Below are 72,089 nucleotides of genomic sequence, written 5' to 3' on the forward strand. Positions count from 1 at the left end.
CAGTATCTCTTCTTGGTGCTCGGTTTATAGTGATATATAAGACAGAATAGTATCATCCCCTTTTAGCATTGAACAAATAAATAAATGTTTGTTATCTTTCAGTAAACAGTAAGTGCCGTAAAGAAAAACCAAGCAGTGCATAGAAATCAGGGTGTTAGTCAATATTTTTGATGAAATGGAAAAACTAATCTTCAACTTTCTGTGGAAAGGAAAGAGGCCTCGAATAGCTAAAGCAATATTGAAGAAGAAGAACAAAGTCGGAGGCCTCACGCTTCCTGATCTCAAAATTTACTGTACGCTCACAGTAATCAAAACAGCCTGGTACTGGTTCAATGACAGGCACATAGACCAATGGAATAGAACTGAGAACCCAGAAGTAAGTCCATCCATTTATGGGCAGCTGATCTTTGACAAAGGGTTGAAGTCCATTCAATGGGGAAGAAACAGTCTCTATAACAAATAGTGCTGGCAAAACTATATATCCATTTGCAAAAAAAATGAAAACAGCATCCATATGTCACACCATACACAAAAACTAACTCAAAATGGATCAAAAACCTAAATATTAAAGCTAAAACTGTAAAGTTCCTGGAAGAGAACATAGGGTCAAAACCAGGGGACTTAATTTTCGGCATAAAAAGCCTAAACAAAACTAAAAATACACAAACAACAGAAGATAAATTAGATAACTGGGACCTCCTAAAAATTAGATACTTATGTTCACTGAAAGACTTTACCAAGAAAGTAAAAAGAGAATCTACAGACTGGGAAAAAATATTTGGCAATGACATATCTAATAAGGATCTAATCTCAAAAATGTATAGAAATCTTCAACAACTCAGCAACAAAAAGACAAACAATCCAATCAAAAAATGGACAAAGGATATGAAAAGAGACTTTACCGAAGAGGACATTCGGGCAGCTAACAAACACATGAAGAGATATTCTTGATCATTTGCCATCATTATTGTTTTTAGGTGCCGTCAAGTCAACCCCAACTCATAGCAACCTTATATACAACAGAATGAAACACTGCCCAGTCCTATGCCATCCTCACAATCGTTGCTATGCTGGCGCCTATTGTTGCAACCACCGTGTCAATCCACTGAGGGTCTTTCTCTTTTTCGCTGACCCCCCACTTTGCCAAGCATGATGTCCTTCCCCAAGAACTGGTCCTTCCTGATAACATGCCCAAAGTACATGAGACAAACTCTCGCCATCCTCACATCTAAGGACCATTCTAGCTCTACTGCTTCCAAAACAGATGTGTGTGTTCTTAACAACCTTTGATATGCAGATGACACACCCTTGTTTGCTGAAATCAAAGAGGACTTGAAGAAATTACTGATGAAGATCAAAGACTACAGCCTTCAGTATGGATTATGACTCAATTTAAAGACAACAAAAATCCTCACAACTGGACCAGTAAGCAACATCATGAAAATATTGAAGTTGTCAAGGATTTCATTTTATTGGATCCACAATCAACACCCATGGAAGCAGCAGCCAAGAAATCAAAAGACATATTGCATTGGGCAAATCTGCTGCAAAAGAACTCGTTAAAGTGTTGAAAAGCAAAGACGTCACCTTGAAAACTAAGGTACGCCTGACTCATGCCATGATATTTTCAATCATTTCATATGCATTTGAAAGCTGAACAATGAATAAGGAAGATCGAAGAAGAATTGATGCCTTTGAATTACGGTGTTGATGAAGAATATGAATATACCATGGAATGCCAGAAGAATGAACAAATCTTTCTTGGAAGAAGTACAACCAGAATGCTCCTTAGAAGCAAGGATGGCAAGACTTCGACTCAGGTACTTTGGACATCTTATCTGGAGGGATCAGTCTCTGGAGAAGGACATCACGCTTGGTAAGTTAGAGGGTCAGAGAAAAAGAAGGAGACCCTCGACGAGATGGATTAATACAGTGGGTGCAACAGTGGGCTCAAGTATAGCAATGATTGTGAGGAGGGTGCATGACCGGGTAGTGTTTAGTTCTGTTGTACATAAGGTTGCTATGAGTTGGAACTACATATATATAGATATATATATATGTAGTATGTGTGTGTGTGTCGGTGGTTGTGTATTTCCAAGTGCTTTGGAGAAACAGCTTACCAAATTTCACAAAAATTCTGTTGGGATTTTTGTTGGCATTACATTGAATCTTTAAAAAATTTTTGAGATATTCAATTGTCCAATCCATAAACATGGTAAATCCCCATTTATATAGGTTTCCTTATTAAATCTCTAAAATTTTATACTTTTACATGTATTGGATGTCTTTGTTAGATTTATTCCTAGGCAATTGCGGTTCTATGCTATTTAAGTTAAATTTTTATTTTGTCTGATATATAAAAATACATTATATTTATATGTATTGATTATATATACTGACCTTATTAAATTATCTTATAGATTGTAATAATTTATTATATTATGTTCATTGTTTTAGATTCTCCTTTTATACAATCGTGGTATCTGCGGATAATGACAATTTTTTTCTAATCGTCATACATGCTTTTTTCTTTCTTTCTTTCTTTACTGCACTGGCTAAAATGTCCAGCACAATTTTTTATAAAAGTGGAGGTAATGGGAATCTTTTTTTTTTTAATTTTTATTGTGCTTTAAGTGAAAGTTTACAAATCAAGTCAGACTCTCATACAAAAATTTATAAGCACCTTGGTATATACTCCTAATTGCTCTCCCCCTAAGGAGACAGCACACTCCTTCTCTCCACTCTCTCTTGTCCGTTCGGCCAGCTTCTGGCCCCCTCTACCCTCTCATCTCCCCTTCAGAAAGGAGACGCCAACATAGTCTCATGTGTCTACTTGATCCAAGAAGCTCATTCTTCACCAGTATCATTGTCTATCAGTAATGGGAATCTTTATTTCATTCCTATTTTCAAGCAGAAAACTTTTAGTATTTTAAATACATTAAGTTTGAAGTTTGCATTTTGAATAGTTAGCCTTTATTGATTAGGAAAGTACCCTTCTATTTCTAGTATGCTAATTTTTAAAAATTTTTAATCACTGATGAACGTTAAATTTTATCAAACATACTTTGTGTTCTTTTGAGATGACCATATAATATTATTCATTTAACCAATATGGGAGAAAATTTGTTTAGGATTTTTGCATCAATGTTCATAACAAAAATTGATCTCTAATGTCAGTTCCTCATAACATACTTATTACACTTTGGTATCAAGGTAACAGTAGTCTCACAAAATGAGTTAGGAAAGGTACCGTATTTTCTATCCTCTGATGGAGTTTTTATATGGTTGGAATTGTTTCTTCCTTAAATGTCTTATACAACTCATCATGAAGCCATCTTGTCCCGGCGTTTTCTTTGTGGAAAGATTTCTGATGATTGATACAATTTCTGTAATATTTTTAAAATTACTGTGGCACAAGCATAGAATAATATTCCAAGGGAACAGAATAGAAAGCCCAAAAATGACACAAGTTATTTAAGAAATATAATATTTCCTCTTGAGTCAGTTTTGATAATTTATGTTATTTTGAGAATTTGTACATTTCATCTAACTTTTCAAATTTACTGGCATAAAGTTGTCCAAATATCTTCTCATCTTTTTAAATACCTCCATTTAGAGTGTAAGTATCATTTGAAATGCTATTTATAAATATTTTGGGTGTATACCCAACTGTGGGATTGCCTGGTCATATGGTAATTCTGTTCAGCTTCAGCTTTTTGAGCAACTGCCAAACTGTTTTCCACAGTGACTGCACTATTTTACATTCCCACCAGTAATGCATGAGGTTGAGGTTTCCAATTTCTTCACATCCTCACCAATACTTGTTATTTTCCTGATTTTTTTTTTATAACAGCCATCCGACTGGATGTGAAGTGATATTTCCTTGTGACTTTAATTTGCAGTTCTCTAATGACTAATGGGGAAACCCTGGTGGCGTAGTGGTTAAGTGCTACGTCTGCTAACCAAAGGGTTGGCAGTTCAAATCCACCAGGCGCTCCTTGGAAACTCTATGGGGCAGTTCTACTCTATGCTATAGGGTCGCTATGAGTCGGAATCGACTCTGTGGCACTGGGCTTTGAATGACTAATAGAGCCCCGTTGGCACAGTGGTTAAGAGCTCAGCTGCTAAGCAAAATGTCACCTGTTTGAGGCCACCAGCCACTCCTTGGAAACTCTGTGGGGAAGTTCTACTCTGTCCCATAGGGTTGCTATGAGTCAGAATCGACTAGAAGGCAATGAGTTTGGTTTTTGAGTTTAATGACTGATGTTGAGCATTTTGTTACGTGTGTATTGGCTATTTGCATATCTTCTTTGAGAAATATCTATCCATATTTTAATTGGATTGTTTATCTTTGTGGTGTTGAGTTGCAGGTGTTTAATATGCACTATATATATTTTTATATATATATATATATATATATATAGTGCATATTAAACTGTTGTCAGGTATACGATTTGCAAGTATTTTCTCCCATTCTGTAGATTTTCTTTTCATATTCTTGATAATGTCCTTTGGTACACAAAAGTGTTTTTAATTCTGATGAAGTCCAATTTATCTATTTTTTTTCTTTTGTTGCTTGTGCTTTGGGTATCATACCTAAGTATCCACTGACAAATTCAAGGTCATAAAGATTCAATCCCATGTTTTCTTCTAAGAATTTTATGGCTTTTGCTCTTATATTTAGATTGTTGACCCTAAATACAGGGTAGGTGTCCAGCATCATTTTTCTGCATGTGGAAATCCAGTTGTTAAGGAGACTGTTCTTCCCCCATTCTATGAATTTGGTACTCATCAAAAATCAACTGGCATACATGTATGAGTTTATTTTTGGACTCTCAAATCTATTTGCTTGGTCATATGTCTATTCAATCATTTACTTGTTATAGGTCTGTTGTGATTTTCTGTTTCATCTTGAGTCAGTTTAGATAATTTTTGTGTTTCTACGAATTTGTCCATTTCATCTAGGTTATTTAATTTGTTAGCATATACAATTATTCATTGTATTCTCTTCTAATCGTTTTTATTTCTGTAAGGTTAGTTATAATGCCCCCATTTTCTTTTCAAATTTAGTTGTGTCTTCTCTCTCTTTTTTTCTTTGTCAGTCTAGCTAAAGGTTTGTCAATTTCATTGATCTTTTCAAAGAACCAGCTTTTGGTTTCATTGATTCTATTGTTTTTTATTATCTGTTTTATTTACTTCTGCTCTAATCTTTATTATTTCCTCCCTTCTTCTAGATTTGGGTTTAGTTCGTACTTCCTTTTCTAATTCCTCAAGGTGTAAAGTTAGGTTATTTATTTGATATCTTTATTCCTTTTTTAATGTAGGTACTTACAGCTATAAATTTCCCTCTAAACACTGCCTTCACTGCATCCCACAAGTTTTGGTATGCTTTCGTGTTTATTTGTCCCAAAGTATTTTCTAATTTTCCTTGTGATTTATTCTTTGATCGATTGCTTATTTAACAGTATGTTGTTTAATTTCCACTTGTTTGTGTATATTATGAATTGAATCGTGTCCCCAAAAATATGTGTCAACTTGGCTAGGACATGATTCCCAGTATTGTGTTATTGTCCACCATTTTGCCATCTGATGTGATTTTCCCATTGTTGTAAATCCTACCTCTATAATGATAATGAGGCAGGATTAGAGGCAGTTATGTTAATGAAGCAGGACTCAATATACAAGATTAGGTTGTATCTTGCTTGAGTCAGTTGTTTTTGAGATATATAAAAGACATGTGAGCAGAGAGACATGGGGACCTCTTATCAAGAATGCAGAACCAGGAGGGAATTGTGTTCTTTGGACCCGATGTGCCTGTGCTGAGAAGCTCCTAGGACAGGGAAAGATTGATGACAAGGACATTCCTCCAGAGCAGACAGAGAGAGAAAGCCTTCTTCCTGGAGCTGGTGCCCTGAATTCAGACTTCTAGCCTACTAGACTGGGAGAGAATAAACTTCTGTTTGTTAAAGCCATCCACTTGTGGTATTTCTGTTATAGCAGCACTAGATAACTAAGACAGTGTATTTTCCAGTTTTCTTACTGTTACTAATTTATACCTACATTCCATTGTAATCCGAAAGGATATTTTGTATAATTTCAAGTTTTAGATATTTTTGAGACTTGTGTTGTGGCCCATAGGGTTTCCAAGGCGGTAAATCTTCATGGAAGTAGATTGCCACAAGGCAGCTGCTGGGTTTGAACTGCGGACCTTTCAGTTAGCATCTGAGTGCTTTAACCACTGTGCCACCAGGGCTCCTTAACAGAAATTTAGTACCCATTAAACAGTAACTGCCCATTCCTCCCTCCACCAGGTCATGTTAACCACTAATCTACTTTTGTCTCTATGCACTTTTTATTCTAGATATTTCATATAAATGAGATCATGCAATATTTGTCTTTTTGTGTTGGGCTTACATCACCTTATAATGTTTTCAAGTTTCATCATTTCTTTTTATGGTGGAATAATATTTTATTTGTATGTACATACCACATTGTGTTTATCCATTTTCTGTTGATGGGCACTTGCGTAGTTTCCACCTTTTGGCTGTTGTGAATAATGCTGCAATGAACTCATTTCATTATGTGTTTATTTTTAAGGTTTTTTGTAGTTACCATGGAAATTGCATTTAACATCCTTAATTTAGTTTGAATTGATATTAACTTAACTTCAATATTGTTAAAAAAAAAAAACTCTACTCCTACACAGCTCTGTTCTACCCCCTTTTATATTGTCATTGTCACAAATTTCTTCTTTATATATTGTGTGTGCAATAACATAAACTCATAATTATTGTTACTCATTTATCTTTTCAATCCTATATAAAGATGTGAAATGTGCATTTACAAATCAAAAATGCAGTAAAACTGATTTTTATATTTTCTCATGTAGTTACCTTTATCAGAGTTTTTAATTTTGTCCTGTGGCTTCAGGTTACTCTCCAGTGTCCTTACCATTTCATCCCAAAGAACTCCATTTAGAATTTCTTGTAAGGCAGGTCTCATGATAGTGAAATCCCTCAGCTTTTGTTTATCTTGAAATATCTTCGTTTCTCCCTGACTTTAAGGACAGTTTTGCTGGATATAGAGTTCTCGGTTGACTTTTTTTTTTTTTTTTTTTGCTTCAGCTGTATTCTGTCCTCCATGGTTTCTGCTGAGATATCTGCAGTTAATCTTATTAAGGATCCAGTGTATGTGATAATTCACTTTTCTGTTTTTTTTACTTAAACATTTTTATGATGATTTAGACGAAAGTTGCTCTTTGTCAGTTAATATTGGTTCCAACCCTTCAAGATATTTGTGTCTACTTTATAACATTCACATTAACCCTTCTGCAAGACGAATGGGATGGGGGTGGTAACAAAGTTTAGTTATGGCCTCAAGATATACTCTTAGTTAAAAATAAATGCTCATTAGTTTAGTTATATTAAAAAAAAATTTGAGAATCTTTCTTCTTGGATTTTGTCAGTTTAATTACAGTGTGTCTTATGCAGATCTTTGAATTTATTATACTTGGTGTTGAACTTCTTGAATTTGTAGATTCATCAAATTTGGAAAACTTTTGGCCATTATTTCTTCAAATATTATGTAATCCCCTTTTTCTCTCTTTTTCTTCTTCAGGACTCCCATAATGCAGATGTTGGCCCACTTGATGGTATCCCACAAGTCCCTTAGGTTCTTTTCACGTTTCTCCATTCTTTTTTCTTTTTTGTTCTCAGACTCGATAATTTCAATTGTCCTGTCTTCAGGTTTGCTAATTATTTCTTTTACCTGTTCGAAACTGCTGTTGAACCATTCTAGTGAAGTTTTCATTTCAGTTATTGTGCTCTTCAATTGTGATAAGTATCCTCTTTTTATACATTGGAGTTAAACATAATTTCTGTTTGATTCCTTTTTATAATTACTATCTCTTTACTGATGTTCTCATATTGTTCATGGAAACCCTGGTGGCGTAGTGGTTAAGTGCTATGGCTGCTAACCAAAAAGTTGGCAGTTTTAATCCACCAGGCACTCCTTGGAAACTCTGTGGGGCAGTTCTACTCTGTCCTATAGGGTCGCTATAAGTTGGAATCGACTCGACGGCAGTGGGTTTCGTTTTGGCTTTTCATATTGATCATTAATCATTTTCCTGATTTTTTTTTGTTCTTTAGCTCTTTGAGGTTATTTATGACAGTTGTTTTAAAGCCTTTGTCTAGTAAGACCAGGGTCTGTAAATTTATTTTGTTCCTCTAAATGGGCCGTACATTCCTGATTCTTTGTATTCCTTGTGATTATGTTTTTTTAAGCTGGATGTTGGCCTATTATAAAGTGGTAACTCTTGAAATCTGTTTCTTCCCTTTCCCTAGGGTTTACCTTTTTTTTTTTTATTGTTGTATGCTGTAGTAGTCCATTTGTTTAGCAACTTTCCCTAATGTTTTTGCAAAGACTATTCCTGGTAATGTGTGGTCACTGCAGTCTCTGTTCCTTAGCTTGTGTCAAGCTAGTGTTTTGGCAGAGATCGCCTTGAACATCAAGAGTTAATTAAAAAAAATCTTCACCTCTGCCAATCTTTGCATATTGGCTCTGTGCTGTGATACTCTTTCAACACTTAATCCAGGCTTAAACTGTGTCTAGGGATCCACCTGAGATGAAAGTATAGGATCTTTTTAGGTATTTTCTGAACTTGTGACTTACCTTTGTCATACGTGTAGCTTTCTAAATTGCCCCATATACGTAGGTGCATTTGAATGTCCTAATTTCCCTAAAAAAAAAAAAAAAAAAAAACTCCCCAGTTTTTGGCCCAGGCTTTAAACAGTAAATTTTATTTTTAGACTGTAATCTTTTCCCCAGATGTCTGTAGATTGTTGGTTTGGGTTATAGTGTTTCCAAGCAAAGTCCACCACTTCTCTAGCTTGAATTCTGAATTAGGCAAAGCAGAGGTGAGTGCCTTGCATCAGTCCTTCAGGTAGCCCCAGAAGAGTTAAAACAAACACACAGAGAAAGTTGTGAATAAGATCTGCTCTGTTCTGTCTGTAATCAAGTACCAGGGTCCCACTCTGGGAACACAGACTGCTATTGCATTAAGATTACCACCAAGCCATGGTGGGGTTGGGACACTGGCAAGTAGAAAATGCCACAGAATTTTTCTGCCGTTTTGAAGTCATCTTTTTCTTGATTTGGCATTTTCTTGATTGTTATAAATCTTTGATTTCCAGAGTTCTGCCAAAGTTGGTTCTGTGAGCTTGTGCCTGTTTTTTGATGTTTCTGTGGAAGGACGAGAGCTTGGAGCTGCCTACTGTACCATTTTGCTTTACCCTCTTCCAAGAGACATACTTTTTGAGAAGAAAGAGAAGAAAAAGGAGGAGAGAGCAACGATGAGAGAAAAAGTAAAAAAAAAAAAACCTCCAGAACAATTGGTATAAGTATCCTTTCATTCTACTTTGTAGAAAAAACAGTAACTTAACATTCCTTATGAGATAACTGATGGGAAAAGAGACATAGGCTTGTCTAATATCAGAAAGGGGAAAGGATTTATGAATCCTTATCTATCTGTAGCTGACTAAATCAGCAAATATTGACACTTCAGCAAAAAACACGCTAAATAATGGATAAGTGAAGTGCTTCTGAGGGTATAACACATCCTTATGTTATTTGTTTTACTGAAGCTCACTGCAGATATGCATTTTCGGAACTTTCTCTTAAGCATTTTTTTGGTATAGTAAAATCTTGCTATAAAGCACCTTATTAAAATATCAACTTACTAATTCTGAAGGTCCAAGCCTATGTTTCACATTTCTAACAATGTACAGTAAACTCAGACTATAATAGACAAAGCCCATAAATAAGAATATTTGTTTTATCTGAATTAAGTCAAGGTTTTATAGAACCGTACTTGTTTAGTGAGTACAGTTATGTCTTAGTAGGTAATTTTCCTTTGCTCCCACCAACTACATAAAGGAGGTATCATTTTGGGGTGAACACCACAGCATAGGAATTTATAATGAGTGATTTTAAAAATCATATATCAAGCAATGTCATTGTTTGGTTCATGCTTAAAAACGAACACTTATTGCTTACAAGTATGACTTAAATAAGAATGAATCATGAACAGACTACACATACAAAAAAAAGACTTTTATTAACATAAAAATTTAGAATTATGAATGCCAGTTTATTAAAAATACACAAAAGCTTGCAATAGTAGGAAGTTGTGTAGCTCCTGTAATCAAAGGGTAGATGCATCCTTCAAAAAGAAAGAAAGAAAGGAAAAGAAAAGTTATGAAGTGAGAGGTGTCACTGAATGTTGTTTTTAGGTGCCCTCGATTTCTCTTTTTTCGATTTGGTTCCAACTCATAGCAACACTAAGTACAACACAGCAAAACACTGCTCAGTCCTGCACCAAACTCACAACCATTGCTATGCTTGAGCCCATTGTTGCAGCCACTGTGTCAGTCCATCTTGTTGAAGGTCTTCCTCTCTTTCTCTGATGGTCTACTTTACCAATCATGATGTCCTTGTCTAGGATCTGGTCCCTCCTGATAACATGTCCTCACTTCCAAGGAGCATTCTGACTGTACTTCTTCCAAGACAGATTTATTCATTGTTCTGGCAGTCCATGGTATATTCAATATTCTTCACCAACACCATAATTCAAAGGCATCAATTCTTTGAATTTCCTTACCCTTTGTCCAGCTTTCACATGCATATGTGGGGGCTGAGAATACCATGGCTTGGGTCAGGTGCACCTTAGTCCTCAAAGTGACATCTTTGCTTTTTAACACTTTAAAGAGGTCTTTTGCAGCAGATTTGCACGACACAATACCTCGTTTTTCATTGAATACTTAAAAATAACAATCTAATCTAGATAATTACATTTGTCAACATTACTAATAAAATCATAAATAAATGAGAACAAATAATTGGAAAAAGTCCTGCGTGGTAACTTTATAAAATGAAAAGTCAATCAAGTTTACATCAATGGTGTGTGCCAGTATTTTTTTAATTGACTTTAATATGACAGGTATTTATAGTCTATCTTTCTCTCCCTCCCTCCTATCAATGAATTTGAAAGCCAAGTTTTCATTGTTAATGAGCATATCTTCCAAATTTGATATTGGCCATGCTTTGAGAATAAACTGTAATCTAAAAATGTGAAATCAATTCATGAAAGTATAATTTGTCTTTGCACACAGTCTAGATGAAACATACAATTTTAATTTTCTAAGTACAAAGTATGCTTGGGGCCTAAAGTTTATTTGAAATAAAAGTGGAAATTATCCTTACACCATCCACTCAAAAGATATCACATGAAAATGAAAATATGCATTAATGTAACTGGAATGTGATGTTTTTTTTCTGTTTCCCACCACGATTTGTATATGCAGGCTGGATAAAAAGGAGAAGAAAACAAGAGCTATTTTAAGGACAACTGAAGCGTAAAGTATGCTACATGTCACCAAAACATCTGACTATCTGAATGTCTTATGATTTATTGACATTTTCCATTTGGGAACACTACATAGGTACACTCCATAGTAACACTGCCTGGTGTGACCTGTTGGGGCTTCATGCTTAGATGTGGCTTAAAGAAGGGCTTTAGTTTTAAACTCTTTGGAGATAACTAAGTGCATTTAAACAGAAAAATTTGAAGGAGAAAAAAAATAGTTGCACAAACGTTTTACAGGGAGAGATGGAGAGAGAAAAAGAGAGTGATAGAGATTCACTTATGAAGCAGCATCTGGATAAAAGTCATTATGGGAAATTCCATAGGTTTTTAAAAATTCATTTAAAAACTCCCCTCTCTGGATGCTATGGACTCCTCTCTGTTTTCTATGTGCTATTATCAAAGTTGAGGCCAATACACACAAGTCAGTTTGAATCAATGGTAGAATACAGTCGATCAATTATTCATGTACTGTTTTAAAACTAACCATTGGTTTTAGCAGTTTAGCTCAGCCTTGACTTTCAAAGAGTTGTTTATAAGTAGTCACAGCCAAAGTAGAACTTAAAAATGTTTTTGCGCTCTGATGTCAGAATTTATTTTGATTGCATTATGTTCAAATTTAATAGTCCACAGCTGTGTGAATATAAGGGCTGTCTTCCCCTTTCCCCCCAAAAAAAAACAAACTCTACATGGTAGAAGATAATTTCCTTTAGTCTCAATTGGAATTACCAAATAAGAATATAAAATAGTAGCATTCAGCCAACTTCCCTCCTTCCTCTCAGTTCTATAGGAACAATAAATTCAGCAAAGGAACGGAATGAAAAAAAAATGCCATTCTCAAGTCAAATTACTGAGGTTACCGTGGCAACCTTTTTTTAAAGCACTGAAATACAATTATCTGAAAGAGAGTATTTGAAGTTCTAAAGCCTATTGATTGCTTTGGAGCTGTTATGCTTTAGCTACCCCTTCTGGTCTATTTGTTATGGTTGTGAAGCCACATTTAATAAAAGAGTGGCAAACCTATATGTGTGTATGTGTGTGTATATATATATATATAGTCATATGCGTCATAACATCTGTTCTGGCATTGTCTGACCGCATATAGGTCTGTGGTCCCATAAAGCTATAATAGAGTTCAGAAATCTTGATTAGAGAACAGGACGTAGCGGATGTAACCAGACATAGCAAACGCAACAGCTTCTTCCATGTAACACGTGTATCTCATGTCTCTTGTATAAAAACCGATGGCACTACTAGATGTATTTAACACAAATTTTTAATATAATAGGCTTTATGGCAGTCTGTTCTTAAGTATGAGTTGTCCATAAGTCAGATGTTCATAACCTGGGGTCCACCTGTAATATGGCATTCACACAATGTCCAGATCACGTAACGTCCTATTTCACAGAACGTATCGTGGACATTAAGCAATGTATGACTCTCTCTCTCTCTATATATATATATATGGAAACCCTGGTGGCTAGTGTTAAGTGTTACAGCTGCTAACCAAAGAGTCGGCAGTTCAAATCCACCAGGTGCTCTTTGGAAACTCTATGGGGTGGTTCTACTCTATCCTATAGGGTTGCTATGAATCAGAATTGACTTGACGACAATGGGTTTGGGTTTTTTTTTGTATATATATATATGTATACATATGTATGTATTTGTATATATATACTCATTGCCATTGCTATGAGTTGGAATCCACTCGATGGCAATGGGTTTGATTTTGGTATATATATATATATATATATATATGACATCCAGCAGTTTTAGTAGCGTATGTGTTGTGTGGAAATAAGATTGGAAAATTAAACTTAAGTTTAAAATTGAATTTAATGAACTAGCTTAAAATATGATATAAACTTATCTTGACTAACATTTTGTTGCTCATTCTCTCCAGCTTCTCTTGGCTATTGGAAAAATATTCTTCCAATACTACACATTTTTTTAAAAATCTGCTTTCCTTTCCATGTCAGGTTGAGGAAATCATCTCTGTAAGTATTAACTGTCTAACATTATAAAGTAATCAGTAGGCTGGCCGAGAGTGATCCTTGGGCTAGATTTTTTTTTCACCCCTCTTCTGTACAACTAACTGTATCACCTTAGGTAAACTACGAAACCTCCCTGTTCTTCATTTTCCCAACTTGCAAATGGAGCTGTTCAGTGAGCAAATGTGAAAATTGAATATGCTTCAGGAATTCTGGTTAATCACAGTAAAATGGGAGAATTTTCGTTACATATTCTCTCTCGAATCTCTCCAAAAGAAAAATGTAAATAACAAAATGGAGAACATACAACAGATAATTTCCTCAGCCCAACATGACAAAGACTAAGAAATCTGAACTAAAACAATGCTGAGGGTTGCCATTTCCACCTCAAACCTTGTAAAAGTTAAGTATCAACATACTGAAAAGCATAACCAACATTCTTTTAATTAGAACACCTTGAGATCCAGGATCACAGGAGAAGTTGAAGATGTCCCTGCAGAGACCCCAGTATGATAATATAGAACCACAGGATAGTAGAACTGAAGGAAAACATGTATGTATGCTGGCAGGCCATAAGCCATTTCTTTTGTTTATAATCTTGCCTTTTGCGAGGGAAGGTGGGGTGAGGGTGGAAGTGGGTGTTAAGTGTGCAAGGGAGGGAGGGGGTTTGTGGATGCCAAATGTCGATACAGGAAACCATTTGTTAAAAAGAGCTTGTCACCCAACATCTAAGCAAAATATGTTCCCAGGACAAAGAAAATAGCACATTTTAAGGAAGGATGCAAAAGAAAAGCCCAAATAGAAAAGGTAGGATGCACAGCTGACTATCACTTCCCTTCCATTTTTCTTTAGCATGTAACCAACCCCAGTCAAAGATGAATAATAAATGGAAAAGGAACCAACAGTATACCTAGGTACTATAACTGGAAAAGAAGATATAGAACACAAATCATAAAGAAGGAACTGCCCAAAGGAATATGGGAATGGTTGGTACAAATTATTTAGCATATCTCAAATATATTAAAGATAAGATTAATTGTTTTGAGAAAAGAAGAACTTAAAAAAAGAATATAAGCATAAGTATTCAAAAAGAGATCATTGGAGAGAGGACTTCCATCTATGGCCAAATAAGGAAATCTGCAAATTTCTCTCTACAAAATAACTACAACACTGAACAAAATTAATAGAAAAAGCCCAACAATTTTCAGCAGTCGGGAAATTAATGAAAGGCATATAACAATCTGAGCCATTCTAGCCAATGTGAAAAGGAAAGAAGAAAGGAAGGAAGGGAGGTAAGGAGAGAGGGTGAAAGAAGGAAGGAAGGAAGGAAGATATTAAAGGCATTCAGATTTAAAAGAAAGAAATAAAACTCCCTTTATTAATGGATGGTAAGATCTTCTATGTAGATATTCCCAAAGAATTAGAAAACAAAACAAACGTATCTAATAAATGAGTTTAGCAAGGTTGTAGGATACAAGATCAGACTACAAAAATTAACTGTATTTCTATATATTGGCAATGATCAATCAGAAAATTAAGTGAAGAAACAATTCCATTCATAATAGAATCAAAGAGCATAAATGACTTAGAAGTAAATTTAACAAAAGAAGTGTAAGACTTGTACTCTGAAAACTACAAAACACTGCTGGAATACATTAAAGAATATCTAAATAATAACAGATGATCATAAATTGGAAGACTCAATATTTTTAAGATGGTCATTCCGCCAAAATTATCTGTAAATTCCTGGCAATTCTTATAAAAATCCCAGCAGAATTTTTGTAGAAATTGACAAGATGCTTATATGGAAAAGCAAAGGTTATAAAATAGCCAAAACAATTGAAAAAGAACAAAATACTCACCAATTTCAAAATTTAATGTAAAGCCATCGTAATCAAGACAATGTGGGATCAGTATAAGGATAGGCATTAGATCAATAAAACACAACTGTATCCTTTCAATGGTTAAGTTAAAGGTCACTAATGCTGTTAAAAGAGAAGTGGTTGTTAAATGCTAAAAAGTGAAGAAAAGTGGGCTAGTAAAAGCTACATGAGATGAGGAAGAAGTAGGAAAGGAATAGTTAAAAACAAACTCAGGGACATGCAAGATAGGCTGGAAAAGCCATCTAAAAGAAAATGGAAAAAAGTTTTCATAAAATTCTTATAAAGAAGTTGGTTTATGTGGAAAACAACCTAAATAGATACTACATATTTAGAATTAAATGGAACAGAAAAATTATTCAAGTATATAATAAACATTTCCTGAAAAAAGTTTAACTCTATAGATTGTAAGAATATTCAAATGATATTAGTTGAACAAATGATACAAAATTATCAATACCAATACATATCCTGATGAAGTTACTGAACATGAATATAGTCATATGAGGATTCAGACAGAAAGAACAAGTCATCTATGAGGATGGAGGTGGGGAGGAGGGAATTCGTAGCAACACTCAAAGCCAATCAGACTGTGAAAGGAAGGAAACCAAGACCAAAGGGTTTTATACATGTAGCAAGGTTATTCTTCAAGTGAAAATATCCATGAATTTAAGGACTGCAGCAGTTATGTACTATTGTTATGGAGTCAGGGTCTTAGGCTAGGTTCTCTGGAGAAGCAAAATCAGTGAAACATGTATATATACAGAGAGAGAGAGAGAGAGATTTATCTCAAAGAAATGGCTCACGCAGTTGTAGAGGCTGACAAGTCCCAAGTCTGTGGGCCGAGAGTCAGGCAGGAGGCTTCTCCTGTCTCATGTAGCTGCAGGGGCTGATGAACCCAAGATCAGTAGGTCAGATGGTAGGTCGCTGGCTCACGGGCTGTGGAGGCTGATGAATCCAAGATCAGCAGGCAATACAGCAGGCAGCTGGCTCAAGTTCCAGAAACTCGAGGTCAGATTATGATAATCCAGATGCAGGATCCAGAGCAAGCGAGTGAGCTTTGCCAGAAAGTCCGTATATATATTGGATGCAAACCACACCCCCAAAGAAACTCCCCTTACAACTTACTGTTTGATCACATTAGATCGCATCATGGAGGATGACTACATCATTACATAACTGCTAAATTACATTATTACATAACTGCCAAACCACTGAGAATCATGGCCCAGCCAAGTTAACACACAACCTCAACCATCACAATCAGGAAGTCTTGAGAGTCTTGACCTAAAGCAATGAAACCATTTAAACAGCTCAGGGATGAAAAACTGTGGTAAAATAGCTAATGTAGAGTACTGATTCTCTTTAAATAATAATAACAATAATTGAAAAATTAAGAGTGATTCTGAGAAAGATAGGGTTACAAAATTGACTGTAACTATTCTAAAAATAAAATGAATAATACTTGGGGAGGAAGCATAAATATGCTAAATGTGCTGATTTCCACATCTTTTATATCAAGGAGTGAATGTTGTTAGTTGTTGTGGAGTCGTCCACGATGCATGGAGACCCCATGTTTGACAGAATGAAATATTCCCTGGTCCTGTGCCATCCTCATGATTGTTAGTATGTTTGAGTCCATGGTTGGGTGGCTATTGTGTCAATCCATCTCACTGAGGGTTTCCCTTGACCTCACAGACCCTCTAACCTAGCAAACATGATGTCTTTCTCCAGCTCTTGGTCCTTCCTGAAGACATGTCCAAAGTAAGAGAGTTGAAGTCTCAGACAGTATTCTGTGATCCATAGGGTTTTCACTGGCTAATTTTCAGAAGAAGATCATCAGGCCTTTCTTCCTAGTCTGTCTTAGTCTGGAAGCTCCCCTTGAAGCCTGTCCACCATGGATGACACTGCTGGTATTTGAAATACCATTGGTGTAGCTTCCAGTATCAAAGCAACACACAAGCTACCACATTAAGACAAAGTGACAGATGGGTGATGGAAGGAGTGAACAGTGACTACCTAAAATGAAGACATAATTTGTTATTTGTTTTAGTGATGATTCCAGCTCTTAAAGAGATTTGTAATCTTCCTCTCTCCATCTCCTCCTTTAGAAAAATATTTTAGGACTTTGGTGGGGGGAAAAAGAGTCACATAAACTCAAGTGTAACAATTTTTTTCATTTTACTTTGTTCCTCCTTCTTCCATTACATTCAAGTAAATGAAATACAAGAAATATATTCCTGACTAACTGGGGTTTAAAGCACAAGGACCAAACCAAACCGAGTGCCAACTCATAGAGATCCTATAGGGCAGAGTAGAACTGCCCCATGGAGTTTCCAAGGCTGTAAATACTTACAAAAGCAGACAGACACATCGTTCTCCCTCAGAGTGGCTGGTGGGTTCGAACCGCTGACCTTTCAGTTATCAGCCGAGCACTTTAACCACTGTGCCACCAGTGCCCCCTAACCATAAAGGACAGACGTTGTTTTCTTAACAAGGAGCCTAGACATAGGCAGTTAGTTACAGGAGTTGTTCAGCAGCTCCACCAACACCAAGGACAATGATTTTTTCATCCTTTCAGTTTACCACCCTCATCATGTTCACTTCTTATCCTCAGGTTTGCCATGTTGCACTCACATATAGTTACTGCAACCCAAGGCATCAGGTTCTCATAATATCATCTCTAGCAAAAAATTAAGGGATAAGGGTAAATGGCCTTCTCCTCCGAGGGTTTCCCTTGCATTTGTTGGCCCTCAACTTTGCCAAACATGATGTCCTTCTTCAGCCATCGGTCCCTCCTGATGACACGTCCAAAATCAGTGAGTCAAAGTTTCACTCAGGGCTTCTGACGGGTTCATTTTGGTTCGAATCCCTGCTGAGAATTTACGTTTCAACAAGTTCCCTTGAGAATTTGCATTTCCACCCCAGATATACTGAATCAGAATCTACCTTTTAACAAGATCCCCAGACGATTCTTATGTATAACTTCCTGGGCACTTGTTAGAAATGCAAATTCTCACAGGGAACTTACTAGAAATGCAAATTCTCAGCAGGGGTTCAACCTGGAATGAACCCCTTCGAAGCCCTGGTTTCTGTTGTTATTCAGGAAGCCAAAAATTTCTTTTCAGAATGCTCAATAGCAATATTCTCTTAGAAAGTATTAGTAAAAATTTCATTACATGGCCACTCATAGCTGCAAGGAAGAGGGGGAGAATTAGCATCTACCATTCTTTGGAGGAACCTTGGTGGCACAGCTGTTAAAGTGCTCAGCTGCTAACTGAAAGGGGATACCACATGGTTTAAAGTCAAGAAAGGTGTGCATCAGGGTTGTATCCTTTCATCATACCTATTCAATCTGTATGCTGAACAGATAATCCGAGAAGCTGGACTACATGAAGAAGAATGGGGCATCAGGAATGTAGGAAGCCTCATTAACAACCTGTGTTATGCAGATGACACAACCTTGCTTGCTGAAAGTGATGAGGACTTGACGTACTTACTAATGAAGATCAAAAGACTACAGCCTTCAGTGTGGATTACACCTCAGCATAAAGAAAACAGTAATCCTCACAACTGAGCCAATAAGCAACATCATAATAAACAGAGAAAAGACTGAAGTTGTCAAGGATTTCATTTTACTTGGATCCATAATCAACACCCATGGAAGCAGCAGTCAAGAAATCAAAAGACACATTGCATTGGACAAATCTGCTGCAAAAGACCTCTTTAAAGTGTTGAAAAGCAAAGATGTCACCTTGAAGAGTAAGGTGTGCCTGACCCAAGCCATTGTGTTTTCAATCATCTCATATGCAAGACAGATTCAAAGATGTGGTGAAACCCATATGAAATTGTGCACTACGGATTAGTAAGTAAATGCAAGTAAACCCGTGCGTACCTGGCTTCTTGGGTAATCCGTCCGTGATGGCCTACTGTTGTGAATGGTGAGACACTGAAAACATAGTCACCATGTAACATCTGATTTTATGCAACCCCTTTTCCCCTTTTCATTTTTTTCCCAAAGACACGGAGGAAGAGAGAGGATCAGTAACCGCCAGGCATAATTACTATTTGTGTCATCACAGGGGAGTTAAAACAGGAGTACTACAAATAAACATTAGGGAACCTTGATTACATTAAAATACAACTAAAACAAATGCTCTAGTACTATGGTTCTCAAAATGTGGTCTCCCAAACCAGCAGCATCAACATGACCTGGAAATGTATTGAGAATGCAAATTTTTAGCCCCATCCCAGGCCTGCTGAAGCAGAAGTCGTGTGGGTGGGGACCAGCAAGCTGTGTGTGAACAGGGCCTCCAGGTGATTCTGATGCTTCCTCCCATTTGGGAACCCTTGCTCTCATCCAACTTCGTTTCCCCCAAGCCTTTTCTTTTCTCTTGCTCCTCAATTTGTGCCTTACTCTAATCAGTGGATCCAGAAGGGGTATTACTTGTCCTTATTGATAGTACTTTGCATTACCGAAAAAAAAAAACAAAAACAAGTAGGTTAGAATCGCCAACCCTTTAGCTAGTAGTAGACTGCTTAACCGATTTTGCCACCCAGATTACTGGGTTAATTATTTATTTTGTGTTAAGCCTCTATTTTTACCTCTACGATTATGATGTATACCAGTTTACAATTTTACACACCCAGAGACCAAGAGAATTCCTTAGGATAAAATATGCTGATTTCCATTGGAGTCCAGACCCTGAAATGTCCAAGCTCTCTCATGGCTTCTACAGGAATATGATCCTGGAGATGACACTTCTTTGTTTCCACAACTCATTTATTCACTGCTCTCCTTTCTCCTAAAAAAATGGGGCAAAAGGAGGGGGCAGGAAAGAGGATATTAGAAACCAAAGAAAAACTGATGTTTCTCACAGATGAGAAAAACCATGCTTTGTGTACTTAGATTTTTCTTCTGCATTTTATGTATTTTTCAGTAATGTGAAAAGTTATTTGAACTACTGGAAAATGATTTGAATTTGAAAAAGGCATTTGAAATTCAACTTGAGCTTTAGGGTCACTGGATTAAGCTATATTCTTCACATTGTTTCTAATGAAGCAAGAATGACAGCTGTCTTTGCAGCCATATATGTTTGTCAGGTCATTAGTCACACTCATATTTTTTGCTTTCTCTTACTCTCCCGTACATACTTTTTCCTTCAAACTATGAAGAAAGAAAAAAAGAAGAAAGGTGTATATTGGCATCTATTTGGAAAATCAGTTTATAAAATTCTATTCTCTGTACTTATATAACACATAAGTCACTCCCCATTTCCCTGGAGACACATACTGCGCTCAGTTAAATTAACTCCACATTTTCTCTGGAAGACTCTTGTCTTCACTAAACAAACCATGTAAGTATATATATATACTCAAAATGAATTTTTATAAATCTGTAAGTTTTAATTTTTAGAGATCTGTAAGTTCTGAAAGAAAAAAATAAAACATCTTGTTAAAAAACAAAATTCCTAAGTTATTTTTACGTTGTAAATGCATCTATCTGTTAGGTATCTATTACTATGTAATAAATCATTATAAAACTCAGAGACTAAAAAAAAACAAAATTCATAATCTCACCATCTCCCTGGGTTAGGAATGTGGGAGTCACTGAGCTGGGTGTTGCTGGGTGTCTCTGGCTCAAGTTTCTCATGAGGTTGCAGTAAGGCTTTCAGCCTTTAGAAAGGAGCTGAGGTCTCTCATCTGGAGAGTTAAATGTAGATTGGAGGGAGTGGGTCCACTTCCAAGCTCACTCCTGAGGATGTTGATAGTCCTTAGTCCCTTGGCAGGCGGGCCTCTCCACAGGGCTTCCTCACAACATGGTAGCTGCCTTCCTCCAGGATGAGCAATGCAAGAGAGAGTGAGAGAGTGCCCCCAAGGCAGAAGCCACTGTCTTTTTATAACCTAATCCCAAAAGCTTTATCACTGCTATGTTCTATTTGTTAGGAGTGAATCAATAAATTTAGTCTATTCTCAAGGGGATGGGATTATACAAAAATATAAATAGCAGGATACAGCCATCATTGGGATCCATTTTAGAGGATGTCTAGCACACCAGCATATAAATGCAAAATAAAACATAATGGCTTGTTTTTCTGTCTAGACTCACAGTCGTGTCTCATGAACTACGAATCGTATATTTTTCCTTACAAACTGTTATGCATTATTGGAAAACTGTTATGTACATAATTTATATCATTAAGCTGCATTAAGCTACAACTTTAATGATGCTATAAAATTCCATGTACTTTTAAAATGTTCTACATTCTACTTTGGTGAGTAGTGTTTGGGGTCTTAAAAGCTTGTGAGCAGCCATCTAAGATACTCCACTGATCTCACCCCCTCGGGAGTAACGGAAAATGAAGAAAACTAAAGATACAAGGGAAAGATTAGTCCAAAGGACTAATGGGCCAAAACCACCACAGCCTCCACCAGACTGAGCCCAGTACAACTAGATGATGCCCAGCTACCACCACTGACTGCTCTGACAGGGATCACAATAGAGGGTCCCAGACGGAGCTGGAGAAAAATGTAGAACAAAATTCTAACTCACAAAAAAAAACTAGACTTACTGGCCTGACAGAGACTGGAGACACCCTGAGAGTATGGTCCCTGGACACCCTTTTAGTTCAGTAATGAAGTCACTCTTGAGGTTCGTACTTCAGCCAGAGATTAGACAGGCCCATAAAACAAAATGAGACTAAAGGGGCATACCAGCCCAGGGGCAAGGACTAGAAGGCAGGAGGGGACAGAAAAGTTGGTAACAGGGAACCCAAGGTCGAGAAGGGAGAGTGTCAACGTGTCGTGGGGTTGGTAACCAATGTCACGAAACAGTATGTGTATTAACTGTTTAATGAGAAGCTACTTTGTTCTGTAAACCTTCATCTAAAGTACAATAAAAAAATTTATTAAGGTGCATACTTTGGATTGGTGGTTAAAAAAAAATTCCAGTGATCTCTGTATATTTCAGAATCAAATCAATGTAAAGTACTTTTTTTAAATTGAGTACATATCTTACAATGGCATGATTGGAAAAAAATGGCATGATTGAGAGGGCCTTAAATTAGAAACTTCAAAAATTCTTTTAGAATAAAAAAAACTAGTCTTAAGATCTGAAAAAGAGATACAGAAGATATACTTTTAGAGAATATGGTGGTAGTCATTTATCAAAATAAATCAAAGGAAGAGAAATGTTCTCATAGAATTATAGAAATAAATGCTTTTCCAAGTAAAGCTTTATACCGAAGTATAAAATGCAATTATATACACAACTCTTACAATAAAATAACATCTACAATAATGTTATTGCAGTTTAATGATAAAATTCTAATTTAATATGTTAAAAAAAATTTTTTATTATTAAATAATAAAATTCTAAAAAAAAATTCCATTTACTTTTTTTTTTTTAAACCCCACACATCTGTCAGTTTGTCCTACTGTGGTAGCTTGGGTGTTGCTGTGATGCTGGAAGCTATGCCACTGGTATTTCAAATACAAGCAGGGTCACCTGTGGTGGACAGGTTTCAGCAGAGCTTCTACACTAAGACAGATTAGAAAGAAGGACCTGGCGGTCTACATCTGAAAAAATTGGTAAAGGGAAAATCTTACAAATAGCAGTGGAACATTGCCTGGTATAGTGCCCTCAGGTTGGAAAGCAATCAAAATACAACTGGGGAAGAGCTGCCTTCTCAAACTAGAGTCGACCTTAATGACATAGATGGAGTCAAGCGTTTGGGACTACATTTGCTGATGTGGCATGACTCAAAGTGACAAGAAACAGCTGCAAACATTCATTAATAATCAGATCATGGAATGTACAAATCTAGGAAAGTTGGAAGCTGTCAAAAATGAAACGGAAAGCATAAAATCAATATTCTAGGCATTACTGAGCTGAAATGGACTGGTATTGGCCATTGTGAATCAGACAATCATATCGTCTACTCTGCCAGGAATGATAAATTGAAGAGGAATGGCATCACATACATTGTCAAAAAGGACACTGCGAGATCTATCCTGAAGTACAACACTATCAATGATAGGATAATATCCATACATCTACAAGGAAGATCAGTTAATACCACTGTTATTCAAATTTACACACCGATCACTAATGCCAAAGATGAAGAAACTGAAGATTTTTACCAACTTTTACAGTCTGAAATTGATCAAATGTACAATCAAGATGCATTGATAATTGCTGGTGATTGGAATGCAAAAGTTAGAAATGAAGAAGGATCTGTAGTTGGAAAATATGGACTTGGTGACAGAAATGCTAGAGATAGCATGATAAAATTTTGCAAGACCAGTGACTTGCAAATAACTTTTTCAACAACATAAACAGTGACTAGACAACTTCAGTTCTTTCATCTTGAGAAATGTTGAATGTGTTCTTTCCTTTTTGTTTTCTAACTCCAGGTCTTTGCAAATTTCATTATAATACTTTGTCTTCTCAAGCTACCCTTTGGTATTTTCTGTTCAGCTTTTACTTCATCACTTCTTCCTTTTTTTTTTTTTAGCTACTCTACTTTCGAGAGCAAGTTTCAGAGTCTCTTCTGACATCCATTTTGGTCTTTTCTTTCTTTCCTGTCTTTTTAATGACCTCCTGTTTTCTTCATGTATGATATCCTTGGTGTCATCCCACAATTGATCTGGTTTTCAGTCATTACTGTTCAGTGTGTCAAATCTATTCTTGAGATAGTCTCCAAATTCAGGTCAGATATAGTCCAGGTCATATTTTGACTCTTGTGGAGTTGCTCTAATTTTCTTCCGCTTCACCTTGAACTTGCATATGAGTGATTGATGGTCTGTTCCTAAGTCAGCCCTAGCGTTTTTCTGACTGATTACATTGAGCTTCTCCATCGTCTCTTTCCACAGATGTAGTCAGCTAGATTCCTGTGTATTCCATCTGGTGAGGTCCACAAATATAGTCACCATTCATGTTGTTGAAAAAAGGTATTTTCAGTCAAGAAGTCATTGATACTGCTAAATTCTATCATGTGTTCTCTGTCATCATTTCTATCGCCAAGTCATATTTTCCAACTACCAATCCTTCTTCGTTTCCAACTTTCATGTTCCAATCACATGTAATTATAAATGCATTTTGATTGCATGCTTGATTAATTTCAGACTGTAGAAGTTGGTAAAAATCTTCAATTTCCTCATCTTTGGCATTAGTGGTTGGTGGGTAAGTTTGAATAGTAGTTGTATTAACTGGTCTTCGTTGTAGGTGAATGGATATTATTCTGTCACTGAGGTCGTTGTACTTCAGGGTAGATCTTGAAATGTTCTTTTTGACTCCATTCCCCTTCAATTTATCATTCCTGGCAAATAGACCATATAATTATCTGATTCAAAATACCCAATAACAGTCTATTTCAGCTCACTAATGCCTAGGATGTGGATCTTTGTGTTTCATTTAATTTTTGACGACATCCAATTTTCCTAGATTCATACTTCATACATTCCATATTCTGATGATTAATCGATGTTTGCAGCTGTTTCTTCTCATGTTTAGTTGTGCCACATCAGCAAATGAAGGTCCTGAAAGCTTGACTCCATCCACATCATTAAGGTTGACTACTTTGAGTGGCTTCCAACCTGGGGGGCTCATCTTCTGGTACCATATCAGACAATGTTCTGATGCTATTCATAAGGTTTTCACTGGCTAATGCTTTTCAGAAGTAGACTTCCAGGTCCTCCTTCCTAGTCTGGCTTAGTCTGGAAGCTCAGCTGAAACCTGTCCTCCATGGGTGACCCTGCTGGTATTTGAATAGCGGTGGCATAACTTCCAGCATCACAGTGACATGAAAGACCCCACATTATGACAAACTGACAGACCCTTGGGGGATTATGCTATTAGATAAATACAAATTTTTTAAAGTTAAAGCTTCTTGGTGAAATTGAACCTTTTCGCATTAATAGCTGCCCCTCCTTATTTCTAGTTAGTAATGATTTTTGAAGTACACTTCGAGACTGATATAACTACAGTGAGTTCTTTTTGATTAGTGTTTTTATGGTGTATTTCCCCAGCCTTTCACTTTCAACCTTCCTGTATCCTTATATGTTAGATGTGGCTCTCGTCAACAGAACATACTTTGTATGTGTGTGTTTCATAATCTGACTCTCTGTCAACTTTATTTGAAGCATTTAGTTCTTTTACAGTTAATGCAATTCTTAAATATTTAAGTTTAAATGTGTCCTTATATTTTTTGCTGTGTTTTTGTCTCACCCACTCCATGTTGCTTTCCTCTCTTTCCTTGACACTTTTTTGGATTTTTTTTTCTTTCCATTTTTCCTAAAATTAGCTTGGGAGAAAGGTATGCATTCTTCCATTGTTGTTTTCAGGGTTACCCAAGAGATTCCACCATGCCTGCTTGACTTATCAGAGTCTTGCATAAATTAGTACTTATACCCTCTTTCCTGATAATGCACGGGCCTTATAATACTTTAACTCTGTTTAATCCTTCCACCTTCATAGAATTTGTTGTAATATATTTTAATTATATATACATAATTATACATGTATACATAAATATATACATATTATTTGTAGACATACATATACATACGTGTATATATGTACATATATGTTCATATGTATGACACATACATACACATACACGTACATCCACAAAAAATTGCCTTATTATTGTATACAGCCAATAATCGTTTAAATTTACCCAACCAAAACCAAAACCAAAGCCAAACCCAGTGCCGTCGAGTGGATTCCAACTCATAGCGACCCTATAGGACAGAGTAGAACTGCCCCATAGAGTTTCCGAGGAGCGCCTGGCGGATCCGAACTGCCAACCCTTCGGTTGGGAGCCTTAGCACTTAACCACTATGCCACCAGGGTTTCCTAATTTACCCACATATTACTATTTCTTTCGCTCTTTGTTACTTCCTGCATCTTCAAGTTTCAAATTGAGATCAATTTTCTCTCTGCTGGATAAACATCTTTTAATATTTCCTTTAAATGATGTCTAATGTGAGGAAGGAAACCCTGGTGGCGTAGTGGTTAAGTGCTACAGCTGCTAACCAAGAGGTTAGCAGTTTGAATCTACCAGGCGCTCCTTGCAAGTTCTGCGGGGCAATTCTACTCTGCCCATAGGGTCCCTATAAGTCTGAATCACCTCAACGGCAGTGGCCGTGGGATGTCCAAAGGTGATGAATTTGCTCATTTTTTTGTGTCTAAAAATGTCTTTATTTCACCTTCGTCTTTTCAGTGTGTTTTTTCTGGGTGTAGAATTGTAAATCAGCAGCTATCTTTCTTCCATACTTTGAGGACATGGCAGCATTTTATTTTGACCTCCGGCTTCCATAGCCCCACCCCGCCTCCAACTTGCTACAATGCGCTCTCCCTCCACCAACTAACTTCCCTGAGCGCCCCCCTCACTCCGCCTTGTTGCTAGGCCATTGTGCTGATGACAGGCCAATGGGTGCGCCTGTTGTTTCTGGAGGCTACCAGCCTTGCCAGGCAGAGCCTTACTACGCAAGTCCCGGTGCCATGACAACACTGACGTATCCTTGGTCGGCCGGCCTCCACTGCCTGGGGGCTTCTGAAAAAGCTGGGAAGGCCACGTGGCCTTGGCGAAAAGCATGCCGGGAGACACGCGGCTGAGGCGCGTTTCCGGATCACCCTGAGGGATATCCGGAGGCCTCCGGGGCCTGAGGTGGTGCTTTTCCGGGGTAGTGGGAGCGCACGCAGAGTGGCAGGAGGTGTGCAAAAAGGGCTTATTTTGTGTAGGAGCCAGGAATGATGGAGCCCTGGGTCGGGTTACGTCATCGCCGGGCGGGGGCTGAGGGGACTGGCGGCCAGAGTCTGGGTAGAGCACGAGGCGGCATGGGGGACCCGGAGGCTCGGGCGCCAGCTGAGAGGGATCCCTGATGATGAGGGTCGGAGTAGGGTACTATCAGAAGGGAGGGAGGGGTCCTGGCTGCAGGGGTGCAGATGGGGGGTAGGACTCCCAGCATTGCGTATGGCGGGCACGGAAGGGGTTGGTGTAGGTTGCCAGGTGGGGTAAGGCGTGGAGGGGACTCGCGGTCTGGTGCTGACGGTGAGAGGGGGGACGGTCTCCTGGCTACAGGGAGGGGTAGGGCAGGGGTCTGGGGGCTGAGGAGGAGAACGCGAGGATGCAGGGGGTGCGGTGTAGCGACTTCCGGTTGTGGGCATCTGGGTGGGGCTTGGGAACGGGCCTTCTAGCCCACCAATGGTGCTTGGCTTCCAAATGTGTGTACTCTCACTTCTGGCTCGGGGGTGTCGGGAGGTGAAGATCTAGGCCTGAGGGGGCTGGTCTCAGGTCAGCAAATGGAGGGGTCCCAGGCTCTGCTAGGAGGCAAATGAGGACCTGAAGGAATACTAAGAGACCCCCAGCCCCAGAACAGAGAGCACCCCAGTCTCGCCAGGGCCCTGCTGTCAGCCCTGGGAAACCCCAGGCAAGGCTGTGAGGCAGAGGTGCCGTCCCCCACTACTTTTTTCTCAGGGGTCTCAGGAAGAGGTCAGGAGTAAAAATGAATACGTTGGGGGTGCTGAAGGTTCCAACTACCCTGCACAAGGCACCCCCCCAGCGGCCCAGCCCCTGCTGACAACCTTGGGAGACCCACTGCGGGGGGGGTGTGATGTTTCCTGACTTATGTCTCGGGAGCCAGAGCGGTGAGGCTGGTCTGAGGGGTTTCGGCCTAGGATCCAGGCCCAGTCAGGCCTCCAAGTGAGGATGAGGGGATCCGGAATCTCAGAATATAGAGGCCCCCAGAGGAATGTGGCCCTTCTGTCAGTCCTAGAAGACCCCGGAGTATTTCAAGGACTAGGGCTTCCACTCAATTTTGCCTGTATCTAAGGGGCGGGGCGTCCTCTGAAAGCAGCCTCGAGCACCAGAGGGGAGGAGTCCAGCCCTGCTAGGAGTCAAGGGAAGGACTAAGGGGACCCTGGGCCTCAGAACAGAGGGGTCCCAGAGAAGTATACCCCTGCTGTCAGCCCTGTGAAACCCCAGCTACCCCTCAATTCGGCCCCGGGATCTGAGGGAAGCGGGGCGTCGTCGGACAGGGCGATTTCAAATCATCAGAAGAGAGGGGTCCAGGCCCTGCCAGGAGTCAAATGTAGAACTGTGGGGACCCCGGGTCTTAGAACAGAGGAGCCCCAGAGAACCTGCCCCTGCCATCAGACCTGGGAAACTCCAGCTACATCTCAGTTCTGACCCTGGATCTGAGGGAGGCGGGAAGTGGTCTTAGGGGTTATCTCAGATCATAGGAGGAGAAGGGTCTTCAGATCATCAGAGGGGAGGGGTCCCGGCTCTGCCAGGAGTCAAGGGGAGGTCCCTGAGACAGGAATAAGGGGACCCGCTGCCTTAGAACTCACAGGAACCCCACAGAATCTAGCTCTTCCCTGTTGTCAGCCCTGGGAAACCCTGGGCAAGAGTAGCTGGACATGATGGGCCCTTACTTTCACCTCAGGGGTCTCAGGGAGGTGGGACCTTGATCAGAGGCAGGATGCTTCAGGTCATCTGAGGGAGGAGACCCAGGGCTTGCCTGGTGTCAAGGTGAGAACCCTCAGGGAGGACTGGGGGGAACTCTCCACACCCACAGAAACCGGCCCAGCCCCCATTGTCAGACCTGGAGACCCGGGACATGGCTATAAGGCTGAACCAACTCCCACTTTTCTGCTCTGGAGTCTGAGGAAGATAAAGGTTTAAGGTGAGGATTCTGGGGGAAGACTAAGGTGACTCTGGACACCATAACACTTACACCTAGGATATGGATCTTTATGTGTTTCTTTTAATTTTTGATGACTTCCAATTTTCCTAAATACATACTTTGTACATTCCATGTTCTGAAATGGATATTTGCATCTGTTTCTTCACATTTTGAGTCATGTTACCTCAGCAAATGAAGGTTCCAAAAGCTTTACTGTATCCATGTCATTAAGGTCGACTCTATCCACTTCATTAAGGCCGATTCTACTTTTAGGAAGCAACTCTTCCACAGTCATATTTTGAGCACCTTCCAGTCTTATGGGCTCATCTTCAGGTACAGAACCAGACAATGTTCTACTGCTATTCATAAGGTTTTCACTTTGCAGATTTTTTCAGAAGTAGACTGCCAGGTCCTTTTTCCTAATCTTAGTTTGGAAGCTCTGCTGAAACGTGTCCATCGTGGGCAACCCTGCTTGTATTTGAAATACTGGTGGCATAGCTTCCAGCATCACACCAAGTATGCCACCACAGTACAACAAACTGACAGAGGTGTGGGGATGATAATATTAGAACTAGAGAAAGACAGAGATAGCATGTATATAGCTACCAACATAGATATGTAGATATTAAGACAGATAATGTATTGCTGTATCAGTTAAGATAGTGGCAGAAAACATGATATATTTGAAAATAGTTAAAGAATAAATTTTAAAAGGGTCTGTTTACAGAGATGTGGACAGAGTTACAGGATCTAACAAGGTACTAGCAACAGCAGAAGGCCATTAGGGTCTAGCCAGAAGAAGCAAAAGAGGAAAAGGCATTAAGGTCAAGCACTCAACTACTAACTGAAAGGTTGCCAGTTCAAACCCACCCAGAGGCGCCTCAGAAGAAAGGCCTGGCAATCAACTTCTGAAAGATCAAAGCCTTGAAAACCCTATGGAGTGCGGTTCTACTCTGAAACACACAGGGTTGCTATGAGTCAGAATAGATGCAACAGCAACTAATTGCTTAACTTGAGAACTGGAGCCTGGGAAGAGGGACTGCCCTTCAGTGTGCACGTGAAGCACCTGAAGATCTTATTTAACTGCATATTCTCATACAGTAAGTCTGGGGTGTGCCACAGATCTAGCATTTCTAACAAGCTCCCAGGTGAGCCTGATGCAGCTGGTCCATCTCCCACACACTTGGTATCACAGTGGTTAAGAGCTTGCCTGCTAACCAAAAGGTTGGCAGTTCACATCTACCAGCCACTTCTTGGAAACCTTATGGGGCAGCTCTCTGTCCTATAGGGTCGCTGTGGGAATCGACTCGATGGCAATGGATTTGGTTTGCTTTTTGCTTTTAGGGACACAATCAGAGTCCCTGGGCGGTGCAAATGGTTGATGTGCTTGCCTGCTAACAGAAAGGTTGGAGGTTGGAGTCCACCCAGAAGTGCCTAGGAAGAAAGACTTGGCAATCTACTTCTAAAAAACCAGCCACTGAAAACCCTGTGGAGCACAGTTCTACTCTGACATACATGGGGTAACTGGTTATAGTTACATTTTAAAATAAATCCATAAAATATAATTTAGAAATAGGTAAAGAAAAATAGGGGGCACTGGTGGCTCAGTGGTAGAATTCTTGCCTTCTGTGAGGAGACCTGAGTTTGATTCCAGACCAGTGTACCTCATGCATAGCCACTACCCACCTGTTAGTGGAGGCTTGATGACTCTTAACAGGTTTCAGTGGAGCTTCCAGACTAGGCAGAAAGACCTGGTGATCTGCTTCCTAAAATCAGCCAATGAAAACCCTGTGGATCACAACAGTCCCATCCGTAATTGATCATGGGTATGGTGCGTAACTGGCTGGCGTTTTGTTCAGTCGTGCGTGAGGTTGCCATGAATAAAGGGTCAATTCGATGGCACATAACAACAACAACAAAGAAAAAGTCGAAACAAAAACAAAAATAGTGTTGTATGAAATGAATCTCATCCAAAATTTAACATTTACAGAAGTTAGAATTATTAGTTACCTTTTGTGGATGGTGTAGTGGTTAAGTGCTACGGCTGCTAACCAAAAGGTCAGCATTTCAAATCCACCAGGCGCTCCTTGGCAACTCTGTGGGGCAGTTCTACTCTGTCCTGTAGGGTCGCTATGAGTCGGAATCGACTCAACGGCAACGGGTTTGGTTTGGTTTGGTTTTTGTGGGGCATTGATAGGGAAAGGACATGGAGGCAGCCTTCTGGGGTGCTGAAAATGTTCTCTGATTTTATCTAGGTGATGAATTTATGGATATATATAGATGTGTATATTCATCAGTTTTACACTTCAGATTTGTGTATTTTACAGTATGGAAGGTACGTCTCAATTAAGAAAGTAATTACAAAATTCCTTCTGCATACTTGCCACAGATGGGCCAGAAATTTACCTCTGAGCTTTCCAGTAGTCAACATACATAAAAGGGACATCAGTTTAATTTCACAAATCATAGTAAAAAGAAACCTCTTGTATCATAATTAACTGTAGCCTCGTTCTTCCAAACATTGGAACATCTATAAACAATTAATAGAATTATCCATTTTTTGGTATCTGTGTTATTGGGGAGGGGGGAGGGAGGGAAGGAGATATTTGGTGTAGATTGGGTTATTTATATAAATAACAATGTATAAAGTCTATTAGCCAGACTTGCTTAACATAATTTCTTATGCCCTTCATAAGCACACTTTAAAACCATAACCTAATTCTGTTGCAGGAAATAAAGTCCTGCCAGAAAAGTTGTCCCGGGAACAAACAGGAAATGATTCATCCAGCCATTGTGGAATGTACTGAACATGCCACAAAAATTCCTTTCCCCTTTCTAAGAAGGATACTTTGAATCATGGGGCTCATGAACAGCTGTGTCAGGCTTCTTGTAATTTCTGATGGTAGTACATACCGTGTTACACATTCGTGAAACTTCCCTTATCATCTGTAACCTAACAAGGAAGATAGAGTGCTGTTTAGTAATCAGAAATGTTCTGGCCTCTGTTGAATCACCTGTCCACACAGGCAAAACAAATTGCTCAAAAATTGAAAAGTATAATTGAAATAGGCCAGCCTGGATGATTTATAGAGCTATAAAAAAGAATAACTTCGTGAAATAAATGTGAAGACTTGTGTATGTTTGTCGGCATTAAAAACACAACCCTTGCAGCAATACTAATCTGGTACCAAGAGAAAATGATGCTCAAGCTGATTCTTATTCATATGTTTTCTCCTCAGAATTGTGATGATTAAAAAATATATGTAGATATGTATATGCATGCATATCTATATAACAAAACCCGTAAACCCATTGCGGTCAAGTTGGTTCTGACTCATAGCGATCCTATGTACAACAGAATGAAACACTACCCAGTCCTGCAGCATCCTCACAATCATTGCTGTGTTTGAGCCCATCTTTACAGCCACTATATAAGTATATATGTACAGCCACAATGTAAAAACCAAACACATTGCCATGGAGTCGATTCTGACTCATAATGATCCTATAGGAGAGAGTAGAACTGCCCCATAGGGTTTCCAAGTCTATAAATCTTTTATGGAAGCAGACTGACACATCTTTCTCCCATGGAGCAGGTGGTGGGTTCGAATAGCCAGCCTTTCTCTTAGCAGCCTGAGCTTATAACCACTGCACCACCAGAGACCCAGAAAACCAAACCCATTGCCATTGAGTAGTTTCCGACTCATAGTGACCGTTGAGGAGCCCTGGTGGCATAATGGTTAAGCACTCAACTGCTAACTGAAAGGTCAGTGGTTTGAACCCACCAGCAGTTCCACAGAAGAAAAAACCTGGCAATCTGCTCCCGTAAAGACCACAACCTAGGAAACCCTATGGAGCAGCTCTACTCTGTCCTATAAGGTCGCTGAGTCAGAATTGACTGGACGGCATACGACAATGTATATATTTTAAACTAAGGCATTGAACTAGTTTAGAGTCCCTTGGTGGCACAGATGGTTAAGGGCTTGAATACTAGCTGAAAGGTTGGTAGTTCAAACCCAGCCAGAGGCACCTCGAAAGACAAGCCTGGTGATCTGCTTCTGAAAGGTCACAGCCTTGAAAACGCTATGGAGCAGTTCTATTCTGCACACGTGAGGTCGCCATGAGTTGAAATTAACCCAAGGGAAGCTAACGACAACAACAAAGACATATGTCAGAGCATCAAGGGGCTGGTTTCCCATTAGCAAATATGGTAGGGTGGGATAGGAAGAAGCAGGTGAAAGCCAGAAGGAAATTATATTTCTTCCAGAACTTTGCCATTCCCTAAGATAATTTTGCTATTCTATGACCTCTGGAATTGATGCTTCATTAATTTGTAATACATTTGTAAAGCAGGAGACTTTTTTCCTGTGCTTCTAAAATATTAAGTAACAATGAATAATAATTATTGTTTTAAGACAATAAATACAATCTCAAAGAATAAAAGTTATTATTTAATAATGACTAAAGCCAAGTCAAATTATGTTGCAGCTTCAAAGTTAGTAAAAAAAAAAAACCACTGTTTTTAGTATAATACTTATTATTAGTTTGAAAATTTTCCTTTTCTCCTTTCAAAAGGATATTTTTTTACAAAGCTACTCAAAATAATTGCAAATGTTGGGATGTTCTACCTTTGGGCAGAATTTATGGCCGGCAGGGAGGCAAACTAATAATAAAAGGCATTGTAAGGCGTTACTTCAAGCTAAATTGCAATGTCCTTCCTGTGGAATTACAAACTCCACCACAAGCATTGAATCATCCTTTTCTTCCGTTGGCGTTTAGTGTCATACCCTAACCAGGCAGAATTAGCCTGGGGTTTGCCATGTAACATAACCTCAAACAATCCTTGCAAAAATTACAACTAAAGTATCTTTAAATTCATGGGCCCACTTTTTACATAAATTAGAAAAGTAGTTGAGATAATTTCTTCCTAAACTTTTCCTCTTTAATGAAATACACTTCTTTCGTACCATCAGTTATAGCCAAAGGATATCTTTTTTAGAACTGAATGCATTTTAAGAAGCTCTTTCATTTGATCTCATATTATATGTATCTCTTTCTTGCTCTGAGAGAAGTTAAATGCTACTTTCTTTGAAGACAGTCCAAAATATCTGTAAGTTAGATTATCTAAGGTTGACACCTTTTTTTTTCCTTGAAAAGAGCATAAGTGGTCATAAATGTATATCCAAACTAAACAAACCAAACCTGTTGCCACTGAGTCGATTCTGACTCATACCGACCCTATAGGACAGAGTAGAACTGTCCCATAGGGTTTCCAAGGAGCAGCTGGTGAATTTGAAGTGCTGACCTTTTCGTTAGCAGTCCAGCTCTTAACCACTGTGCCACCAGGGCTCCATAAATGTGTATATGTATTTATGTGTGGGTGGGTGTGTGAGTATATATATATATTCTCCCTTCACTCTTCACGAGTAATATAGAGTTCTGCACATGCATCAGACAGGGGATTTACTCTTCTAAAGTCAGGTACAAGAATGTTTTAAACACCAACCAGATAGTTCGTTGCTCACTCTGCCTTTCTAAATAAGTGCATCTGACCAGAAACACAATAAGAACAAAAATCTTATTTCTAATAAATAATCTGGTTGCTCTGATATTCCCAATTCCTTCTTAAGGGAAGCATTTAGGTAATCCTGAGCAATTTATAGGATATCAACCCTATATCAGTGGCTGACTTTTCAAAAGTAGATTGCCAGACCTTTCTTCCAAGGTGCCTCTGTGTGGATTCAAACTGTTAGCAGCCGAGCATATTAACCATGTGCAACAACACCCAGGGACTTATAGGACACAATAACTGGGAAAAATCTAGATATATCATCTACTTTTTCTTGTTGTTTTCTGTCGATTCTGACTTACAGGGCAGAGTAGAGCTGCCCCATATGGTTTCCTAGGCTGCAGTCTTTCTTCTCTCAGAGCTGCTGGTGGTTTTGAGCCGCCGACCTTTTGGTTAGCAGCTGAGCGTTTAAATCATTGCACCACCAGGATTCCTCATCATTTACTTAGAAGAAGCAAATTATAGATCCCTGCTCAGGTACAACAGACCTCTGCTGTGGCGTTAATGGTATTTGAGTCAGAAATCTGGAAATATTTTAGGGAAGCAATCTTGATTGGAAAAAAAAAAAACGTTTGTTTTGTATCATCCTTTTCTTTAAGTTTCCACCAGGTGTTTGCGACTTACGTCATTACTGGCCTCCCATCTGATTTTCCTTCCTCCAGTTTCCACTATTCTCTTTACATAACTGTATGTCCTTAATTATCTCTAAAATGTCACTTATATATTTTTACTAGTGGGGGCAGTGGTGGTTCAGTGGTAGAATTCTCACCTTCCCTATGGGACACCAGGCTCAATTTGTAGACAGTGCATCTCATGCATGACCACCAGCCATCTGGCAGTGGCAGCTTTTGTGTTGATATGATGCTCAACAAGTTTTAGTGGAGCTTCCAGATGAAAACAGACTAGGAAGAAAGGCCTAGCGATCTACTTCCAAAAATCCTGTGGATCACAGTGGTCCAATTCACAACTGATCATGATACGGCATAGGGCCAGGCAGCATTTTGTTTTGTTCCATTCTATATGGGGTCACTGTGATTTGGGGCTGACTTGACAGCAGCTAACGACAAATATTTTTACTAAGTTGCTTTAAAAGCCTTGCTTTCTCTCCCATCAACCATTGCCAGAAGGTTAAATTCGAACTTATAAAACTGAATTTCAAGTTCCCCAGCAAACTGATTTCCAGTCTTTTCTTCCTGTACGTACATACAGTGGCAGATAGTGGTGCAGTGCTTAAGAGGCTGGCTACTAACCAAAAGGCCGGCAGTTTAAATCCACCAGCAGCTCCTTAGAAACCCTATGAAGCAGTTCCACTCTGTCCTATAGGGTCACTGTGAGTCAGAATTGACTGGACGGCAGTGGGTTTTTGTTTTTTTATCCTTATGCTCTTCTAATGCCTTTCCTACTCTCCTGTAAGAGTAATTTCATTTAAAACACTTGAATTCTGAATCTTAGGTGAAGCCCTTTTCGGCCTCTCCACCCCACATTGTTCTCAAAACACTTCTATCTAAGAACGAAAAAACCAAACCCATTGCCATCGAGTCGATTCTAACTCCTATCAACCCTGTAGGACAGAGTAGAACTACCCCATAGGGGTTCTAAGGAACAGATGGTGGATTCGAACTGCGGGCCTTTTGGTTAGCAGCCGTAGCTCTTAGCCACTGCGATGTCAGGGCTCCCTAATTACATTTGTTAAGTATTTATTTGGCATCTAATCCTACACTGTTTTTAATAGTTTAACATTTAAAAAGTTGAGTATCATTTATCAGATTCCTTACTTATATGTTGCCTTGATCTGTTATTTTAATGCTTATATTGTAATTTCATTTCTTCATATTTTTCTTCCATATAGAAAATGAATCTTTAGATTCCTTGAGAGTAGAGGACGAATTTTTGTGGTGTTTAATCACCGTTTAACTCAAATGTGATGACCAAGACACAGTTTATGTCCTATGGATCTTATATTTCAGTGAGAGAGTGGATAAAAATATACACAATTATTTTTAATTATAATTGTATGTTGCTATGGAGCATAAAAGTGCAATGTGAACTTTATTTTTTTTAAAAAATCTATTTTGTTGAAAATATACACAGCAGGACATACACCAATTCAGTAATTTCTATATGTACGATTCATTGATACTGATTACATTCTTCAAGTTGGTGAGCGTTCTTTCAGTCAACATATTGTTTATTGAATTTCTACACTATACCTGGTACTGTTCTAAGTGCTAGAGACACAGCCATAAAAAAATAATAAAAAATAACACAAACTATTTACCTTCATGGAGCTGACATTCTAGGATACCTTATAATAATTATTTCATAAATAAATAATATCCTTTCAGAAAGTGATAGATGGTGTGGAGAAAATAAGGATAAACAGAGAGAATGACTGGGGGAGGGAAAAGAGAAGGAATTGAATCTTTTCAGTAAGGAATTCAGGAAAGACCTTTCTGAGAAGGTGACTTTTGAGCAGAGATGCACATGATGAGAAGGAGGGATAACACACTCGGATTTGGGAAGAGCATTCCAGATGGAGGAAATAGCAATATTCTACACAGTAATGAGAACATTTTCTTATACATATTAGGCAGGCAATAAGCATTGATTGCTATGCAGATGTGCATTTCTTTAAGAGGATGAATCTAAAAAATATTCTCAGGCAATGAGTGAAAAAATTCATGAGCTCCTCAGAAATAGAGTTCTGCAAATGACTGAAGGATCCTTGAAGAAATCCCTGAAAAGGTTAATGCCCAAGTGAATCTAAATGTTAGATCAACTTCCATTGCATGGTTGTGTATCCTAAGTTTCATTTCATTTATCTATCCATCTCTAGAAACAGCACAGGAAGGAGCCTTGGCCAAAAAAAAAAAAAACACTATTCTGATTCTGCATCTTACTAGTGGTATGACTTTAAACCAGGCGTTTCCCCTCTTGGATTCTAGGTTTCATTATGTAAGAAAACAAATAGTAATGTCTACTCTTATCTAATTTATTGAGTAGCTATGAAGATTAAATGAGATAATAAATGTACAAGATCTGTATTCAACAAAGGCAATACCCAAATAGAAGTTAGTGTTATTTAAAACAAAGTGGCATTTGTCTTAGTTTCTTAGTGCTGCTGTGACAGAAGTACCACAAGTGGATGTTTCACAGAACAAAAATTTATTTTCTCACAGTTTAGGAGGCTAGAAGTTCTAATTCAGGGCACTGGCTCTAGGGCAAGGCTCTTTCTCTATTAGCTCTGGAGGAAGATTCTTGTTTTTTCCAGCTTCTGTAGCTCCAGTGTGCCTGCATTGCTTGGCGAGCTCCATGTGGCATCTATCTTTCCCCAATGTCTGCTCACTTTTCTCTGTGTCTGTGCTATTCTTTTTATATCCCAAAAGTAGTTAGGTTTAAGACACATCCTACACTGATATAGCGTCACTAACATAACAAAGAAAACCCTATTCCCAAATGGGAATACATTCACAGGGATAAGGATCAGGACTCCAACACATACAGTGAAACCTGTGAGAGCCGAAACTCAACAGGACTGCCTTGTTTTTCCAGGTCTCACAAGCTTTCTCTCTGATAGGGTGCAGTCTTAGCACTTTTCTCTCTCTCCTTTTAGTGGAAAATATTTGAGTTTTCCTTTGAGAAACCTTTGACAGATTTTTGCCTTACACGGGTTCTGGCTTTCACAGGATTTACTGTCTTTTGGGGGAACACGGTTCAATCCATGACAGCATCTCATAAAATTTACAAATGATTACAAGAACAGCAAGAGGATCTACTAAGTGCCAGGACTGTTCTTTGCAGGGAAGTGAACTACAAGAACAAAAATCTCTGCCCTTAAGAGGCTTACCTTTTAGTGGGGAAGTCAATAAAAAGTAAGCAAAATAATAGTAATAAGTCAGAGAGCTATAAGTGCCACAGAGAAAATTAAAGCAGAGTAGGAGGATAAAAGGTGTTGGGGTAGGAGTTACTTTTCAATTTTAAACAGATTGGCCTGGGCAGGACTCAAAGAATGGAGATGAGGGAGGGATCAATGTAGATATCTGGAGGAAGATTATGCCAGACAGAAGAGGCATGCAGGGCAAAGAATTTGAGGTAAGAGTGTATCTGGTGTGCTTCAAGAACTGTAATGAGGCCATTGGGGCTGGGTTGGAGTAAATTCTAGAGAAATAGTAGGATATGAGGTCAGAGAGCTAACAGCCAGCCAGAATACAGAGGACCTTGTAAGCCCTTGTCAAAGATTTGACTTCTACCGTGAGTGAGATGGAAATCCATCGGAGGGATTGAGCAGATGAGCGAAATCATCTGACTCAATTTTAAAGGAATCACTCAATTTATATACTATTATTTTATGTTATCTATTATTGTTGACACTCCAAATCCTTTGTGAAATAAAGCAGCAGAATGCATAAATACACATCGTAATAATTACTGATAATTGTCAACATGTGTTGAATATTTACTATAGTCTTGTGGACAGTGTATGTAGCCAAGTTTTTCAAAGACTCTTCTCACAAACCCATGGAGTAAGTTCTAGTTACTATCCCCATTTTATTGACAGAGAAACTGAAACCAACAACTTGCCAAAGATCACATAACTGGTAAACGGCAAAGTTCATTTTTGAACTCAGGTCTGTCTGACTCCACAGCTAATTCTTTGATCACAAAAATGTAATGTTGTTGGATAATATGAGAAAACAGACACAATTTATAAATGGGCCTATCTGTAATTTAATAATGTTTACCAAAAATAACTATATAGATCCAGTTTTCCAAGATACACATTTTCATTAATATTTACACTGCTCATCAACAATTTAATGTTTTCTATAAAAATGGAACAACAGTTTCTTTTATATGAAAATGTAAGAAGTACAGTGATAGTCTCATCCTTTATGCTTAAATGTTAGTCATTCTTCAAATCCAAACGTGAGACTCAACTTCCCAATGAAGGCTTTCTATAAATGCCAGCCTCTAATGAACTCCCTTTTCTATAAATTATGAAATTTAAAATTGGCGGCATACTGATATGAGTCCCTGGGTGGTGCAAACGATGTGTGCTTGCCTACTTAGTGAAAGGTTGATGGTTCGAATCTATCCAGAGGTATTTCAGTCTATTTTTGAAACATCACAGCCACTGAAAACCCTATGGAGCACAGTTCAACTCTGAAACACATGGAGTTGCTATGAGTTAGAATTTACTCTGCAGGAACTGGTTTGGTTTGGCTTTTGTTCTCTAATAGAATTATTTATATTAAATTTATCTCTCTGTTAAAATCAAAACACAAAGAAATTAAAACGGTTTATTTTGAGCAGCTATGCTCTATGCATAGCTGTATGCTGTATGCCTCCCACACATCTTGTCATCCTATGGTGGATTACATGTTGAAGTGATGCTGGTAGCTATGCCAACGGTATTTCAAATACCAGAGCAGGGTCACCCATGGTGTACAAGTTTTAGCTAAGTTCCAAACTGAGACAGACTAGAAAGAAACACCTGGTGGTCTACTTCTGAAAGAATTAGCCGGTGAAAACCTTATGAATAGCAGCACAACATTGTCTGACATAGTGCCGAAAGATGAGCCCCTCAGGTTGAAAGGCACTCAAAATACAACTGGAGAAGAGCTGCGTTCTCAAAGTAGAGTCGACCTTATCATGGATGGAGTTAAGATTTCAGGACCTTCATTTGCTGATGTAGCATGACTCAAAAACGAGAAGAAACAGCCACAAGCATCCATTAATTATCAGAACGTGAAATGTATGAAGTATGAATCTAGGGAAGTTGGAAATCGTCAAAAACGAAATGGAACGCATAAACATCGATATCCTAGGCAGTAGTGACCTGAAATGCACTAGTGTTGGCCATTTTGAATCTGACAATCATATGGTCTGCTATGCCGGGAATGACAAATTGAAGGGGAATGGCCTCCCATTCATCGTCAAAAAGAACATTTCAAGGTCTACCCTGAAGTGCAATGCTGTCGGTGATAGGATAATATCCATACACAAGGAAGACCAGTTAATATGACTATTATTCAAATTTACACACCAACCGCTAAGGCCAAAGATGAAGAATTTGAAGATGTTTACCAGCTTCTGCAGCCTGAAATTGATCAGACATGCAGTCAAGATGCATTGATAATTACTGGTGATTGGAATGCGAATGTTGGAAACAAAGAACAAGGATTGGTAGCTGGAAAACATGGCCCTGATGATAGAAATGGCACCAGAGATCGCAACATAGAATTTTGCAAGACGAGTGACTTCTTCATTGCAAGTACCTTGTTTCAGCCAACATAAACAGCGCCTATACGCGGCGGACCTCCCGAGATGGAATACACAGGAATCAAATCAACTACATCTGTGTGAAGAGATGTTGGAGAAAATATCAGTCAGAACGAGATCAGGAGCCAACTGTGGAACAGACCAATCAATTGCTCACTTGCAAGTTCAAGTTGAGGTTGAAGAAAATTAGAGGAACTCCATGAGAGCCAAAGTACGACCTTGAGTATATTTCTGCAAGGAGAAAAATGCTCCCATGGACTGAAAGTTTTATAGAAGTTAAAATATACGTTATCCTTTTTTTTTTTTTTTTGGCTTAGCTAATACAAGTTCCCATGGTGATGAAGTGTTTAATGTTTGTTGGGTTAGCATTTAAAAAGTAACTCCTGAAAATTTGGCCTTTTACATATTTGTAGCTGTGAGACCTCTGGAAATTAAGGAAGCACATAGTCTTTTTCATTAAATCACGAGGTAATAAATTTGTTACTGACTGCCCTTTCTGAGATGGAAAAGGCAAGTTGCCAGTGCTGCACAGTAGTTAGCAGTTCCAGGTTAAAAAAACAAGGGTTTTGCAGTTTTGGGTTTGTGGGTTTTAAAAATTCTGTTAATTTTGGGCTTGTAAGAGAAACCCCTTGAAATCAAAGTAAGATGTCTGTTTTTAGTTTTTTTTTTTACACCCCAAATAAGAAGTGTTAAAAGTGAAACAGTTTCTGAAAAATAAGAGTTTTGTTCAGATTCAAAGATTTGCAAATCAGAAAGCTCCAAAATGATGTTCTGAAGCAGGAGCATAAGCGCACATCTTTTATCAGAATTTTGTACAGGGTGGAGAAAGAGTACAAGGGTCAAGGGTACGTTTGATTGGTAGACAATTCAACATGCTCTATAAGATTCACTAATCAAGGATTTCTATAGGCTGTTGTACTTAACCTTAGCCACAGTTTCCTGCATTCCAGAGCTGCTTTCTTCTGTTTCCTGCAGTGTTCTTGGTGGGCCACCTCAGGATGTTGCAGACCAAGTTATCTTGGTCAAAAGTGTGGTCATAGGACACATACTTTGAAAAGCAAACGCATAGGCCTAGGACAAAATGGAGTCTGATTCAGACCTTTGTCAGCCCTATTAGTTATGTCAAGGGCCTCAGTTTTAGAGTGCTCTTTCACAGAAGTAAGCTTCTTAAGGGCTAAAATTATATCTTCTATTCATTTTGCCCTATACATAACTTTTTTTATAACACTTAGTGAAACTTTGAGTTCAATAAATGTCTGTTGATAAGAGTGCCTGATAGTGTAAGAAATTGTTCAGTGAGTTGGGAAAACTGCTGGTTCTTGAGGACAAAATTCACTGAAGAGCACCTGAGCATTGTAGGATAATTTCACATAACACTTTGACAAGCATCCCAAGAATAATTTTGGCGATATTTTAATTTCTTGTTAAAAATATTATTTTGTATTACAAAGCTTTCCCAATGTCAAAGAATATTAGGGCCTTTCAGTGTAAATTGGAAATTCATGAACTTCTGATGCTCATGATCTAGATTTTGCCATTCTACTTGCAAAGGGAAATAATTTTCACCGTAGCAGGGAAGGCTATCTTTGCTGGAACAAAATGAAAGAAATATTGATTTAAAGACCCTTAAAGAAAGTTTTCAAAGCAGCATGTGAACAGTATTGGAAAATTGTCAGATCTATTTCTCAAGCTTATACTGAAGAACAAGCACCCTTTTGTAGAGCACAGTGAGAAGTTAAATAAAAGATGTGTGGCTTATGTATCATTTTTATTTTGAAATAGATTAAGTGAATAAAAGTAGCATAAAATATCAAATCTGATTTTAAATTACATTCTTTCAACTGTGAAAACAAAAGAATGAATTGAGACAAAATTAAACTCCCAGGTTTGATCACCATTCTTTTGATGCCTTTATTATGTCTAAAGTATAGGTGTCAAGAAACATATGATATTTTATAGTTAAGTCTATATGCAGGATTTACTTAATGAAGCAATAAGAAATGACAGGCCTCACTGGACTTGATATTCAAATTATCTTTTTAAAATTCCCAGTGTCTTCCTCCAGTTATTATGTGCAGAAAATTATGTTGAAGTGCTTGGCAAGTGACTGGCATATCGAACTTATCCCAAATAAGGTAAAATAAATGCTCAGCCTATATATTAATACTAAAGTCTTAGACAAATAATTGTTATGTGGGTGAAACCTCCATTTAGGAGCCCTCTTGGTGCAGTGGTTTAAGCTCAGCTGCTAAACAAAACGTCAGCCTTTTGAACCCACCAGCCCCACCCCCCAGGGGAGAAAGATGTGGCAGTCTGCTTCCATAAGGACGATGGCCTTGGAAGCCCTATGGGGCTGTTCTACTCTGTCCTATAGGGTCGCTATGAGTCAGAATGGACTCGATGGCAATGTTTTTTGTTATTTTTTTGTGTAACTTCCATTTATCGAATTACAAATTTGAATGTGAAATACTTGAAACATATTAGAGAGGAGTTATATTTCAAAAAAGAAAAATTACCAGTGGGAAAGTCATAACTGATTTCTCATTTCAAATAAAGTAAGCCAAGCAATGACTTTTCAGAATTACAAAACAGATATAAATGTGCAAAATGCACATGTTCTAACTTTGAACTTAAAACATCTAATTTTTCCTAATTGGCTTTCAATGGCTAAGGCAACATCTGAGTACTTATCAAGTGCTTGACTGAATACCTTTAAAGTTGTTTTTTGCTATGTAAAACACATTTGTTACTCTTCCTTTCCTGGGGGGAAGTTTCAGCAGACAATAGTGCCTTCGGTTACACAAAAATCTACATAGTCATTCACTAAATGGAAGCCAGTCGATTACTTATGAATTTATCTTGCCAAGATGTAGAGTTAATCCTTTGCTTTTGAGATAAATGAGGAAACTAAGTATTAGGTAGCTGATTAGTGTGTCAGGACTTCTGTAAATACTATGCTGCAATCATCCATCCTTAAGCTTTTCAGAAGAGCGAAACACAATAAAAATCTGACTGCACCATAAAAAAAAAAGTCAGAGAACCTATTAAATTTAGTGCACAACAGAAAAATGGAAACAACCACCACAGCCCTAACATCTGTATCAATGACAGTGAACACTTATTGAGCACTTAATATGTGCCAGGCACTGTCATTTGAATTTCCCATGCATTGACTCATATGCTCTTCACAACACTCTATAAAATAACCACAATTTTTATTCCCATGGAGATAAAGAATGTGCTCAAAATCACACAGTTAGCAGCAGAATGTGTACTAATACCCAAATTGTGAATGCTAAGTTCCTAATGACTATAATTCATAATCAGGATAAAGTAGAGTGCCTGAAACACAGTAGGAACTTTAAAAAAATGTTAAGTGATATTGATTAAATGCTACTGTTCTGTACATTAAAAAAGGGCATCCTTGTCTTATTGAGCATCTTCCTATTTAGCAAATAGCCTGGATAGTTTAAATCACTCATCATTTTTTTTTTTTCCGTAGTTCAAGGATTCTCTTGTAGTTATTGCCAAACTTAGGGAAGGTAGCAGGAAATTGAGAAAAGCCAATGTATTCTGGAAATAAGTTCACTTAACCACTGGTAGTGCTGTGGTTAAGAGCTATGGCTGTTAACCAAAAGATCAGCAGTTCGAATCCACTAGCCACTCCTTGGAAACCCTATGGGGCAGTCCTACTCTGTCCTGTAGGGTCACTGTGAGTTGTAATCGACTCCATGGCAACAGGTTTGGTTTTGGTTTATGTTAAGCCCTGTATTAGATGCAAGTGATAGAACTGTAAGAGGGAGGGGGAGAGCTTGCACTTGGGAGGAAAAAGAGATGGGGTGGTGACATTCCTCAATAAGGTGGTCCCTAACTTGGTAATTAAACGTTAAGCCAAGGAAATTGTCTCTACAGGGGTCCCTGACTTGGCTCTTAAACATTAAGCCAAGAAAATGGTCTCTACCAGGGTCCCTGACTTGGGAGTTAAAGGTTAAGGGGGGGGTGGGGATAGGAGAAAAAGGGTATAAAGCCCTAAGAAAAGGACTACCCAGGCACTCAGACTCTTTCTGGGTAGCCAGCTTGACACTCCCTAGTCAAGTGTACATTCGCTACTAACCCTCTACTAGGTAATAAACCTCTGCTCACTGGGCACTATTTGTCTCCGTGTTTGAATTCTTTCCTACACTGAAGACAAGAACTGAGGGCATTTTCTCCGGAAACATCTTCTGGTGTCGTGACTCGGATCGAAAACTTCCTCCTCCTTCGTCCGGAAAGTGGTGAGTCCACCTCAGAGCACGGGCCCCTTTGTCCTTTCCAGCCCTGCACCGAGGTACCCCGCCTAGTAGCGTGGGCTCTCTTTTCTCCTTTCCAGCCCCATGCCAAGGCACCCCTACCTCTACGTGTGTGTGTTTTGTTTCTTCTTAAAAGGGAGGTCTGTGAGGTGCTAGAAAGATTTGTCTACACTTGGTCTGACTATTAACAAGAAATGGTAATAATGAGTGTTTGACTCTTTCAGACTCCGAAGAAGAGAGGCACCTCCTCCCTGCACTTTGCAGAGGTTTCTGGGTCAAACCTGAGACGTGCAGGGGCCTCACAGGACTTCCAGCTGCCCTTAATTAACAACCAGGCTCATCCAGGGACGTGCACATAAGGGTTGGCAGCCCAGAGCTCCGAGCCCTCCTGACTGTTTTAGACGACCAGGAGAGTAACCGAGACACGTAAGAGAAGCATTGGCCGACTAGAGGGGTCACACCCTCTAGGAGTCCCTCTCACAAAGCAGCACATTTTCAGTCCACAACACTTGACCCCCAACAATAGTCATGCCAGGTCAGCGAATCTGTTTAAGAGACCAGTCCTCTGTCTACCTTTTGCACCTCTCAGCCCCATCCAACTTCTGGCTAATATATTTACATCTATATCCTCCATGTGTGCTTTGCAAAAGGGATCAGTGCTGTATTTGTAATAGGCTAAGGGATAATTGTTCTGCCAAAGGACCTCTCTCCCTTTCCTGTTTATACCGCCATTGTGAAGCTAAACACAGGCGGCCTTTCCTTGATCAGCTCCTCCTGCTTTCATGTTATAAAAGAATGAATCGGGACACACTGGTCCACCTCATTGAATCAAGAATCTTAAGGTTATTCATTAGACTAACTAAAGCTGTATGTGTTACCCCTCTTACGAAGAATCTGAATGTCCGAGAGTATACAAAGAAGTGGGCTACAGGAGTCTACTTTATGACAGCCCTCCGTGCCCTGATTCCCTCTTTCAGTGTGCAGGAACAATTCGTGAAGTATACAGAGAGGGGCAGACATGAGGAACAGGTTTGTTGGCTCTGCAGGGAAAAGGAAGGGAAGGGCCCAGAGAATAATAAGATTATCCCCTCTTGGGTATGGACAGAAGAGGGTCTCCCACAAATGCTAAATCATCTCCTACGCCCAATTCCAAGGGACCCCCAGGATTATGCAGTGTGTCAGGGGGCAAGGCAATCAAGGTGTCAGCTTGAATGGATAGCAAAGTTTGCCAGTGAAATGAACACATCCCAGACAGAGGCACAAAGGATCCCCACCCTAAAATGGCTGGCGGGGTATACAGTAATCAGTTTCTTGTTGGAACAAGGACATCAACAAATACATAGGTTCATGTCCCGTCAAGAGCAGAGACATAGACAAGAGCAAGGACCCCTAGGACAGAGGCAGTAGGAAATTTCTAGGCAAGAAACTTGAGGTGTGGGCTACACAGTAAGACTAGTTAATTCTGGAAGCCCAGGCCCGAGAAGGGACATCTTCTCCTGGCAGTGATATGGGGACACAGGAGATGTCCTACACCCTATGACCCACTCTGTTCCTTTCCAGATGGGAAACCAAAACTTGGTACCACTGGCCTCACCTCTGGGATGTATCCTCAAAAATTGGGACAGGTTTGACCCTCAAACCCTGAAGAACAAGAAATTAGTCTTATTTTGTAACACTGCATGGCCTCAACATAAATTGGGAGATGGAGAAATCTGGCTAGAACAGGGGAGTCTTAAATTACCATACCATCCTACAGCTAGATCTGTTTTGCCGGAAACAAGGCAAATGGACAGAGGTCCCTTATGTCCAGGTTTTTGTGGCCTTAAGGGAAAATCCAGAACTGTGTAAAAAGTGTAAGATAGACCCCACAGTTCTCACCATTGTTATAAACCAAACAATAGACACCTTAGACCCCCAACCTACCAACCTTACAACCCCACCCTTATATACCAAAGAAATGTGTTCCTCCTACTCCTCCCTACTCCCAATTCCTTGCCCACAGCACCTTCACCACCCTACCTGTGTCCCCTTCAAGAAGGGGCTGGCCCTAATGGTCCAGTCAGGGTACAGGTTCCCTTTTCAATGCAGGACTTAGGAAAGCTAAAAACAGGGCTAAGAAGTTTCTCTGGCAACCCTAACAACTACATAGAAAAATTTAGGAACTTAACACTCAGCTTTGATTTGGGTTGGAAAGACATAATGATAATCTGTAACCAAACACTCATCCAGGGAGAAAGATTAAATCTCACCGAGGCAGCCAGACAATTTGCAGATGGGCTATATATACAAAACCAACAGGCCTACCCCATGGGCACTGCCGCAGTCCTAGGCATAGACCCGGGATGGGATTATAATACCCAAGGAGGCAGATGGGCGAGAGACCACATGTTAGTGTGCCTGGCTGAGGGAATGAAAGCTTGCAGGATAAAACCTACCAATTTCAATAAACTGGCAACCGTCGACCAAGGGCCCCAAGAAAACCCCACGGCCTAGAAAGACTAAAAGAAGCCCTCTTAAAGTAGTACATGAAACTGCCAGAGAAAAGGTTTTCATAGAATCCATCCACAGAATTATCTTCTGGGAAAACCTAGAAAACAGTGCCACCCATAACATTACCCCCTGCTTTAGTCCACTAACAGCAGCTGCCCTAGCTGCCCCGTACAATTGGAAATATACCTCCACCTTCAAAAAACCAACTCCATACAATTACACCTCATCAGGTGTATACCATGCCTCAGGTTGTTTTCCATTAACTTTAGGCCTATGTTATGTGTGTGGAACTGCAGCTTATATATGCCTACCCACAAATTGGATAGGACTATGCACAGTAGGATATGTCCTCCCTCCTGTGTCTTTAGCTGAAGCTGGAGCTCCTATCCCTTTACCTTTAAGCACCACTCATAAGGTGACAAAAAGAGCAGGGCCCCTAATTCCCATATTCATAGGACTTAGCAGTCTTGTCGGAACAGTTGGCCTCGAAGCTGGTACCACTGGGGTGATAGGAGCTGCTCAAGTTTATGCAAACCTCTCACTTGAACTAGCCCAGCTCAGTACCCAGGTAGCAGCCTCTAGCTACTCTACAAACCCAAATAAATTCTTTGGCAGCTGCAGTACTTCAAAATCGAAGCAGATTAGACATGTTGGCAGCTATCCATGGGGGTATATATGCGCCATGCTAGGTGAACAATGCTGTTTTGGGGTGAACCAAACTGGCCAAGTCCAAGTACATATCCGTCACTTCATAGATGAAGGCCAGACAACTCCAAACACAAGCCGAACAAGAACGGAACTCTTGGTCATCTGTCTGGTTGTGGGGATCTTGGCTAATACCGTTCCTTGGCCCTTTAATGTCTGTGATTCTTCTTTTACTGTTTGGACCCTGCCTCCTTAAAATACTAATTCAGTTTGTATCCTCCAGATTACAAAAGTTTCAATTGCAAATGGCTGTAATTCAGACATCGCCAAATAACACAAGCCCTGAAAACCCTTTGGATCAAGCTGCCCAGCGCTTCCATCCTCGGGTCCCGGAGCCAAGCAAACCCCCCATTAGGGAACAAGTGCCTCTCCTAGGGCCGGCTCTACGCCCCAATGACAGCAAGAAGTAGCTACAGAAGACAGACCACCCCCCTTCAACAACCCCAAAGATTTGGGAGAATGGCACTTGAGGGGGGAAAGATGTAAGACGGAGGGAGAGAGCTTGCACTGGGGAGGAGAAAGAGACGGGGTGGTGACATTTCCTCAATAAGATGGTTCCCTAACTTGGTGATTAAAAGATAAACCAAGGAAATGGTCTCTGCAAGGGTCCCTGACTTGGCTGTTAAACATTAAACCAAGGAAATGGAGTCCCTGACTTGACAGTTAAACGTTAACAGGGGGAGATAGGAGAAAAAGGGTATAAAACTCTAAGAAAACGACTATCAGGGAACTCAGAGACTCTACCTGAGTAGCCAGCCTGACGCTCCCTAGTCAAGTGTACTTTCACTACTAACCCTCTACTAGCTAATAAACCTCTGCTTGCTTGGCACTGTTTGTGTCAGTGTTTGAATTCTTTGCTACACCAAAGACAAGAACCGAGCGCATTTTCTCCCGTTAAAAGAACCAGTATAATTAAGAAAGAATCCCTCCCCCTAGGAATTCAAGTCGAGCTCTTCTTCCACAGGTCTGGCTCCAGAATAAAATGAAGTCTACAAAGTCCCTTTCCCGGGAAACTATTACCAAAGCACGATCTATTTCCTTTACCTAAAATGCCTTTCATTTCTTTTCATCCTGATGAATACTCCTTCATACACCCTTCAAGAATTTGCTTAAATATTATTTTCTCTGAAGAGACTTGCTAATGATAATCACTCCCATCTCCGTAATATCATTTCATAATACACACAGGACGTGTTATACCATACTATATTGTGATTATTCAATTGCTTTTATGAAGGCAAGTATCATTGCTTAACATAGTGCCTTAGATTTAGTAGGCCCCTGGCTGGTGCAAACGTGTTACTCTCAACTACTAGCCTGAAAGTTGGCAATTCGAATCCACGCAGTGGTTTCACAGAAGAAAGGTCTGGTAGTCTGCTTCCCTGAAGAAAACAGCCACGGAAACCTTATGAAGCAGCTCTACGCTGTAACATATAGGGCCGCCAGCAGTTAGAACTGACTGTACAAAAATGGGTTTGGCTTTTGTCTTAAACTAGGAGTCCCTGGGTGTTGTAGTGGTTAAGTACTCAATTACTAGCCTAAAAGTTGGCAGTTTAAACCCACTCAATGGCTCTGCAGAAGAAAGTCATGGTGATCTGTGCCTAAAAAGCCACAGCCTTGAAAACCCTTTGGTGCAGTTTTACTCTGATACACCTGGGGTCGCTCTGAGTCAGAATCAACTCAGTGGCAACTGGTTTGGTGTTTTTGGCTTTGTCTTAAGTTAACCAGTGGCCATCAAGTTCTATTCTGCCTCATAGCAACCCCATGTGTGTCAGAGCACAACTTCGCTCCCTAGGGTTCGGAGTTCCTGGATGGCATAGATGGTTACACACTTAGCTACTAACTGAAAGGCTGGTGGTTCAACTCCACCCGGAGGAGTCTCGGAAGAAAGGCCTAGCCATCTACATCCAAAAGATCACAGCCATTGAAAGCCTGCGGAGTACAGTTTTACTGCGAAATACATGCGGTCTTCATGAGTCAGAATCAACTCGATGGCAAATGTTTGTCTTTTTTTTTTTTTTGTCATAAGTTAGAAACAGACTCTTGAGATGAGGATTACTGACCTGACCCAGAAGAAACTGGTTAAGTGAGTGGGGGAAGCAGGACAGCTAAGGGGAAGAAGTCAAGCAAGGAAGGATGTGATCTCAAGGAAAGTGTTATGGAAGGTAAGACTCCAAACTGATCCTCTAGGGTAACTCTGAAATGAAAATTAGGCCTCAGTGTTATCCTAACCCAAGAGAGGGAAGCTGAGATTCCATGCTTGCCAGTCAAAGTGAGGGGATATAAATCCCCAGGCACTTCTAGCTTTGTGTGTTTGCAGCAAAGTGGCACCAGTATCCCAAGAGCTGGAAAGAATCCAAAGTTGATGGTTGTTAGAAGCAACGCACACCAAAGGAAAGTTGGGGTACACATATATGAAGAAAAAGGAATCTGAAGGACGTGGGCACAGCAGTGATATTATCTGCTATAGTGCTCAATATTTTTTCATGAACTGAAAAAGGAATGATCCATTCTTGACTCCAGCTGAGGCTGTCATCTTCGTTATTTAGTGCTGCTATAACAGAAATACCGCAAGTGGATGGCTTTAACAAAGCGAAGTTTATTCTCTCACAGTCTAGGAGGCTAGAAGTCCAAATTCAGGGCGTCACCTCCGGTAGAAGGCTTTCTCTTTGTGTTGGGTCTGGAGGAAGGTCTTTGTCCGCAATCTTGCTTTGGTCTCCTAGCTTCTCAGCGCAGGAACCTTGGATCCAAAGGACCTGCTCTGCTCCCTGGCACTGCTTTCTTGGTGGTATGAGGTTCTCCTGTCTCTCTGCTCGCTTTTCTCTTCTTTATCCCAAAAGAGATCCGCTGAAGACACAGCCTAACCTTGTAGATTGAGTCTCGTCTACATAACTGCTGCTAATCCCATCTCATTAACATCATAGAGAGGATTTACAACACATAGGAAAATCACATCAGATGACAAAATGATGGACAATCCAAAAATACTGGGAATCATGGCCTAGCCAAATTGATACACATATTTTGGGGGGACACAATTCAATTCACGATAGCTGTCTACCCAGATTAGGTCCCAGGGAGAATCAGTGGGCTAGGAGTCTAAGTTTAAAAATTAGGTATGGCCAATTAGACTTTTGACATTGATTTTTCTCAACATGCTGTTTCCTTACTCAACTTCCATCATATAATCACCAGCTCTCACCAATGTTCACTGCTATCTTGAACAAGTGGACATTGTTCAGGTATAGCAGTAATAATGGTCTCTGGCCCAAGCAGTCCCTGATCTATTCTAGAGAGCTGAACATCACAGTCTGGGTCCATGCCTGAACATTCTCAGATACATTTTATCCAGAAGACATGAGAATTATTCTGAATATAAGTTCATTTAGAGTCGTGTATTTTTTCTCTGTTTTCTACTTTTTGTGCAGTTATCAGATTTCTATTAGTCATAGAACTCCTTTCCCATGGAGATGTATATGCAAACGATGACTATCCATTTGAACCCAACAAGTTTTATTCTCCAGGGGCTTAGCACAACCATGGTGACAGTATGCATAAAATATTACACAATATAATACAAGTCTCTTATACCCCTCAACTTCTTCCTACCATACAAAAAAAAATATTGCTGTCCAGTCAGTTGCAACTCATGGCAACCTCATGTGTCATAGAGTAGAGCTGCTCCATAGGGTTTTATTGGCTCTATTTTTTTTTAATCTTTACAGAAGCAGATTTCCAGGCCTTTCTTCCACAGCACCATTGGGTGGGTTCAAACCACCAACCTTTTGGTTAGTAGTCAAGTGCAAACCATGTGCATCACCTAGGGACTTACCATAAACAGACTCTCAACATAACACTTCTTTCCCCACACTTAGCAAATCTGCCTAACAGTAGTTTATCGGCTAAGACTCTGACTGTGACTGAATAGCGACAGTGCAGAATATGACAGATCTGGGCCTGAATCTTGCCTCTGCTATTTATTGGATCACCTTACACAAGTCATTTCAACTGAGCTTTAGTTTCTTCCAGCATAAAAAACTAATCATATAATCTAACTTGCAAGGAAATACGAGTACCACATGAGTCAATTCCTGTAACATCCTCCTTGCAGTGTTCAGCACACAGGAAATGGCCCATAGATGGCAGCACATTACCTGTACTCAAGCCTCGAGCCCTTTAAAAAAAAAATAGGAACATTTATTCTTCAAGCCATAATAACCTAGGCATAAAAGTCTAGATCATGGTATTTTGCCATAGATCATGGTATTGAGCAAATTTTCAAGTTCACTGAGTATGTCAGTTCAGACTTCCAGGAAGCAAATGCCAAGATGAAGTAAGAAGTATAAGGGATTTATTGGAGTGACACAAAAAATAAGGTGTGATGGATCAAGGAGAGGCAGGGAAAATCTTCAGACCACAATACGGGGTCTGACCCCTGTGAAGGGAGGGGGTGATGGTAGCAGGAGTAGGGAGGAAGAGCCTCAGACCACAATGCAGCTCTGAGAAAGCTCTAACATGAAGATTCCCCAGAAAGGAGGCTCTGCATTGAGCAGAAATGGCCAGACCCATGTACCCTTGGAGTCCCTCCACTCAAAAAGTCCCTAGTTGGTACAAATGTTTAAGCTACTAGCCAAAAGATTAGTGGTTTGAACCAATCCAGAGATGCCTTGTAAGAAAGACCTGACAATCTGCTCCTATAAAGATTACAGACAAGAAAACCCTATGGAGCTGTTCTACTCTGTGAAACATGGAGTTGCCGTGAGTTGGAATTGATTCGACTGCCACGAGTATAGCAAAGAGAGTATATTTCAAGAGGAGCCCCTGGGTGGTGCAAATGGTTAACGTGCTCAGCTGCTAACAGGAAGGTTGGAGGTTTGAATTCACCCAGAGGCACCATGGAAGAAAGGCCTGGCAATCTACTTCCAAAAAATCAGTCATTGAAAGCCCTATGGGGGATCACAGTTCTACTTTGACACACCTGAGGTCACCATGAGTCAGAGGTGACTCCACAGCAAATAAAAAGAACAACAACATGGACCCCACCGTGCTCAGTCTTTGGATGGCAGCTTCCTGGGGAGACATTATCCTTACCTGTAACGCTGCAGCGAATTCCAAATCCTGAAGACTGCAGCTGGAGGCTCTCAGCTAATTGCACTCCCCACAGCAGGTGCTCTCTTGAAGAAAGATCTGACCAGCTGCCATACCTAGCCAGGTGCTCATGCTCTGTGTTCAGGTGACAATGTTGAATGATTGAAAGCAGGTTATTTTGAGTCTGTCCGCTACTAGCTGAGTGACTGCGAGAAAAGTCACTGAACCTCTACGGGCTCAGAAAAAATATATGAAAGTGCCTGTGCCAGAATATTCAATCCGTACACGAGAGCCATGATCATTCGCTGTGGTCTCAGGCTATGGATGCCAACGATGGAGGTTTTCGTCCTCCTTTTTCATTTCCATGGCCTGGCTGTTTCATCTGCTCATAAGACCCTGATGTACCCATTATAAATGCACTTCCTTTTTTGTTCAATTTTCTCTGTTTCCCCAAATTTAGTTTATGCTAATACTAATCATTAATACTACTGCATATCTGTGAGTTTCTTGAACTGTGGTGGCTTGTATGTGGCTCTGATGCTGGAAGCTGTACCACTGGCATGTCAAATACCAGCAGGGTCACCCACGTGAACAAGTTTCAGCAGAGGAAGTACAGCCAGAATGCTCAGAAGCAAGGATCGCAAGACTTAGTCTTGCTCACTTTGAACATGTCATCAGGAAAGAACAATTGCTAGAAAAGGACATCATGCATGGTAAAGTACAGGGTCAGCAAAAATGAGGGGAACCCTCCATGAGATGGATTGACACGATAGGTACAACAATGGGCTCAAACATACCAATATGTGTGAGGATGGTGCAAGACCTGGCAATGTTTTGCTCTGTTATGCATAAGGTTGTCATAAGTCAGAGCTGACTCAACAGCAGTGAACAACAACAGTGGCTGATAACTTGCATCGGTCAAGATGCTTTAAGTTATGCAGCAGTGACAAGCACTCTGAATATTTGACTGCTGTCATGGGTCACCTGAGGCTCTGCTCTACACTGAGGGAGCAGCCTCAGCCTGGAATAGTGGCAGAGTGACAAAGAAGATATGCTGAATCACACATTCACTTTTAAAGTTTGTGTTAAGAAATCACACACATCATCTGGCCAAAGCAAATCGTATAACTAAGTCTTAGGTCAGCAAAGCAGAATGCATAATCCTTCTATAGGGTTATTCAATAATAAAACCTACCACACAGCCCCACAGTTTTCACACCTTCAACCTCGGATCTGAATGCCATTTTTTCCTTACAAAGTAGATCCTGACATTAGCGCTTCAGTTTGTATAGTCAACAGAAACTAAGAAATGAACTTCATATGTCTCTTTTAAGAACTCCTTCTAAAACTCCTTACTTGAACTCTATCATTTGTTTGCCTTCTTATCACTGCAGCACCTTAGCAAATATATTCTAAGAATATCATAGGCTTTGTATGAAATGCATTAATCATTCATGCCATTTTGATTGGCTTCTCTTCTTTTTGCAGCAGCCAAACAAGGTCACTACTATAAGATTTATTACAAAGTATCTTACTGACAATTGATTTTTCTCCTTCCAAAGTCTTACTTTGATACATTAGCCTACCGGATTTTTACTGCACTTTTTTTTTAAGAGAAAAAAAAGTAGCCCTCTATTTGTCCTCATTCTGTGACCATCAGCCATTTAAAAGGAAATCCAGGCCAGATGAATTTTTTATATCCTAAATGTGAGATAAGTTGATAAGGCTGATGAATTAGCTTAGAACATTGACTGGTCCCAGTATTTATTGCTATTGGGACTGGTATATTTTAGTTATTAGTAAAAATTTGAATCTAGAGTAATATAAGGTTATATTTACTCCCAGCCTGGCCCCTCCCATTCTTCATTAGAATGATTGGAATGCCACAGTAATCTTGAGCATAGAATGATAATCTATTGAAGTAGTAGAGACTTTTAAAAATTCCAAAGATTAATTTATATAATGCTATTATATGCTATAATATAATGTTATTGGTGATGCAGTTGGTTAAGTGCTTGTCTGCTAACCGAAATGTCCGTGGTTCGAATTCAGCAATCCCCCCTTGGAAGAAAGATGTGGCAGTCTGCTTCTGTAAAGATTTACAGCCTTGGAAACCCTATGGGGCAGTTCTGCACTGTCCTATAGGGTCATTATGAGTCAGAATCAACTCCATGGCAATGGGTTTTTTTTATTTGATGTAATATTATCATTAGGTTAATGTGTTTTGGGGGAAAATTGTGCAAATAAAAACTTTGCTAAGCAAATCAGAATATTTAACTTATTAAGAAGGTATTTGAAAGATCTATGTGGTAACTTCCTTTGCTAATTCTAGTTGTCATCTCCTGGTACCCATATTTGGAGCCCTGGTGGCGCAGTGGTTAAGCGCTTGGCAGCTAACCAAACAGTCGGCAGTTCAAATCTACCAGCTGCTCCTTGGAAACCCAATAGGGCAATTCTACTCTATCTTACAGGGTCGCTATGTGTGGGGATCGACTCCAAGGCAATGAGTTTGTTTGTTTGTTTTGGTATCTATATTTAATTTGGAAACCTAGCTTTCCAATTCTGAATTTTATTTTGTCTTCTGTTACAACTGTAACTGCAATTCTCAAACTTTGCAACAAGGCAGCCTAGGACACTTAGGGGTACTTTAAATTGTCTAGAGAAAATCCAGCAACATCTGTCAGACACTGTACAAACTACCAGAACATGGTAGTTCACGGTTTCATCATTAGATCACAAGGCATTTCTTTTGATTACATCACATCTTTGTGAAGCTGGTTTTTGGCAGTTGCTGTGATAAAAAGCAAGTACCTTACAAAAATCACTGTAGAACAAGAAATGAGGGTGGTGGTATACAAACTGATTTGAAGGTTTGAGAATATGTGCAGTGCCCCACCAACAGGCACATATATCTTGTGGTTATTTAAGAATGAAATAAAAGTTTCATTTTTGCTTTTAATTTATTTTTATTTTTTTTCCAAATCACTACTAAGTCATTATCAGGAAAATACCTATTAAGTTGTTTGGACCTAACAACTCAATCAACATAACTCTTACATACTTATTTTGGCCTAGGGGCCCCATGAAAACTACTGAAACAACTAAGGGCATTCTGATGTGAGAAAGTCTGGGAACCTCTGAACTATATGTTTTATCTCCAGCAGAATGTATGAATAATGCAAGGGATGTTACAGTGGCAGATTTATTTTAAATTTACTCAAAATGATAGATGAGGTGGATTTATAAAATTATATAAAGTAGGGTTATGCTGGATACCTTATATCCTCTATGAATCCAGAAAGGGAAGCTTTTGTTACATCTGAATCTTATCTAATAATACAGTCATATATATTTCTTAATGTTGAATAGCAAAAACACTTCTGTAAGTTCATAAATTATGGTTCATAAATACTTATTTGATCAATTATTTAAAATATGTTATTTTGACCGGTATAGTAGACTTGATGATTGCTTTCCCAGAAATCTACCTACTTACAATCTCTTCTCTCTCCCTCTCTCTCTCTCTCACACACACACACAAACACACACCGGAGGCAAACATGTCATTTGAGTGGATTTGGCCCTCCCTATTTTTTTTATAGCCACCCCCAGCTCCAAGCATCATAATCCCATCCCCTTTAGAACAACAATTAGCTAAAGATGAGCATATGATGTGACCTAGTTGGTTGAATCAAAATGTTGCCTAGGACTTCGTTTTATAGTTAGAAGCACTCACTTGCTCACCGAATGAAAACTAGGAAGCCTGTGGCCCAGATTTTGTTGGCAGCCATCTTAAAACAACTAGGAGCACCAACCTTAGGAATGGGCCAACTCAATGAAAGGCTGAGTAGAGACAAATAAATTAGACTCAGGGGACAATTAAGTCAATTGGCATAACATAGTTCACAGAGATAATATTCTACATCCTAGTTTGGTGAATAGAGTCTAGGGTCTTAAAACTTTCGGGCAACCATCTAAGATACAACTGTTGGTCTCTACTTATACGGAGCAAAAGAAAACGAAGGAAATTAAAGGCTCAGAGAATAAACTAGTCCACGGGACTAACAGCCCACATGAACCACAGCCTCTTCCATCCTGAGACCGAAAGAACTAGATGGTGCCCAGCTACTACTACGATTGTTCTGACCGGGGGCACAATAAAGGACCTGGATAGAATGGGGAGAAAAACGTAGAACAAAACTGAAATTCCTTAAAAAGGCCAGGCTTACTGGATCAATAGAGACTAGAAGAACCCCCGAGGCTATTGCCCTAAAATACCCTTTGAACTTGAAATTGAAGCTATTTCTGCAGGTCACCTTTCATCCAAATAATAGATTGGCTTATAAAATAAACAGTATCTTCTGGGAGTAATGTGCTCCTTTACGATCAACTATATGAGACCAAACGGTCAACGTTTATCCAAAAGCAAAGATGTGAAGGAGGGAAGCTAAATCAATGAGAACAGAGCAAACAGAATGGAAATAATGAGACTGCTGACACATTGTAAAAATTGTAACCAATGGCATGGAACAATTTGTATAAAAATAGTTAGAGGGGAACCTAATTTGCTGTGTAAACTTGCAGCTAAAACACAGTAAAATATTAAAAAATAAATTAGATTCTTGGTGATATTTTTAATTTGATGAATCAATTCTAATATCCATATACCAACCTATAAAATAAACACCTTTGAAATTTTCAAAAAGTTGAGCTAATAAGTGTCATATTTGTTAAGTTTACTGTTACTTGCAACCAAAGCATTCTAACTTTTACTCTTTTTGTAAGAGTGCTAAAACTTAAATTAGAAATATTTTTGTTGTGTGAAAACAATTATTTGTTAATTAACCAATAATAGAAAGTGAGATTAATTACATATTTCCGTAAAAAACTAATAACACTTATTTAGTGTCACATATTACCAGATTTGCTACATGTCGGAATTAACTCGATGGCAATGGGTTTCTTTTTTTTTTTTTTTTTTTGGTTTTAATTACCAGATGTGTATGTGTGTGCTGTGCGTGCATGCATATGTGTATAACTATATAAATATACAGGAAAAACAGATAGAGGAGCTAACATTTGTAGAGTCTCTCTCATGTGCCAATGAAGATGAGTGTATTTTAAATATGTTTTAACTTATTGTTGTTATTACCTGCCGTCAAGTTGACCCCCAACTCATGGCGACCCCATGTGTTACAGAGTGATTCCATAGGCGTTTCTTGGCTGAAATCTTCGTGAAACAGTTCATCAAATCTTTCTTCTACTGTGTGGGCTCGAACTGCCGACCCTTGGGTTAGTAGTTGAGCGCTTAACCCTTTGCACTACCCAGGAACTCCCAAGTTTAAGAAACATCCAAACATCCATGTGACGCTTCTCAGAGACCCTAACTTTCTTCCCATCACTTACTTTTTTTTCTTTTAACTTTCTCTGTCAGCTTTCTGATCTAGGAGTAATCAGCCAGCTGCTGTTATCCTGTTTTATTCTGTGTAAAGAAAGTCAAGCTGCTTCAGCTACATGTTGGACTCTGTCAAGAGCTGATGCTTAAATATAAACTCTCTTTTTTTTCCTTTCTACATCTTTCTTCAATAATTCACCAACCATCATTATCTCCTGTGGATTTTCTAGCTTAAGAGTCAATGCTTAACAAAATACTACGCTGGTTCCTTAGCTGAGCTTAAGGGCCTCAGTAAAAAATCTGTTGGGAAGTGTGAGAACAGACTTGGATATAGACTTTAATTTGAGTAATTTTCTTTACTATGTCCATGAAGTAACAGTGATTGAATGATTGCTTCCTCTCAGGCTCTCAAAATGCTAAGCATTACTAATCAAAAGCAGGTAAATTAGATTGAGTGAAATTGCCGGTGTTTATTTGCAAATTAATTACCACAAAAGGTCTGTTCCAAATGTACCATCTGTGTTTCACTAAAAGAGAAGGTAGAAAAAAAGCATGACTCTTTATGGCTCAGCTCATTGTCACGTTGTTTGTTTTTGTCTTCGTAATGCTTTCTCAGTAGCTTTCACAAATTGCAGGAATCTCCAGGAGCAAAATAAATTTCAGATTCCTAAGTACTATATCTCATTACTGTAAAGAGAAAATAAACAGGCTTCAAGATAATTTGATTCCTAATTTTATGAGATTCAATAGAGATATTCTAGATATGGTGGAAACAGGATATACTCTCATTTTATTGAGATCTCTGAAACATGCACTGTAGTGCCAGCTGCTTCGGTTTTCTTGCACTGAACAATGCCTTCACACACTGCCTGTAGAGAACAGCACTCTTGGGCATATTAAAGTCATCTGTAAATTGTTGAAGGCAAAGATCACAGTTGGGTGTACACTTCCTAGAATGTATTGTCATTAGGAGTTAGTCTTATTAAGTCACTTCCTGTTACTTGAATGAGATTCCAGAGTCGTAGGTATGAGTATTATGAAAACATAACACAATACTAAATCATATTCTTCCTGGTTCCTTCAATATAATTGAGCATGAATATATATATATACATAATCATATATATCACCTAAAGCAGAGCAAGCCCTTTAAACAGATATGTGAAATGTAAGTAAAATGTAGAATTTTAGAGAACCAATATCTGGACTGTTGGTTAAATTTATCTAGTTCTGTATGAAATCATAAAAGGTTCAGTTAAAATGCTACTTTATATGACAGAAAATGCAGCTAGATACCATTTAGAACTTCCCCCACTATTTTGTGGCATCAATAGAGCCATTTGATATAGGTGATGATAAAGAAGAAAAAGGAAAAAAAAAAAAAGCCCCTTCATCACTTTCTACCTTCTGAAAGGTGCTATCTGATTTGAAGAGAAAAATATGTCTTGGAGAAAGAACTACGGACAAATAGAAAAGCCTACACTTGAAAGACTCAAAGTTAAAAAGGCGTCTGCAGCCAGTAAGCTTGTTCTTCCCATCTGACAGTCAGAATTCAGCTCTTTTCATGAGCATTCAGTTTTAATGCCTTTTGCAGCAGTGCAAATAACAATAAACAAAAGGAAAAGCAAAGAAAACGTATCGCCTAGAACCAGACGTCTGATTCAATTATCATGTAATCAGAGGAGTCAAAAGCCAATTTCACTCAGTAAAGAAAAAACAGATATGTAACTTTTATAGCCTGTGACTCTTTCAGTGGAGAAGAAAAGAGATTGTTAATGTGATTGTACAAGTGAAGGTTACTATTGTCTCTAAAACTGTCAATATTCTAAGTATTCAGACAAAATACTAAAGAAAAGTTTTTTTTCTTTAATAAAAAAGCCAATAAATATACCTTTAGTACAACAATAAATTGCAGATGATTACAAGTTACTGTTACTGTCCAGAATTTACAAGGCCCTCTAACTTGGTCTTCAGGACTTCATGTTGTTGTGACACAGAGAAAAACCTGTGATGCACATAAAGTACAGACAATTCTAAATAAGTAAACGTATCCCCAATATTGTTAAGATAGCCAATTAAGAAGGCCCACATATTATGACCCTTAAATTGGCACCAAAGAGACTGTGGAAATTTTGAGCTAAAGTAAATCAACACTCATCAGTTTACAGATAAGGAATCTCAACTCGGGGAGGTCAAATGACTTTTACAAAATGTACAGCAGTTAGTGAGACAATCAGAATAAGATTTAGTGATATTTTTGAGTTGAGTGATATTTTTTCCACTACAACACATCTTACCAAGAAGAATCTGAAATGTCAGACGTTATTGCCACCAGTGAAATAAAACAGAGTGCCTTTAAACACAAAAGGAGCCCTGGTGGTGCAGTGGTTAAGTGGCTTGCTAACTGAAAGGTTGTCAGTTCGAACCCACCAGCCGATCCGTGGGAGAAAGCTACGACAGCCTGCTTCCCTAAAGATTACAGCCTTGGCAACCCTATGGGGTAGTTCTGCTCTGTCACATGGGGTCCCTGTGAGTTAGAATTGAGTCAAGGGCAATGGGGTTTTAAACACAAACGGAAACCTATTCTAAAAATTGAGGTTGTCTGAGCAGACAAAATGTATTAAATTCTGAAAATTATAAGAGTGAAGATAAAAAACATCCAGTCAACCAGTGTTTCTTTTTTTGTATTTCCTTCCAGTTTTTTTTCTGTGAATATACCTTTCCTTTACCTTTTAAGACTCAGTTGCTAACCGAAAGGCCGGCAGTTCGAATCCATCATCTGCTCCTTGGAAACCCTATGGGGCAGTTCTACTCTGTCCTAGAATCAACTCGACAGCAACTGGCTTGGTTTGTTAGGTTACCTTTTAAAATAAACTTTATTGAGGTCTAACTTAGATACAATAAAATGCACTAATTATACGTAGTTTCATAACTTTTGTCAAATATATACACCCTTGTAACCATTACCTATTCCCTATTCTAGATACAGAGCATTTCTATCACCCCAAGCAATTCTTTTATACCGCTTTGCAGTCAATCCCCACTACTATCCCCAGCCCCAGGCAACCACTCATCTACTTCCTTTCTCCCCAGACTAGTTCTGCTTGTTTTCAATTTTCATATAAATGGAATCATACAGTACGCACTCTTTTACGTCTGGCTTCTTTGACTCAGCAAAACGCTTTGGAGATCCATCTATGTTGTTGAATAGGCCAATAGTTTGTTCCTTTTTCTTGGCTGAGTTCTATTCCGTAATATGAATATACCACCCTTTTTATTCACTCACTTTTGTTGAACATTCTGGTTATATCCAGTTTCGGACTATGATGAATAAGTTGTTATGAACATCCATATGAATGCACCTTTTTAAGGGGAACAACATTCCTCACCTAGGGTTTGCCTGGTGTTTCCTCATGATTTGATTCAAATTTGCATCCTTCACAGAATTATCACATCATATAGTAGTTTCCTAGGGCTGCAGTAAACACAAACACACAAACTGCGTGGCTTATAAGAACAGAAATGTATTGTCTCACAGCCTGGAGGCTAAGGGTCCGAAATCAGGGTTTCTGCCATGTTGATTCCTGTTGCGGGTTCTGAAGGAGAATCTGTTCTGAAGGCCTACGATCTCTGCCTCTGTCTCCACATAGCTGTCTTCCCTCTGGGTCACTCTGTATCTCTTCTCCTCTTTCATAAGGACACCACTCATACAGGATTAGGATCCACCCCACTCCAGTATGACCTCATGTTAACTTATTTCCAAGTTGCGCTGCTTTCTTAGTGGTATGAGGTCCCCCCGTCTCTCTTCTCGCTTCTGTCTTTTATGTCTCAAAAGAGATTGGCTCAAGACACAGTTCAATCTTGTAGATTGAGTCCTGCCTCACTCACAGGTACCGAGGGTTAAGACTTCAATATATCTTTTGGGGCACACAATTCAGTCCATAACACACCTGGTGGCACACAGTGACCATCTGTCACTTATTGGTGAAGTTAATTTTGATCACCTTGTCAAATGTCCAATTTTTCCAAAGTATGATTACTCTGTTTTCCTCCCTTGAAACTAAGAAGCAGTCTGTGAAAAAGGAGACACTTTAAGGCCATAAAAATATCCTGCTCCTCGTTCAAAACTTTCCCCTAGATTTAGCAGGCATTGACGATTCTTGTTTGATCCAATTTTTATCATTATGGTAGCAAAATGATGATTTTCCAACTCCAGTATTCCCTTCACTTTTATCAGTCAGTCTTCAGTATTCTATTGTAAGCAACAGCTCTCCCTTCTCCCTTATTTATTTATTTATCCATTTATTGTGATCCTGGACATATGAATTTCTATTTTTCAATGGTTTACTATTTTTTGCTGTTCTTAATTATGTTGATGCTCAAATTGTCCTAGTTGTGTGCAGTAGCAGTCCATTCAAGCTGGTTCCTGTGCCTTTATGAATTGATCCATCTTTGTATGTTCGTTTGTTTTTACTCTTTCTTATTTTCTGACTTAACATGACATTCCAGGCTTATCTTGTACCTACACTGCCTCCGTCCTGAAATCGACAATTTCTCCAAGGAGCCCTGACTCTTTTTTATGAGAAATGCTATTGGAAACCTAGTTCAGGGTGCTATGTATGCTCATTTCTATTGGGATGACTTTGCTTTTTGGCCCTTCTAGGAAATGTGTGCCTGTATATATACATACATCTAAATATACATACAAATATACACATACAAACACACACACACACATAAATGCATATTTTGGAAACCAGGAATACACAGTAACATCTGCAATTCCAATCCATCCCTACAGTGTTCTTTGTTGCCTTTTCACATTCCAGATGTTTATGTTCCTTCTTTCACAGTGAGAACACTGGCTCCCGATAATATCAACACTTTTACTCATATGCACAATCCTATAGTGCATCTAAAATAGTTTCAGGATTGCCTTACCCATAACTAGTTGCCATTGAATCAATTAAAAACTCATGGAGATTCTACATGTGCCAGAGTAGAACTGTGCTCTATAGGGTTGTCAGTGGTTGATTTTTCAGAAGTAGAGCACCAGACCTTTCTTTTGATGTCTCTCTGGGTGAACTTAAACCTCCAACCTTTTGGTTAGTAGCTGTCTTAGTTATCTAGTGCCGCTATAACAGAAATACCACAAGTGGACGGCTTTAACAAACAGAAATTTATTCTCTCAGAGTCTAGGAGGCTGGAATTCCAAAATCAGTGTGCCAGCTCCAGTGAAGAATTTCTCTCTCTGTTGGCTCTGGGGGCAGGTCCTGGTCATCAATCTTCCTGTGACTAGGAGCTTCTCTGGGCAGGAACCCTGGGTCCAAAGGACCTGTTCTGCTCCCAGACACTGCTTTCTTGGTGGTGTGAGGTCCCCCTGTCTCTCTTCTTGCTTTTGTCTTTTATATCTCAAAAGAGATTGGCTCAAGACAGAATTCAATCTTGTAGATTGAGTCCTGACTCATTAACATGACTGCCACTAACCCCATCTCATCGACATCATAGAGACAGGATTTACAACACGTAGGAAAATCATATCAGATAACAAAATGATGGACAATCACACAATACTGGGAATCATGGCCTAGCCAAATTGATACACATATTTTTGGGGGACACAATTCAATCCATAACAGTAGCCAAGTGCGTTTACCATTTGCACCACCCAGGGATTCCACTTTACTTATACTACTACAATAACCAAAACTTTTAAAAAGAAATCAAGATTTGATTGCAAATCTTCCCTATCCACCCCCTTCCCAAGACTGAATTACTTGTATTAGTTCTTCATTTTTTCTGTTTTCTTTCCTTCCTTCCCCCATCTCTCTTTCTTTCTTTCTTTTCCTCCTTTCTTTCTCTTCCCTTCTGTGTGGATATTTTTTTTTTTCTGTGTGGATATAGTATTCACTTGAAATACAACGTTAAGTTAATTTATTTCAGTTTGTTTCAGTTCTAGTGGGTTTTTTTCTCCCCATTCTTATTTAGTTCTATATTTTGAATATTTCAAACACTAACATACTTTCAAAAGTCAAAAATATTCAGAAAGGTACACCCACAGAAGTGTTATTTCCTCCCATCCCTTTCCACCCCAGTCTCTCTTTGTGTGTAACAAATTCCTTTTCTGTTTCTATTTGTAATAATAAGCAGACGTATGTATGTTTTTTGGGTATGTATGTTTTCTTATTTCCTTCTTCCATACACAAATAGTAGCATAATTTCATGCTTGTTTTGCACTTTACTTTTTTCACTTAATATTCCAAACCAAAAAACCAAACCTGTTGCCGTTGAGTTGAATCTGACTCATAGCAACCATAACAGTTCATAAAGATCCTCCTCTCTCTGTTTTACAGTTACACAGTACTCAATTGTGTGTTTGTAATATAGTTTATTCAACCTCTGTCTAAGCCTGGACATCTAGATAATTGTTGCTAGGTACCATGGGTCAATTTTCAACTCATAGCCATGTGACAGAGTAGAACTGCCTCATAGGGTTTCCTAGGCTGTAATCCTTACAGGAGCAGATCGCCAGGTCTTTTCTCCTGTGGAGCTGCTTGGTGGATTCAAACCACCCCACCATCCTTTTGGAGCAAGAGTATTAACCATTGCACCGCTAGCGCTCATTGAACATCTAGGTAATTTCCAATATTTTGCAATTACAACTAGTATTGCAATAAATAACCTTGTGCATATGTATTTGTACTGTTGTTGGAGGTATATCTTCAGGGAAAAATCTGAGAAATGGAATTGCTAAATTGAAGGGTAAATACATATGTAGTCTTGTTAGATATTACCAAATTCTCCTCCATGTGAGGTGGTTCCATTTTGCATTCCCACTAGCAATGTGAGAGTGACTGTTCTCCCAATCTCCTCATGAACTTCATAGAACAGTTACTATATGCTCTTAAATAGTATTACATTCCGTTTTTTAAAAATATCACAGTGCTTCACAAGCACTTTCATGTTCTATTAAAGTGCTTCATGAATGTGATTATATGTAGTTGCATTATATTCCATTGAGCTGCTATACTATAATTAATTTTTTCCTTTTTTTGACATTTAGATTGTTTTAGATATAATTTTGTACTAAATTAAAATGGACATTCTTAGTGTATTCTCCGTGTGTAAGACTATATCATTAGAATAAATTTCTATTTTTGTTCAATATCCTCATTGTATGTAGGACCCCGAAGCTTGGAGGTGCAGTGGTTAAGAGCTGAAGCTGCTAAACAAAAGGTTGGCAGTTCAGATCCACCAGCCACTCCTTGGAAACCATATGGGTCAGTTCTACTCTGTACTGTAGGGTCGGTATGAAATGGAGTCGACTCAACAGAAATGGGTTTGGGTTTTTGGGTTTGGAAGTTGGAGTAATAGCAGAAAGCCTTGATCTCATGTTTGAAATGTTCATACATTCTATGAAACAACTTTAGGAGAAATATCTCTCTAAAACCAAATCATTTACACAAACATATGGACGAGTCTCTGCCAAGAGCAGTCATTAACACTGTGGTGAAGAGAGGAAGCTTTAAAAGTATCAACTGAAGCAATTCCCCCGTCCTCCATGAAAAATTCTAAATGCCTATTTTTTTTTTCAGTCTGAGAGTTCTGGGTTTAGTGTGTGATCTCGAAGCTTTAGGGTTTTAATAAAGAGCTTCAGAATGATTGCCAAGTACTTCAAGTGCTCTCTGTGTGCACTTGGTGTTTGCGAGGATTTTCATTTCATAGATTACTTTGTGCAGTAATTTGAGAAATTAAGTGCTTTCCCTTAAACACCCAAAGTTCCAATTCAATCTGCATTGAAAATGTATGGTTTCACTATCTTAGCATGGACCACCCATCTGAGAAGCAAGTTAAATCTTTTATAAAATTTGCCTTTTCTCTAGAAACAGCAGGCTGAGAATGCTGTGCCTGCTTGCATTAGAACTGCAACATAGCTATGGGGATTGGAGGTTTTCCCTGTGGACACAATCATCTTACAACCTACAAAATACTGGCACTTAAGCTGACAATATTGTATCAGTCCGGACCAGTGACATGACTTTCCTTCCCTTTGCTGCTGACACATCAGGCCTCCAGTCTCCCTTGCTGTCACGCTCACTCAATAAGGGACCCCTCATTTAAATCCTGCTCGTGTTTCTGCCTCAAACCTCACCTTGCTGCCTGGCTACCACTGCCTCTGTCTTGGATTTTTCTGGTCTTAAGCCTAGGTTTGTCTGACAAAGCTCCTGCCAACTTGAGCTCAGTCTGCTTCACGAATCTCAGTCCAAATTGCATATTCCTTGGTATATGGCACCATCAGTATCATGTTGCTGCCCTGTTTGCATTTGGGCAACTCTGGGCTTAGGTCGGGCCATTTGCATCAATCACTCACTGCCATGAGATGGAGGAGCTCATATGTCAAACTTCAGCTGCATTCAGCTGGCAAAGGGATTCACAGCCTCTGGCTCCAGAATCTCAGAGCAAATGTTCCAATCAATATTATTGTCTAAAATGTTGACCAGAAGAGGTTTTGTCAAGGTTTTGTGCCCATCCCACATTTTTTCCTGAATTAAGTGTATTGGGCTTTCTAATGCATTTTTAGACCAAAAGAGGAAGTTAGTAGACCTTTATCACCAAGATAGAGAACATTCCCTACTTTCCCAAAGCCTCAACTCTCTCTCTCTCACACACACACACGCACGCACACACTTGCACTATAATTCAATTACGTTCGTATAAATTGTTAATCTGTCTTTCTCCCAGGCTAAACTGTGTACTCGTTATGGGTAAAGAAATAAGCTTTATGCATGTTGGTGCCTTGCTCCCTTAGGTCTAGCGCGTGACCTGGAACAAGGTTGTTTCTTGATGACTTCCTTTAAATTTATAAATATAAGTGTTAATTCCTTTGAAATCTTTGTTATCAAGGTCCAACAGGTGTTCAAGAATTATTACCAAGCCTAAACAGTTGTTCAAAGACCAAAGCAAGAGGAATACATATATCAACAAATCCTGGAACTCCTTTCAGCAGGACTTCAACCTGATGACAAATAAGTACATCCCTTCTGATGATGTCTATAAACTAAAGAACGCCATTGGTCGGTTTTACATAGGTTTGAATATATCCATTTGGGTTGAATTCATCCAAGAGAAAATAGATGTGGAAGTGTTCAATCATACTCAATCATCAGCAACTCATACTCTTAATTGTACTGACATGAGAAACAGAAAAAAAAATTGGGATTATTGCTATGGAAAATGGATGAGCATTTCAACTGGGAATAAATGAATGCAATGTTAAGCAGCAATGAGGGCCTTGCTAAGCTTTGAAATCATGCATTAATTGTGGATTTCATCAGTTCATGTCTCTGGAAATCTTGATCTATTTGAAATGCAACAACACTTTGTAAAAACTCTTGAATATTTTCTTTCTGTTTTCTCTCTCAGCATACAAAAAACAAAAACAAACAAAAAAAAGCATTGTTGTTGGGTTGATTCCAACTCATAGCAACCACTATAAGACAGAGTAGAACTGTCCCATAGAGTTTCCAAGGCTGTAATCTTTATGGAAGTAGACTTCCACATCTTTGTCCTGAAAAACAGCTGGTGGGTTTGAACCACTGACGTTTTGGTTAGCAGCCAAGTGCTTAACCACTGCACCACCAGGGCTTCTTTCTTTCAATATATACATATATAAAAACCCAAACCCATTGCCATTGAGTTGATTCATTATACTCCTATTAAATTATAAGCTAGTTAAGGGTTGGGACGGTGTCTTTGCATCTTTAATAATAAGTACATCCTCATAGTAGGTATCCAAAAATATATTATTGATTGCTTCATATGTAGATTGGGGAAATAAAAGTAAAAAGCCTACGCATGCTAATATTCTTCTTGTAGCTATGATGAAATAACTGGTCTCAGTCTTACCCTCTTACCATGAACTCCTGTAAAACTGGACCAATTATTTGAGGCAGCTGTTTCTAAGCATTGAGGAATAGCTCAAAACTTTATACTTGAGGAAAGGGAAAAACATGAGGCGAGCCACTTTTGACCCTGTTTTTCTGTCTGGGTGACCTTTTCAGGCTGCAGCACAGGAAGGTGGATCCCAAATACAGTAACAGGAAAAAAAAAAAACAGTACAAATTGTGTTTGACCTCTTCTCAGAAACAATGAAAGCCAGGAGATGATGGAACATCTTTAACATGTGGAAGGCAAAAGATGAATAAAACCTGTTAATTCAGAATTCTATACTCAGTAATAATATCCTTCAAAAGGGAGGGTGATGGAAGAAAGCACAGAAAAAAAATGTCGTCCTGGGTTCAGTAAAGATTTCTCAAATACAACACAAAAATCATGATACATGAAAGAAAAAAAACTGATAAATTGAACATCATCAAAATTAAGAACATCTGCTCTTCAAAAAACACTATTAAGAAAATGAAAATACAGGCCAAACACTAGCAAAAAATATTTGCCAATGACATAGCTGAGATGGGACTTGTACCTAGAATATACTAATCAAAATCAATAATATGAAAAAAAAGTTTTGAACAGACACTTCACCAAAGAAGATGTACATACGACAAATACATGAATACATGCTCAATATCATTAATTAGGGAAATTCAAATTAAAATCATGATAAGATACCAGTACACACCTATTAGCATGGCAAAAAGAAAAAAAATCTGACAAGTACCGGCAAGGATGTGACGCAAGCAGAAATGCATTGCTAGTGTGAATGCTAAAGGGTACAGTCACTTTATAAAACAGCTTTGCAGTTTCTTACAAAGTTAAATGTAAAAACCAACAATCTTATGCTTCTGTATTTGCACAAGTGAAATGAAAATGTATGTTCACACAAAAATCTGTGCATTTTTACAGCAGCTTTACTCATGATCACCAAAATTTGAAACAACACAAATGTCTCTCAAATGTGAAATGGGTAAAAACATTGTGGTACATCCACAATAGAATGCTGGAATCCTACTTAGGAATAAAAAAGAATGAATTAGTGGTACATGCGACAACTTAGGTAAATATCAAATGCTTTATGTGAAGTGTAAGAAACTCTACTCAAAAGGCTACATACAGCATGATTTCACTTATATGATCTTCTGGAAAAGACAAAGCTATAGGAACAGAAGACAGACCAGTGGTTGCCAGAGGCTGGGAAGAAGGGGAAAGATTGACTTAAAAGGGCCATAGGAGAATATATTTTGGGTGATGGACTCTTGTACATCTTGATTAAGGAGGTACATGACTGTATCATTTATCAAAACTAGAAGAACTGTACACTACAAAGGATACATTTTACTGTATATAATTTATACTTTAATAAATGAAAAAATGGGATATAATAGCTCTTTTCAGATAAGCAAAAATTAAGAGAACTTGTCAGCAGACTTGCCCTATGAAAAGTGATACAGATAATTCTTCAGGCTTAAGAGAAATGATTCTTCAGGCTTCAGAAAGAAACTCATATCTACAGCACAAAATAAAAAGCAACAGAAATGATAAATATGTGGGTAAATATAAAGGCTGTTGGTTTTTTCTTTTTTTACTTTCAGTACAGTAAGGTCCTGGGTTATGAATGTCCTGACTTACTGACAGCTCCTACCTACGCTTTAAAAAAAAAAAAAAGTGGTTTGTAAATTTGCCCTCAATTTGAAAGGATCAAACCAGCCCCTACTAGCGCGCGTTCTTCATCACATTCACCTTCACTTGCTGCATGTGCAACTTTCAAATCATTGAAAAAGCTTCCAGTCTTTTCTTGCATTAACCCCAAATACCCCATTGCCGAGTGGAAACACGGGCTGCCAAAAGTCGTGGGATGCTACAACAGCAAAACATAGAAGTTTGTACCTTCAAATGCTTATTTTATAAAATAAAAAAGATTCAAAACCAATGATCTAAGTTTCCCTCTTAAAAATTCTTATACTATCTAATTTCAAGGCTTTTTATAATGTTACCGTAAATGAGATATTATGATAGGAAAATATCTCAGAAGAACAGAATACATCATCCAGAAATAAACTCACACTTACACAATCAATTGATATTTGAGAAAAAAGTTAATGCAATTGAAACAGGAAAAGAAAGTCTTTTCAACAAATAGGGCTGAAGCAACTTAATAAACATATTGAAAAATTAACCTTGACCCCTTCTTTACACTGTACACAAAAATTAGTTGGAGATGGATTAATATCTAAATATAAAAACTAAAACTATAAAAGTTTTAAAAATAGTAGCATATCTTTGCAAACATGGAATAGACAAAGATTTCTTAGAGAAAAAACACCGAACTTAAAAAATTGGACTTTAGCAAAAGTTAAAAGATCTGTTTTTCAGAATCATCTTTAAGAAAAAGAAAACAAAAAGGAAGTCACGGATTGGGTGAAAATATAAACGACACACATATTTGACAAGGGACTTGTGCCCAGAATACACAAAGATCCCTTTAAAATGACTAATAAAAATTGGACAAAATTCTTGGACAAATACTGAAGAAAAGAAGACATGTGAATAGCCTGTAAGTATATGTAAGAATTCTCAATGTCATTAAGCAGCAGGGAAATGAACATTAAAACCACAATGGTAAAACCACTTCGGAAAACTAGTTGGCAATATCTGAACAGTTAAACATACACCACCTTATGACCCAGAAACTCCACTTCTTGGTATTTACTCAAAATAAATAAAAACATATGACCACTAAAAGGTTTGCATTAGAATGTTTATAGTAGTTTTATTCATAGTAGCCCTAAACTGCAAACAACCTGAAAGTCAATCAACAAGACAGTAAATAAACAAATTGTGGTACTCATGCAATGAAATAATACTTGGCAATAAAAAATAATGAACTTCTGATATACCATCATGCATCAGTACCATAGACATTATGCTGAGTAAAAGACGACAGACACAAAATCAGTACATATTTTATGATTCCATTAAGATGAAGTTCTAGAAGAGGCAAATCTAACTCATGGTGATGGAAATTAGAACAGTAATTGCTCATCTGTGCAGGGGGCATGACTGGAAGGCAGCACCAGGGTCTCTTGACCTTACTTGGAGTGCGTGTAGACTATGTGCGTGTTTGTGTGTGTGTGTGTGTGTGTGTGTACTATCATTGAACTGTGTATTTATATTCTCTTCATTTCACCAAATGTCAATTTAACATCAATTAAAAGAAACTTTACAAGATGATTTTTTGAGAAAAGATACTTTGGCTGAATAATAAAAACACGAAGGGAAAATTGGCCTAGCATGTAAGCGTTTTTTTTTTTTTTTCTTTTCTGATCTAGTTCATT

This window comes from Loxodonta africana, chromosome X (genome assembly GCF_030014295.1).
Source record: "Loxodonta africana isolate mLoxAfr1 chromosome X, mLoxAfr1.hap2, whole genome shotgun sequence".
Lineage (NCBI taxonomy): Eukaryota > Metazoa > Chordata > Mammalia > Proboscidea > Elephantidae > Loxodonta > Loxodonta africana.